This window comes from Pseudophryne corroboree, chromosome 2 (genome assembly GCF_028390025.1).
Source record: "Pseudophryne corroboree isolate aPseCor3 chromosome 2, aPseCor3.hap2, whole genome shotgun sequence".
Taxonomy (NCBI): Eukaryota; Metazoa; Chordata; class Amphibia; order Anura; family Myobatrachidae; genus Pseudophryne; species Pseudophryne corroboree.
Window position 1 is genome coordinate 642,037,754 of NC_086445.1, and position 72,089 is coordinate 642,109,842.

Sequence of the window (72,089 nt, forward strand, 5' to 3'; positions counted from 1 at the left end):
AAAGGGAGTTATTTTGTTTTCTTAACCATACAAAACTGTTTGTTGTTTCCTTTTAGATAAATATATAAGTTTAAAGTGGTTATTTTTTGCCCATACAAAACTGGAACATTACCAAAAAATCTATCTTTACCCTGTTTTATACATGAACACCTAACTGTAGAATATGGACTGGGTAGAGAGAGGTGGCAGGGGCAGGTAGGGACTGGGGGTAGAGAGAGGGGGAGGGGTTAGGGTAGATAGGGACTGGCAGTACTATTTTTCTGGAAAAATCAGTTCAGGAGCTACGAGCCCTGGGTGCGGAGCTATTAAAAAAATGTGTCTCCAGATGAGTACCATATGTGTGTGTGTTGTATATAGGGCCTAAGTCAGACATGATCGGTGCTGTGCATTTTCGCACAACAGCCGATCGGGTCTGAACTGTGCATGTTCTGGCGCCGCAGTGCGCCAGCACATGCCAGAAAGCCGACGGCTGTCTCAGCCCTGCGATCGCCTCTGCCTGATTGACAGGCAGAAGCGGTCGCCAGGTGAGCCAGCGATGTTTGGCCGCTGTTTAGGGAGCCAGGTCCGGGCAACGCAGGCGTGCCCGGACCGTTGGGGGGGAAGCGGGTCACAGCTGCTGCAACCCTCTCAGCGAGCTGCACTGGCAGGGAGCTACTCTTCCAGTACAAAAGCATCAATTTTTAGCAATTGGAAATGCAGGAATGAGGTGGTATGCAGTTGCACCTCCTTTTGCATTTGCATTGCTAAGGATTGTATTGCAAAACTGCTAAGACCAGCTTTGCAATTAAGATCCAACCTGAATAAGCCCCAGGGTTTGAAAAATAACAGGTTGGTTGGCTGATTGGTTTAAACTTTATCTCTTGCCACTTTATCTCTCTCCATAAACCTCTATCGGCCTTATGCGTGTATACTTCCATGCATTCTTAAAAACTCCACCTACAAAATAACTGAGATGGACACCTAAATTGCCGAATAACCAATAAGTCAGCTTTTTGTTTAAGGTTATTAAATAGGTATGGTGGCCAGGAAAGGGATGGTCTATTTGAATGATGAATGTGTAATAACAAACCATACATAACAAACAACTCAACCAGGAGGAGGGCCCAAGCTCCAGCCACGACCTCCTATGCAAATCAAAAAGGAGGTGTTTTATCAACATACCAGCCTAGTTCACCCTCCTTTTTGGGACAACTGCGGGCAGGGTGGTGGCCTTCTGCCTACTCCCCCCCTGCCCCAACTTGGGGTGCCTGTCAGTGTACCAACTCGTAGGGAAATGGGGAGCCTGCCTTGCACGGTGGTGCCCCCAATCCCTACAGTGATCTCATACCTCGATCAACCCCCATAAGGCCCCCCAATGCATAAAAGACTTGGTCACAAAACAAACCATAGGTCATCCCACCCGCCACCTACCGACAAGCCGACACTCAGATATGGGGATGGGAGAGTCGACATCCTCCAGTGAAGAAGCAGTTAGGATCAGTTAGTCCCCCTGACCAATGTGAGACCTACCTGTCACCTCTTCATATATGATACCAGAAAGACCCATTGCCTCACCTGGCATCCCAAGTCACGCCCACCTGATACTAGGCAGCCATCAACCTAGAGCTTTATGTCACTTTGTCCATATAAAATCGCCTCCGTTGCCTTAACTACTTAACAGACGATTTTTGTCCCCAAAAACTGCTCAGAAATTGTTTTGTTTTATTAATGAGTGAATTAGGTGAAAAACATGAATTTAACCCTATCCAAAAATTAGTCTAATAAAAAAAAAGAGTTTTATTTTTATTTTAGTAATTTTTTTGTCAAACATCGAACAGGAACATACTGACCATCGGAACATTGGTAACATCGAGACCATCGCAACTTTAGTTTTTAGAGCCCGGACCGCTGCCAGGTACACGGGGGGGGGGGGGTCTGGGAGGGGCTTGGGGGCAATGATTTACACTTACCAGCAGCTGCTATTGTCTGCAGCCACTGGAGGTGGGGGATCTAGCTGTGCTGACCGATCAGCAATGATTGGCAGCACAGCAACGCTGAAGGCTGGGTGCTGGAAGGCAGATGGACCTTCCGGTCCCACTGACAGCAGCAACGGAGGGAAGTTTCCCGTCCCTGCCGCTGCTAACACAGTTTATCTGACTGGTCACATCCTGTGCAACCAGGTCAGATAAAGCACTTGCAAGCATGGTCGCATCTGATGCGGCCATGCCAGGCAAGTGGTTAAACCTCTATCGGCCTAATGCCTGCATAGTTCAACGCATTCTTAAGCACTCCACCTACAAAATAATTGAGACAGACAACCAAATTGCCGAATAACCAATAGTTCAGATTTTTATTTAAGGGTATTAAATGGGTATGGTGGCCAGGAAAGAGACAGCCTATTTGAATGATGAATGTGTAATAACAAGGCATGCAAAACAAACAATGTAACCAGGAGGAGGGCCCAAGCTCCAGTCCGACCTCCTATGCAAATCAAAACGGAGGTGTCTCATCAACGTACTGGCCTAATGCGCCCTCCTTTTTGGAAGAACTGCGCGCCCGGTGGTGGCCTTCTGCCTATGCCACCCTACCCCAACTTGGGGTGCCTGTCAATGTACTAACTCATTGGGAAAGGGGAACCTGTCTGGCCTGGCGGTGCCCCTAATCACTATGGGGATCTCATACCTCCACCATTGCCCACCACAAGGCATAATAGATTTGGTCACAAAATGACCCATAGGCTGTCACACCTGCCACAGGTTCCCAGATCCCCACCACCATACCACCACTCAGACCTTCTATGACTAGCTAATCCCTGAGCCAAATCTGCACCTTTCAGTCTGGCTGAGATCTACACATTTCAGTCTGGCTGAAATCTAGGCTGCCAAGCCCGAATGGCCTCCACAAAATCCCATAGGCTAGGATGCTTCACCACAAATCTTCCAGCATCAGCCAATGCCCTGCCCACTACGCAGTTCACATGGCGCCGAATCAACTCAATAATGGCGCCATGCCAATCCTGCCTTGGGACGATTTCCAACCACCTGAATCAAATGAATGGGAATTACCCCGTAAGGCTGACCATCTCTCATCTAGTGATGGTAGGTATGTTGAGTGAGGACCTTGACGTGAAGTCAATTCCCCATAGATGGACCACAACCAAGAGACTGAATCCATTACATAAGACCATTTCTTAGAAGATCTTAAAGAATTTGGCCCAACGGAGTCCCCTGTGACCAATCAGCGACCCATTCGAAACTCGGGGAAGCTCCTGAAGTAAATTCCAGCCGGTGACTGTGTGGCCCAATATACGAACGAATTGCCCATCAGACAGATTGCATAATCATCCAACTGCAATCCTGAAAGCAGATAAAAAAATCATAACAGACACTCCTAATGAAAAAGTACTAAATTGTTCCCTCTAGAATGCCAAATCATACAATTCACCTTAGAAAAACCCTACCAGCTGCTAAAACAATCAACTACTATAAAAGTGTAATGTGTAACAACACTCAAGTGACCAACACACATGAATGGGTAGTGTGAGGAGGGAGAGAGAGGGGGGGGGGGGGATTCCTGAAATGGTGAGAGTCGAAAACAAAAACTTCAGAGATGGCTCTCAAGGCTTAAGGCACCCGGAAGGGAGAAAAAATTCCTCAAGACTCCCATTAACTGGCGAGTAGCTAATCCCCAAGTCAGGAAAAGAAGGCCAGCTAAAATCTAATGTATCTCCGATTCGCATTAGATTTCCACCTGTGAAGAGCACAGATTGCACCCATGGAACTACCACTTGCCGCTGCCGACGATGCTGGTCTAATTCTGAACGAATGCATTCCAAAACTATCGGTTGGAAGCCCGATAGCCTGGAAACAGCATTTCAAAACCCAAGCAAATTGGTACTTTGTCACAGGAGACTGATCCAGGTGCCTCAACCAGGCCTGAAGGCCACCATCGACATTCTGCTCTGCCAGCAAAAGACAAATGATCGCCACACATCTACGCAAGAATACCCATTGGCCTTTATATGTTTGATCAGTTTTTGAGTGCTGTATCCTGCATAGCAATGTGTCACGGTTTAATACTATGTGCTTTAACAACAACGGTGATGCTGCTTTGGGAGCAACTGCCGTCAGTCCACCAACCCAAATGGCACCATGGAGTGCCATAACAAGCTAAAAAGCAGATCCTCGTAAAACCCGGTGCATACCAGCTCAAGGACTGCCAGGATCTGTTGCAACAGATCCTTATCAATGAGTCTACGTTTATCTGGGGGAACCGGAGCCACTCTAGCCCATCCTTTCATAGTGCGCAACACCAGGAATGATTTTGTAAAATTATGAGACCCCTCCAACTGAAAGAAATATGAAAGGCCAGCCAGCAGCTTCATCGCTGCAGCCCTAGATCTTCCTGTTGCATATGACCTCCATATAAAGGCTAGAAGCAAAGAATGTTTACTCCTACCTTGGTTCCTTCGCAGCCATGCATATTTCTCCCACTACTGCACAGCCGCCCGATAGACTCAGAGGGTGGAAGGAGCCAAGGATTGCAGCACTAATTCCTCCAATCCGGCTGAATGACCTTTCAACATAATCGGGGCATGATTTTCCAGATGCTTCTGCCTCTGCTGCTAACAAGCGATATATCTCCCACCAAAATGCGAGAAAGCATTGGCTATTGAATTATCTACGCCTGGGACATGTCTTGCTGAGAAATTAATGTTAGCCTGCAGGCAATGCAGCACTACCTGAGCTAAAATAGGAGGGATTCCAGGCCAGAAACCATCTGTCTATTATTCGCCTGAACAACCTCTAGGTTGCCACACCAGAAGATTACCGATTTGTTCTCCAATCGGTTAAGCCACAGATCCAGGGCCACCATGATGGGAAATAGCTCCAACAGGACCAAATTTCTGGTTAAACCCATGTCATGCCAGTCCTGAGGCCATGGGGCAGCGTACCAACTACCCTAGAGGTAAGTGTCAAATCCTGTTGACCCCACTGCATCTGTAAATATTTGGTGAGCAAAACTCGTAGATGGGTGAGAAGGCCAAATGCAGATGCCGTTAAAAATACTTAAAAACTCTTCCCATACCGACAAATACTTTCTTATTTCACCTGACAGGCGAATAAAATGGGATGGGCTGTGAACCCTCGCCGTTGCCCACTCCTGCAAAAAACCTTGCCCATCGGTATAACGCAGCAAGCAAAATTCAGAAGACCTAACAGATTGCACCTGCTATCCTGCAAGCGCAAAACCTTCTCTCTTGGCAAACGACAGCAGCCCTCTACGATACCTACCTCAATTCCCAAATATGTGAGGCATGTTGCAGGGCCTTCGGTTTTGTACCTTGCTACCGGAACCCCAAATTCTGAAAATAACGTGAGAGCATCGAAAAGTAACCTACTGCATCGGAGTGACTATATTGGCCCTTTCAGGAGAAAATCATGCAGGTATTGAGCAATGCCCAGCTTACCGGATCTGACTGAGGGGACACCAGTGCAGGAAGCTACTGAATTTTTCAAAGTACGCACGGTCAATATCAAACCCAGATTGCAGGCAGTAACCCGTATAACGGAAAAAACTAGGGTGACTGAGTAGCAAACAAAAAGCTGATTCAACATCTATCTTACACAAGACGGCTCTGGGACCGAAAGATCATACCAAGTCTAAAGCCTCCTCAAACGACTGATATACCACCCTAAACGATGACTCTGGGATGGCATCATTGACCAAGGAGCCCGTCGGGTAAGACAGGTGTTGAATCAGCCTGAATTTCCTCAAAATCTTTTTAGGCACTACTTCCACTGGAGACAAAATCAGCCACTCAGTAGGGGGACTATCAAATGGACTGACCATATGCCCCAACTCAACCTCTTGATCCACCTTCGATTGTAGCACGTCTGGCAGCTGGTATGCAGAGTGCAGATTACGCACAAAACACTCCTTACCTCCCCCTCAATGGGTAAAGGAAACCCACAGGGCTGTCTTTTCGTATGGGCTTTTGCCCAAGGGCCCCAGGAGTATAAGGGCCCTAGGCGGATAGCTGACGGTCCCCTCTTTCCAGGGGTACCAGATTTTTGAAAATCGTTCCTGGGGAAGCGGAGATATCCGATCTCAAAATAGTGGTCCCCATCTAAGCCTGTTAATTGCTCTTCCCAGACAGATGTCTCGGGTTCTGTCTGACTTAAAGTTTTTCTGGGGGTATAATCCAAAAGCTGTGACTCTTTCCTTTTGGTGGACACTAGAAGCTTGTCTCTACTATGCCCAGAACCAGAGATATCAGCCTTCCAGCAGCTGGTCCCTGCTCCAGCTCCACACGCCTAATATGCAGTTTTAGGTTTTCATTGGTGAATTGCTCTGACACCTGAACTCTGAGCCCTAAATCCCCAGTACTTTGTGAAAAGTGGGGCTCTCTAGTTTTTTCATCCCATTCAAAGCTAAGAAATATATTTTCAGGAACTTGAGATATCTGCAGTCAAGCAAGCTGCCCTCCCACCGAAAAAATGATAAATATTAAGCCCACTCCACTATCCACCCGTCCCCTACATATTAAACACCCCCTACCACCCTAAAAGTCATGTACCATGGCTTCTTCATTCAGCCCAATGCCCCCTTCTACAGTTTAGCCCCATCTGTGCAGTAAAGGAGTAATTAGCAGAAATTATGCTAAGCGGAAGATAGAACACCCCCTACCGCCCACAGGACTTCAAAGCTGCCGCTGAACGCACCCCCCACCCCTACCACTGGAGGATGGGTAGGGGGCCCAGTGCATTGCTGTGCCCAGGGGCCTACACTGCTGTTAAGACGGCCCTTGAAACCCATACTGGAAACCCCTTCTCAGGAATTCCGCTTCCTCACAAAAAGGGTAGGAGTCCAGCTAAAGGGCCAACTTCCCTACCCTGACGGGCGTGGGGGCACTTTTACTACTGCTAGTTATGGGGATGGGGGCGTCTGCAGTCTTTAATGGAGTGTGACCCCCGCAACGGATGCATTGGTGTTGAAAAAAACACTGTGTTCCCAAATTGCACTGACCATTGTTAAATGCAAAGCATTTCCTTTCTTCAGATTTTATCGGGCCCGATTTGACGTTATTTGCTGGACGGCGGGACTGAAATCCGTCACTAAGGAACATTGCAGCTGGGTCACATCTACAAAAATCTCTACGTCTTTTGTTCCAAAATGTATTATCTCCCTGCCGTTCTGCTTTCTCCAAAATTCTTCATCATAAACATGCCACGCTGAGCCCCTTGATGTCCAAATGAGCTCATGGATCAAATAAAAATACTTGATAATATTCATGTGCTCATCCAGACGCATCTCCAAATATCAACGTACATGCCCCTCTGCCAATTAAAATAGGGCTTCCTCGCCTATGCTGCTTTTCTTCCTGACAGCCCCCAGTGCCTTTTTGCCTTTTTTCTTACTCATGAGGGTAAAAACATTCACATATCTTCCTGACCGAATTTTCTCCTTAACCCTAGGCTGTAGACTAGGCAAGTGCTGGAGGCGGCACCCAACAGCTGTCTAATCCCTGAAAAGCCTGCCAGGAGTATTCAGCCAGCGCAGATCTCAGACAATTTTTGTGAAGCTAGAAATGCCCTTTACACAGCCTGGAACCAGCAGGGTCCCCTGGGACCAACAGGGCCCTACGCAGCTACTTTGGTTGTCTTGTGGTAAATTCTCCACTGTCTACAGCAGATATTGGTGATGTCTGCTTTGAAGCCCCTTTGTTCCCTGCCACTTGTGCATGCGCATCAGGAATGCTGGGTCATAGACCCAGAAGTCAAATCTTCACCGGGACAGCTCTCAATCTGTAAATATTCATGCATAATGGAATTAGAAAATTATGGCATGCATGCTAATAGGGACCAGATTTATCACAAATTGGCTATGGCTATGGCTAGTGGTAGGCCTTTATCAGTCTTAAATTTAATTAGTTTGAAATAATTTTGTTTCTTTTCATTCTAGTACATTTGAGTATTACCTTGTACTAATAACTTTAACACAGAAACAGAACTCTTTAAAATAAAGGTTCACTTGTCCTCTTGACATATCAGTGGTGTGATACATATCTTATATGTTCTCCTTTATTAAGGTGTAGAAGGTAAAGATAATGCTTACAGTAGGTACAATTTTATGAACAGTGCACATTTCCTTTAAATTCATACAAGTAAGTATACCTTTGCAAATTTAGATTCATTTTTAATTTTCACAGGTCTGTCTGAAGAACATGGAGAAGGTAAGGATTGTAATAAAAAAAAGTTTGCATTTTTTAATTGATCTGTAAGGTGCAATCTACTGTATAGAAGTTTTTGGAACCCAAATCCTTTTACAGGTTGGTTTTGCCTTGTAAATGATTGCTGCTTTCTAACCCGAAGTCCCGCCCCCTCTGGCAACTTGGACACTATTACATTTACCCCATAGACTAGAGTAACATTAGTATAGAGTTACACATGGATCTGATGGGAATGGTAAATTTCACATTGGATACTGTAAATTTTATCTTTAAAGTAAGAGGCAAAGTCTTGAGCACTGAGTGAGCAGGAACAGGTGGCGAGGAAATGTAACTAACTTACCATAACTTTGTAACTGTGGCTTACGTCTGGTCTCATGTGTTCGCATTCAGTACACGGCAACATCAGCTTGTTACAGTGTTATTTATGGCCCCCATACATCTATGAGGTGATTCTGCGACCCTGCCGGAAAAACCATGGATTATCGGTGATCCGTAGAGGAATTGGTGAAATTGACCATGTTAAAAATGCTGTTTTTTCTGATCCCAACCATTTTTGGTCAGGATCGGGGGAATCTGGATTTTTAAGCATATTTAATTTTCTCAATCCTCCATCTGCCCCAATCTGGCTGATGGAGGATAGGGGCCTTGCCCCAATAAATCTCAGATGTATGAGGGCCATAAGAGCATTGTGACCCACAATCTGTGTAAACTGCCATTTGTTTAATCTGCTGGCAAGACCACAACGATGCTGGTAGTATTTTACAATCAGACACTGTTTACCTAAATAGAATTGATCTCTAGCAGGGGCAAACGCAGGATTTGCAAGGAGGGGTTTCCATATATATATATTTTTATATATATATATATATATATATTTGTAGCATGATGGCGGCACTACAAGACTGTAGTAACTTTAGAAAGTACTTTATTCTACCAACATTTTCTATATTTATATACTGTATATATAGTGTGTGTGTGTGTGTGTGTGTGTGTGTGTGTGTGTATATATATATATATATATATATATACAGCCTGATGATAGTGTGAATACACTGAAACGTTGATGAATTCTGCTTCATGTCTGTATTATGCCGAGTGCCGCACCTTTGCCGAATTGCATTACAGTTCATGTGAGGGCACCTACTCAAGCTGTTTGGTGGTGTATCTGAGTGCCAGTCCTTAGAGTTCTCTCTCTCTCTCTATATATATACAGTATGTATGTATTATATATATATATATATATATATATATATATAGTATATAGTATATAGCTGGAAGCCCCCTGCAAATAAAATGTAAATATTCGTGTGTGTGTGTGTGTGTGTGTGTGTGTGTGTGTGTGTGTGTGTGTGTGTGTAATTGTATATGCATAGATTATATATATATATATATATATATATATATATATTTATTTATTTTTGTACAGATACCCATACGCGCACGCACGCACGCACACACACACACACACACACACACACACACACACACACACACACACACACACACACACACATAATAAGTAAATAAATACTGTATATGCACCTAGGCTGGCCGCCCTCCTCCTCCTCCGTAGTGCAGCCGAATGATCGCAGCTACAGGGTGCACTTCAGCTAACTAGCCGCAGCCCCTGCAAATCTGTCTGCATATCCCGTTGGCCAGCCGCTCGCCGCCGCTGATTCTACTTGCAGCTCACTTCGGCCGTCACGCTGAATGCCGCTGCCCGCCACTGTCTCTGCTTGCGGCTCTCCCCGGCCATTTCCTGTGCATTGCAAAGCACAGAGAGTTGGCCAGATCGGAGATGCAGCGGTCACTGTAGAGACGGAGACAGAGCTGTCTCCGTCTCAAAAATAAAACTTCGTCCGTCAGGGGGGGGGGTTTCTGGGGGCTCGTTACCCCCCAAACCCCCCCACCCCCGCGGGCGCCACTGTCTAGGGTCAGATCCATATAAAGCTGTGGTCACTGCCCAGTGAAGAGTCCGTATGGGAGCTATCATGGGTGTTCTTTATAGTATGGTACTGTAGTTGTCTATGAGATACTTTTATGAAAAACATTGTGGTATTAAATCTACATATACAGTATATACTATATGATTTCTGCAGTGGCGTAACTAGAGGTTTAGAGGCTCCTGACAAACTCTCAGGGTGTCTCTCTTATTTGATTTCTATAAACCCTTATGTCTACATATTTTATCATGTAGACCTATCTTTCCACGCCACCTCACTGTCTAGTCTGTAAGCAGGGCCGATACATTTAGGTTTAGCACTCTTACTGTGTCACCATTATATTGTTTTAGTAGAAGCCATAACTCTAAATCACTATAGAAAAGGAAGGATGTCTGCACTGTGAGCAGCACCTTCACAAATGCTGCAGCTGTGTACAGTAGGTACCAAAAGAGTTAAACAAGGACTTGGCAAAAGAGGGTGCTGTACAGAATTCTGGTCAGAGGCGTTCTCTGGGTAAAAAAACACACCAACGGGCAGCTGCAGTGATACCTGTGGGAACACCAACATCCACAGGCAGACCCTAACAAAAGAAAGAGGAGTCTTCTCAAGTAAGCAGCAGATTGCGGGGGTCAGGTGGGCCCAGCAGGCAGCAGCATTGGTGTGGTCCTGGCAGACCACAATCCGGGAGTCTGGAAAGCCAGTCTGTGGCTTTGAGCCTATTCAGACGCCGAAGCTTGGAGATGCCACTACAACCACCAGAAGCCAGGCGAGAGAGCCTCTACTGGAGCAGGGAAGCCGAAGACCTTCAGGTAGGTAAGGTGATGAAGATCAAGGTGATGATGAAGGACACGTCTGGGCATAAAATATTAGAAGATTCAGCTAAGCTCTTTCAAAACACATCCTCAGTTGATGGCGGTTACACCACGCCCCCAGACGTTACTGTTCTAATTGAACTGAATAGTAACTTAATAGCACCATGTACACAGAAATTAATTGTCAAATCATACATTTAGTTTGCGGTATTAAGTGACTGATTTCGGGGTGGGCCCACTTAACCTTTTGGGTCCTGAACATGTATTTATTATTAACAGTTTCTTATATAGAGCAGCAAATTCCGTTGCACTTTGCAATTGAAAACAACAATGATAAAAAAACAAACTGGGTAATAACAAACAGTCATAGAAGTAGGAAGGCCCTGCTCGTAAGCTTACAATATTTGCCAGTCTAGTCATCCTGTAGTTACACCTCTGGATTTTTGCGTGTTCTCCTGTTCCGGTGTTGCATTTCTTCCCAATCCAGAAGCATCCACACAGTGCTATGGCAGTCGTACTTTAGTTCTGTAAGATCTGCAGTATTGGTTTATGAATGTATTGGATTGCCGTCAAATGTTTGTATTGATTTAAGTATATTTCGGTAAGAATTTCTGCAAGTATTGAAAATGTCAAAGCAACAGAATATATTTCCCTGCTACAAAAATGACATGCTACAATAGTATTGACATATTAGAGCATGGTAGTATATTAGGTGTTTAAATAAATAATGATTACTCTTTTCTCTCCATAATATTTCTGGTACCAGAGGAGTCCAAACCCAAACCCAAGTAAGTTTTTCTTTTTAGAGATATATTATTTACCAAGCACATTATTTCACAGTTATGACATTTGGGGGGAGATGTATCAAACCTAAGAAAGAAAGAAAGTGGAGAAGTAGCCCATAGCAACCAATCAGGTTCTGACATTTTATAGACTGTGGGGGTGATTCAGAGTTGATCGTAGCTGTGCTAAATTTAGCACAGCTACGATCAGGCACACTGACATGCGGGGGAACGCCCAGCACAGGGCTATCCTGCCACCGCATGTCAGTCCCTGCCCCGTCGCAGAAGTACAAAAGCATTGCACAGCGGCGATGCTTTTGTACTTCAGGAGTAGTTCCGAGCCAGCACAGCTCCTGTGGGCTGGCCGGGAGCTACTCATCGCTGCCCGGGTCGCAGCGGCTGCATGTGATGTCACGCAGCCGCCACGGCCCTTCCCGGTATAGTCTGGCCATGCCTGCGTTGGCCGGACCGCGCATGTGCAGGACCAGGGCCGTAACTAGGTGTGTGTGGAGTGTGCCAAGCATATAGCACTGCAGGTTAGGGGGCGCTGTTGGTGGCACTTGTCAATTATCTGTTTTAATTACTTTTACTACGTGTCCTAATTTTGTCATGCCCATTCACCACTATTTATTTTATTATTTATTTATTTATTTATTTATTTATTACCAGTTATTTATATAGTGCACACATGATGCGCAGCGCTGTACAGAGCATATTTGACGTTTCACTTCAGTCCCTGCCCCAGTGGACTTACAGTTTCCCTACCTCATGCGCACACACATATTTTACCCACTAGGGTTAATTTTAGTTGGGAGCCAACAAACCTACCAGTATATTTTTAGATTGTGGAAGGAAACCGGAGAACCCGGAGATACCCCATGCAGGTATGGGGAGAATATAAAAACTCCACACAGTTGGTGGGAATTGAACCCATGACCTCGGTGCTGTGAGGCAGTAATGCTAACCATTACACCCTCCATACTGCCACGATGGCATGTGTCATATGTCCCTATTGGAAAAATTGTGGGGGCGCCAGTTCTCTTTCTGGCACAGGGCACCAAAGAGTCTAGTTACAGCTCTATGCAGGACCCATACTGCACATGCGCAAATGGGTCATGCGACGTCGGATGCAGTCCTACATCAGCCTGTCAGTGACTGACAGTCTGACATCATTTGGGGGGAAGAGGGGGTGGTGATGGCCTTTGTTTCTCCAAAAGAGGGGGAGGGAAGAGGCCAGGATCTCCGTCAGAGGACAGAGAACGGATATTTCCTGGCCTCTTGGCAGGCATTGCAGCGGCCGGCTTGCACAACTCCATGGGTCACGAAGCCGGTCGTTGGTGTTGGGGAAGATCTGATTCTGCGTTTTAGGAAGCAGCGATAGCAACTCCAACCACATTTGAATTAGTCACCATGTGCATAAATACATTTATCTTAACTCTGAACAGGGTACTCTGCAATAATGTCTTTACTCCATTTGTATTGTATAATTTAAGAATTAGTGTGAAATGTATTTTCTCAGGTAGCACACAGTGACTTGTGTACAAATAGAGTAATGCAATGCATTTTAAATGCAATGCATCCCACCACTAATTGCATGCATAGCGGCATTTATAAACGATGTCTGCCTGTAGATTTAAGCACAGTACAACTCTCCTGATAAGAGATGTCCTTTGTATTGTGGGGACTTCCAGGTTTTTGACCAGGGAGTCCTTCTGCACATACTCAGCTGCCGGCAAGCACATGCGCAAGCTGCGGGGGACAATGGAGGAGATCCTATTGGATCGGTGGTTTCACTGCATTTTTGCCATTGTGGGTGCCCATTTTCATGCAGTGAATGTGGCACAAATCAAGATTTGGGGGGAGATGTATTAAGCCTTGAAAAGTGATAAATTACACAGTGATAAAGTACTCGGTCTTATAAAGAATATCATGAATCTGATTGATAAGTATGTATGATAATCCCTCTATCTTCTCCATATAGGTTGTTCATGCCAAACCTGGTGCCTCTGAAAATCCCAGATGGAGAAAAAGTTGATTTTGATGTAAGAACATTGACTTTTTTTTTCTATTGGTGAACTAATTCTTCACAGGGATTTGTAAGCATTATTATATATTCTGAATTATTTAAAACTAAATCTATTGCCATGTAAAGTTTCTGCTTTTTCACATATCTTCCCTAAACTCTTTATTTAGCAGTAAATAATTCATGGCTTTGCCCAGGCAAGTTGACATGAAATCTTTTTATTAAAGATCTAATTTTACAATCTGCTTCATACACAACAGCAACAAACATCCCACCAACTGATTTTATGTCTTCCAGTCCTGTTTTAAATCTTTATAAACAGCATAACAAAACAGAAAACATAAGGCCTGATTCATAGTTTTATGCTAGAGGCACAGTTGCAGCATCGCATCAATTGCATGAACATCAGACTCAGGTTACTCAGGATAGCCGACAAATGCCCTCATTCCGAGTTGTTCGCTCGCTAGCTGCTTTTAGCAGCATTGCAAACGCTAGGCCGCCGCCCTCTGGGAGTGTATCTTAGCTTAGCAGAATTGCTAACGAAAGATTAGCAGAACTGCTAATAAATATTTCTTTGCAGTTTCTGAGTAGCTCCAGACCTACTCCTAGATTGCGATCAGCACAGTCCGTTTAGTTCCTGGTTTGACATCACAAACACGCCCTGCGTTCGTCCAGCCACTCCCCCGTTTCTCCATACACTCCCGCGTTTATCCCTGACACGCCTGCGTTTTTTAGCACACTCCCGGAAAACGCTCAGTTACCACCCAAAAACGCCCCTTTCCTGTCAATCATTCACCGATCAGCAGTGCGACTGAAAATCGTCGCTCGAACACCAGCAAATTTACTAAGTTTTGTGTTAAATAACTTAGCGCATGAGCTCTGCGTACCATGCGCATGCGCAGTTAGCAACAAATCGCAGCATAGCGAAAATCGGCAAAGAGCGAACAACTCGGAATGACCACCAAAATCACGGCCAGAAAACAGGGCTGAGATGCGTCCGTTATCTGCAACACTCCAAGTTACCACCCCCAATACAACAGCGTCAATCTTGCTGTGGCTTTTAGGGTACTGCAAGCAACATCACTGATTCAAATCTACACATGCAGTGTGGCTCCTGCACATGCACAGATTAAAAACCATTGCATAAATAAAAAATATTCAAATTACATACATTTCTGAATCAGGCCCATATTCAGTACATACGGGTCACTGGTTGTCTATAAATATATGAAATAACATTATTCTAACATTTTACCCCTGCAAACATCATATAACCTTCAGCTTAAGCAGGCTGGCTGGTGCCTGAAACCACCGCGAATTGCGACTTGGTTGCAATGGTGGTCCGAGGATGAGTCCTCAAGCATAGCACATGTAACCTTGCTAATGCTAACAGGAGGCGTCTATCTCCTTCAGAAGGCATTGCACAGCCACTTCCATGCGGCTGTGCTATTCCATACAAATATGAATTGGGCCTAATTCAGAGATATATGCAAACCCGATGATGTGAACTGCATCCATCTCTGAATCAGGCCCCTTTGGTATATGGGACTGGAAGACGTCAAGCAACTCAATGATCAAATCACTGTTTTGCATACTTACCATATCTGCAGACCCAGGAGACGGGCTATTACTGTATCATGAAAAAAAAGAAGAAGTTGCAGGATAAGTACTTGAAAATATAGTGGTGGATTTTTTTTGTTTATTTCCTTTAGTCTGTAAAGTGCTCTTTCCATTAAATCCAAACACTTTCAATTTTGCCTTCAAATAATTTGGTTAAGTAGCTCACCTGCATCCGTAATTTAACCAATTTGTCAGAGCGACAGGTTTTGTCTATTTTCCAGTGTTTGGGAGCAAATGATCAATTGTCATTGTCATTCAATACCTGATTTTCATTTTAACCAGCCAGATCTGGCAGATGATCTGCCAGATAATTGTGTAATGTCCAGTTTGAGCAAACTTTAGGCTAGCTGAAAGGATGATAGTCCTTCAGCTACTATACCATATTTCCCATCTAGGGTGGCCAATCCCAGGATTGGGATTGGCCGGATCCCGGGATTTAGGCCAAAAATCAGCCGGGATTCAATCCCGGAATTGGAAGCTCCAATCCCAGGGATTGAGGGTTCATGTGGCCCTTTGTGTTTTTAAAGCCGGGCAGCGCTGCCCGGTTCCCTCCTAATGGCTCCCCCTGGCTAGTGTGATGTGCAGTCACAGGTCATGCTGTGCAGTCAGCTGTCCGCCGTCACCCGCTGCTGACTGTCGCCGAGTGTCCCACCCTCCCACTCCTGTCGTATGGTGAGTTATGTGTGTGGGGCGAGAGGAGCAGACACATAGGGAAAAGCCAATCCCAGGTATCCCGGGAATCCCAGGATTGACCATTTTTCAATCCCGATACCCGGGATTTTAAAAAATGGCCCGAATTGGCCACCCTACTCCCATCCCTGCATTCAGTACAATTGAGAACAGCATGACGTGCAGTCAGAGTAGGGAGGGGTGTTTTGACTATAAAAATAATTATAATAATACAAATTCTGGCCCCAGCCCGTCCCTGCTTGAGATACAGCTGATTATGCAGAGTTCACAGTAAGACCATTGGATAGTAGTAGTAACAGGGTGTTTGCATGAAATCTAGAGGCAGTGATGGCATGTACGGCAGGCGGAACTTTGTGCTATGCACAGTTGTGTGTATGCAGAGATTGCTCTAATTGCAGATGGATTTCTTGCGCCGGCTATCTGAAATATATACATAGTAGAAAATATATATTTTTGTTAGCTGCAACTATTTTTGATGAATCTTTGTCCTCACAGGATATCCACAGAAAACGCATGGAAAAGGATCTAACAGAACTTCAGACACTTATTGAAGCTCACTTTGAGAATCGTAAAAAGGAGGAAGAAGAACTATTGTCTCTGACAGACCGCATGGTAAAAAGTCCTGATATTATCCTGATTATATACCAGCTAAATAATCTGTAGACAAGTAGAATACAATCTTGGCAACAATAACATTAATGATTTCATTAGTTAAAGTGAGAAGTGTATTAAATACTGGTTAATAAAAAAATATAATTACAGATTGAGTATCCCTTATCCAAAATGCTTGGGACCAGAGGTATTTTGGATATCGGATTTTTCCGTATTTTGGAATAATTGCATACCATAATGAGGTATCATGGTGATGGGACCTAAGTCTAAGCACAGAATGCATTTATGTATCATATACACCTTATACACACAGCTTGAAGGTCACTGTAGCCAATATTTTTTGTAACTTTGTGCATTGAACAAAGTGTATCTACATTCACACAATTCATTTATGTTTCATATACACCTTGGCCCTCATTCCGAGTTGTTCGCTCGGTAAATTTCATCGCATCGCAGCGATTTTCCGCTTAGTGCGCATGCGCAATGTCCGCACTGCGACTGCGCCAAGTAAATTTGCTATGAAGATAGGATTTTTACTCACGGCTTTTTCTTCGCTCCGGCGATCGTAGTGTGATTGACAGGAAATGGGTGTTACTGGGCGGAAACACAGCGTTTTATGGGCGTGTGGATAAAAACGCTACCGTTTCTGGGAAAAACGCGGGAGTGGCTGGAGAAATGGAGGAGTGTCTGGGCGAACGCTTGGTGTGTTTGTGACGTCAAACCAGGAACGACAAGCACTGAACTGATCGCAGATGCCGAGTAAGTCTGAAGCTACTCTGAAACTGCTACGAGGTGTGTAATCGCAATATTGCGAATACATCGTTCGCAATTTTAAGAAGCTAAGATTCACTCCCAGTAGGCGGCGGCTTAGCGTGTGCAATACTGCTAAAATCGCCTTGCGAGCGAACAACTCGGAATGAGGGCCCTTATACACACAGCCTGAAGGTCATTTAATACAATATTTTTAATAACTGTGTGCATTAAACAAAGTTTGTGTACATTGAGCCATCAAAAAACAAAGGTTTCACTATGTGACTCTCACGCAAAAAAGTCGGTATTTCTGAATATTTGGATATGGGATACTCAACCTGTAATGCATAATTGAGTCTACATATGATGAACATTGAATGACACAAATACAAATACAGTGCTAGATTATTTAACAGGGTTGGAAAAAATATACAGTATATATTTTTTTAAAGGGTTTTTATACACTAGTTTTTGTGAACTAGTTTTTTTGCATTAATGTTTTTAATGAAAAAAAAATCCTGCTTATTATATTAATACTGTGAAACATTATTATGTATTAGAAACCTTGATCAACCATGTTTTAATGCTTTCTAACATTAACAATCCAAAGTTATTAGGCTTTGATATGATTTATTTTACATCTTTCAATAAAACCAATAATTTAATGCTATTCTTCCTATTAAAAGTACACTCAGAGACATCTCAATAGGACTGAAGGTTTTGAATTGAAATAAACATGAAATAGATTAACTTATTAGAGGTTTCTCTGTGTATTGTCTCTTTAAAGTGTTAAGGGCCCCATATACTACAACGGTATGTCTGAGGCTGAAGTCAGATGTAATTTCCCTTGAACTCCCCCGGGACCTTCCAGGGAGTGATTCCATACGATTTGGTACTTTTGTGCTATTTTTGCATAAGATATATCGCATGCGATTGATGAAGCTACTATACATTGCATGCAATATATCGTACGGCATACCATTGTACCATAAGATATATCTGATGGGCTGGATAGAGGGCTACGGGGGCTGGGAGTGTCCTGAGAATGTCAGTCAAACTTCCCTGTGATACACTGCATGCGATATATCATATGCACAAAAAACTGATTTTTTTTCATCCGATTTCATCCAATTCCGATATATCATTAGTGCAGCACCAACGACCTAGGGGATCCTATCCGACAGCCACGGGGATGCGCATCAGATTGGATATGATCTAAAACACATACGATTGTACACAATTTCATACAATATATCAGACGGATATATTGGAATTGTATGAAATCATGTAAAATCGTACTAGTGTATGGGGCCCTTTAGAGTTGTTTATCCTCTAAAATTAAGAATGTTAGTTGTGGTTTTCTTCTGTCCTATAGGATTGTTAGGAGAGGAGTTTGTGAAGAGTTAGCTGATGCTATGCAGATTTAATACCTCTCTGTTCACCCTCCCAGTATCTTTGTTGTGTGTGAGAATTTACTGCTTTGTTTCAACTCACTCAAGTGAAGACAACAAGCAACAAGAATGTGGAATACTACCAGCGGGATTCTCTTACAATCAGCTTTTTAAACCAAGGTTTAAACCTGTCAGCCCCATTATTTAAGGACAGATAATATAATGAACCTGCTATCAGTTAAATATGTTGTATCAATGTAGTTCATTGTAGCTAGATCCTATTGAGCTTTTTGAGTTGTGACTTTTGTGTCACAGAGCTAAAGGTGCGTACACACTACACACTAGGATGATATCAGCACAGTGTGCCCGATTTGGACACATCGATGTCGGCCAGTGTGTATAAACTATGGCACTGACGATGCTCCCGTGCATCGTCAGCTACATCCTCTGTTGCTTGCACTTGCCGATTCTAGTTTACAAAGGTAAAGTGGCTCTCACAGACACCTTCAGTTTTTATTATATTAATTCATGCATATGTCCTTTCCCCTTTACATATTCATATAATATCTTTTGTATCCTAATCAGGGAGGTGCTCCTGGAATATAGTAAATGTTCAACAAACCAAAAGAAAAGAAGTATTCCCTGTTATGGACACATTCGGACATTCGCACTGAATTATTTCTATAAGTCAAAATATCAAAAGATTCTACCCTGCTGGGTCCTTTCGCTGATTGCATCATTTGCGAGTCGTCCCAGTGTGTTTCCACTTTAAGGTTTCCTCATACACATGAATAGCTTGGGAACCACATACCCTTTCAAGCATCTAAACCAGCCCATCCTGCCCATCAGCCTGAGTGCAAGTGACAAAATGAAAGTTCAATTTGGCCACACAAATTTCCCATATCTTACTTTTTTTTCCTCAGTTCTCCTCCATTGCCCCCCTTACCCCATCACCAATTCTCCTTTTTAGAGTTCTGCCTTGGTTATAAAGAAAAGATCAACAAGGATGTATTGTAATAATGCAGGATTCTTGTTGAATTGGGAAAGATTAAAAAACATGAAAATCATCTCAAATATCTAAATTTGTATAATTTTATACTCACAGTTATTTCAACTTAAATGTATAAAGATAATTATATGTGCTCAGACACTAAAATAATGCAGAATTAAGCCCAATGTAAATAAATATCCATGGCCAACCATACACATAGTACCAGGGCATATAAACCATACAGACAAATGACCTATCATTGGAATAAAGATATAGCAAATAAAATACACACTTACCTGTCTTGCTTAAAACGTCTCACAGACTTGAAATTCTGGGCTTACAGTCTAGGTCCTTATGAGTGTGGTAAGGCTAAGGGGTTCCGGGAACACATGATAATGTGGCTATGTCTGATTGAGTGCCCTAAGTAGAAGCACCATGCTGCTATTACCTGGTGACACACCAGTTGGGAATGTTATGTGCCATTTTTGGGTCATGGTTAGACTTCCCATGCATATTTTAGTCCACACTATTCGGTTCCCCTGTCTGCTAACTACAATTCCAATCAAGTCAGAAACCTGCACTGGTTGTTAATATTCTCTCTGTTAGATCCAAGAAGCACAATTTTATCTAATTGCTGAGGTTGTCAAAATGTGTCTGAACCATTTATCTCTAGTATACATTTAATTGCTCTTTACATTTCAGGAGAAAAGAAGAGCAGAACGGGCAGAGCAGCTGAGGATCCGGACAGAAAGAGAGAAGGAGAGGCAGGCCAGAGTGGTGGTGGGTTTACACACTATCCTATTGTTATATTACTTGCTGATAGGGGCGCAGAGAGGAAAGGAGGGAGCAGGTACTAATTACCAAGGCCCGAGCTTGTTTGAGGTACTCCTAACCCTGCTCCCTCTTACCTGTCAGTGACAGGATCCTATCTCCCAGGGTCAGCACATGTCTGGGCATGGTCATGTCTGCATGATTAGGCCATGCCCCCATACATTATCTGGTCTCAGGCGCATGCTCCATGGTCCTGCTTGCTGATAACTTGCAAATGCAAAAAACAACTGGAATGGGCACAAAACTGCACTTTTTACATGTACGGTATGCTATTTTAACACTCACAAACCCAATAAACATATCCCAATATATAATTAGTTGTTTCCCCTTATTTAAAAAGTATAAGTACTACAGTAAAGTCCATTTACTGCAGATTGTAAGAAATATCATTACTTTCTTAATGTATACAGTAATTGCACAGAACATAGTGAAAGTGTATTTATTATGATCGTCCACCAACATGATTATTTATTACATGCCTGTGGGTGTTACTAAGCTCTGACAATATTCATCTGTTCCCTGGTCTCTGCTGTTTTATTTTGTCTTTATTTTAGGCAATCTGGTTTGTTATACATTACTTTTTGTAAAATGATGTTAATTAGCATAAACAAGCACATTACCTAGCGCAGCAGCAGTAAAGGTTCATGGTCATTACAGACCGGCAGGCTGCTGTGTGATTAAGGGCTACTTTAGGCTACTATGACTGTGATTAAGGGAAGTTACGTCATTTGCAGCCTTTTCATTAAATTTATTTGCCAAAATTATAATAATTTGTAAAATAATAACAAGCAGTTCAGTATCAGCTACCAGCAGTTTGGACCAACTCATGCAATCTCCACTGCCAACACCCTCATCATCAACCTCTACATTTATGATCGGGGGTAATCCTTTCCAAAAAATTGCTTTGTGGGGGCCCAAACAAATCAATAACTTCAGCCACAAAGGTTACAGTCCCTGTAGTGATCTGTTTGTTAAACTGTTACTATGAAACATAAAGGTGGGTGGGAGGGGCCAAGGACAATTACATCTTGCACCCCTTTTCATAATGCACTGTATTTTGCGATGGTCCATTTTGCATAGACAAATATTTTTATTGGTTATTGCTCTGATACATTACGAATTTGCAACACATTTGGGCTGTGAGGTGGTCAAAATTGACTTGAAATTACTGAAAATTAATGTTATTGATGTTAATACTATATGAACAAAAACAGGCCCAAAATTACATGATTTAGCTGTTTTTATCAATTAAAAAAAAATACAGATCCAAAACGAAAATTAAAGCAAGTGAAGGCAGTTTTGCAAAACTAAAACCAAAATCAAAACATGGAAATTAATACAAATACAAAACCATACGAGGGGCGGTGCACAACTCTAAATACTACAGCTGAAACACTTGTGTTGGCAATCAGAGCATGGTTCATGCTTTCACAAGTTCATTTTTGTTCCCAGGAAGAACGTGCTCGTAAGGAGGAAGAGGAAAACAGGAGGAGAGCAGCGGAAGATGTTAAGAAAAAGAAGGCATTTTCCAACATGCTTCACTTTGGAGGCTATCTTCAAAAGGTAAATAACAAGTGCTGGCATCATTCTGTAAATGAATGTAGTCTAATGGTTTGAGGACACCAAGTTAACGTTACAGTCGCTCTTTTGCTGCTCAACATAGCATAATAATAATAATTATAAAGATGGAACTGTAATTTATTTTCAATTTGCATATACTGTATCTGGAAAAATATTATTGTTAAATAATGTGTACCGTACAAAAACCTTACCGATTAACACTACCCTAAAGGGGCTATAGACACTGATTCCCTTGGAGGGATTTCCCAGTCACACTGTTTACTCCTCTGCCATATGGAAACAGGGATGAGTCTGATGTCCTCCTGCTTTTGACAAAGAAGCAAGATAACAGGGTCTGTAAAGATCATATCATTGCGCCTTGCTCGGGACCTTTGAGAGAAGGGACACAAGTCCCGGGTATTGGGGGTTGCAAGTTTCAAGCTGACCGTGGCCCCCGCTGGGCCCCTCCAACAAGCTGCGCCCCTGAACTCACCCTGCAACTACTCCACTGATGTCCGGGTTTTTCCAAATCTGCCTAAGAAATTGCTCCAGTGTAAAAAATACAGGTCATTCCTCTGTTCAGTTTCTCATACATATCCCAGGAAGAAGCTACACTAACCATTTCACCTGTAAGTAAAGGTAGAGGTCAAGAATCTAACAATGATGGTTTTTTTAAACATGAACATTGCTTCAACAATGAATCTCTAGGCATATATACAGTAATGGTTAATTGTGTGTTTTATGTGTACTGTACGTGCTTCGCTATTTTAGACAGAGAGGAAAGGAGGGAAGAAACAGACCGAGAGAGAGAAGAAAAAAATGATTTTGGCAGAGAGAAGAAAGCCTTTAAATATCGAGAACCTGAATGAAGAAAAGCTAAGGTATGCTACTATGTATTCTTTGTTAGCAAAATGATCAACTTCAAGATTAACATTAATTACAAATCAGCATAAACTGTGGAGGACCGGCTTATTATTTTATTGTGTAAATGGGCCTGTTTGTCTTATAAGTGTGTGCTTAGGTTCAGGTCCCCATTGCACTGATTGTAGTAAATATATGCAGATATAAGGCCTAATTCAGCATGAGTTGCATGTGCACCCCACATTCTCACACCCACCCGCACTGCTCTCATGAGACCAGGACATTTATCTTTTTCACAAAATAATGTTAGTACAGTTTTCCTGCAAATGTGTCTTTCTCTTCTCTTTCTTCTTACACGGTACTTCCACCCCACTGTGTGCTATTCCCGTAATGTGTACCTCCATTGGTTGCACACCCTGCCAGCAGTAACCTATGCAGTGCGCCCCACATGGCTGCCTCGGATGGTTCCTCTGTGGGCGGGGTGTGCTTCATTTGGATCTTTCCATGCAGGGTATAGCATACTCCTACACACGTGTCAGTTCTCCCATACATGCATTTGGCCCCTGTATGGCTCATCTCCCACTGTGTAACCTTGTAGTGCGCCCAACATGGCTGCCTTATCTGGTGCGCTTGTGGATGGGATGAAAAATGCGTGGACCTGATGTTTTTATTGGAACCCTACTCTGAACTTAAGGACTCTGCAATCTCCCCATTTTGTGTTCTCTTCTAGGGGTGGACTATTCCACCCTGGGTAATCCTACGCAGTGCGCCTAAGATGGCTGCCGCACCTGGTGCCTTGTGATGGTGGAATACACACCCCTGGAGGTTATTACTCAAAATGCCTACACCAATCATGCATTATTCTTTCTGTGTCTTTGTCTGTGTGGTTTATCTTTTGATGTAATACTTAAATCTTCTGTATTATGTGCATTGTGTGAGTTCTAGTTGGCGCCGCGGATGGCTGCCTCGGTGATGCTCTGCCAAGCAGCCTTATTTTTTAGTCTTAAATGTATAATATGTCTACTGTACAGTTGCATATGTGCAGTATGAACTCATATGTGTAATGTTTGTAATGTATGCTACGTTTTTCCTCTATGTTGCTGCTTGGCGATGCATTGTACCACAAAGAATTCCTAGTGTACGTGAGTACACCTGGCCAATAAAGCTGATTCTGATTCTGATTCTGAGTTATAGTTTTGCGAGAAATCGCAATACTACAACTCATTTCTCAAGGATGCGGGGGACAGCGGACCGCTCAGCACATAGCAAGGCCACCCCACATGCTGTGTCCTTCCCCCCACTGAAATGTGAGCGCATCATAAAACAGCGATGCACTGGCATGCTTAGGGTAGCCCCCCCACCCGAGCCGCCATGTTTTGGGTAACAGCGGCACACACAGCCGCCGCAGCCCGCTCTGCAATTGGTCCAGACATGCCTCCATTGTCCGGACCACGCTCCCCCCAATGCAGTAACAAGTAACAACACCCCCAAAACGCTGTGTCGCCATCCCCGCTGGGACTTAGATTGCAAATGCAATATATAGATAGCCCCCGGCAGGACAATTAGCTAATTGGATATCCCCCTTAGTGCTAGATGTCATTCTGACATCTCCTGCTTCAGCTCCATCACCTCCCCCAGCGGCGCTGTATACTCCTGCGTCCCTGGTTGTCGGGTACCTACAGCGGAGGCTCCGGTTCTTCACCTAGGGCACACACACTTGCCGTAGCTCTCCAGAATCGCGTGGCCACATCAAGAGAGGAGGTAAGAGGGTTCCCCAGGCGGGACCTGCTAAAAATCGCGATCCGTCGCGGCCATTAGGAGGCGGGCCGTGAGAGCTGGCGTGGACACTGTGTTGGTACAGGGACCCCACTAGACCACCAGGGCAGGGGCACAGGTCGGTTATATATATAACCATTTTATTATGGCCCACAGTACCCGGTGGTGAAGTCCAGCAAGGGGATAAGGCTCTGACCTGTAGCCCCTAACTCCAGCCCCTGGGTGCCATTTAGAGTAAATGTTCCCACCCTGGAGCTGCATCTCTTTGTCTCCCTCACTTCCTGTCAGCGTTTGGGCGCCATTACACACATGCTATGCTGACTCTGGGACTGGTGGGCAATGCCTCCTCTGTAATGCCGCCTGCTTCATCAGTGCTGTGCATTTACAGGACACTTAAGTGTTCTACATGTCGTCTAGACAGTGTTAGGGTATGTTAACCTCTTCAGGTCTGGTCTATAAACTCTCTGCAGTCATCAGTCAGAATTCTGTTCCTTTAGCAACCGGTTGGAGGTCAATGAATGATAAGATGACACAAGTTCATGTGTAAACCTAAGCAAATCATAAATGACCTGCTATGGGCCATCATAGGTTTATTATTTATAGCTTAAAGACAAAGGATTCATGTTTGCCAATACATTTAGCCAATCAGAATACACCATGTATGTCTTGAAATACATCGATTGTCATACAATGTTCCAAGTGGCAACTAGAACAGCCTTGAAAATGGTTATTGTTTCGTTTATCAGTCTTTCGGACATAAACTCAAAAGATTTCTTTCAACATTCTTCTCAATTAGCCTTGGATATATCTGGTGTTGCTTTGTCCGCCTTGGATACATTTCATACAATGTTGCATTTGTCTTTGTACAAGTCATGCTTTAAAACAAGATATTCAGCAAATATAGTATTCTGACCAGCTCTGCAATATTTTTCTTAAGGATACATGAACACAATTTGTGATTAACAGTAAATATCTTAATAAATGCGAAAAAGCATGAATCAATATATATTTGCTATACTGCGGAAGCTCCTACACTATCATTTCCCCTCTTTTTGATTCCACTTTTTCTCCCTATTCTACAGAAGAACCTCTTGGGCATTTCTGATTGCGTTCATCTTGTTCACATGTTTACTGAACCTGCAGGAAAAATAACAATTCCAAGCAACCAGTCCTATCAATACTATGACTATTGCCAGTAGTGGGTGTAGGACAGTTTTCATTAATCCTGTAGCTGATGGGGATTTTCCTGTAAAAATATCCCACCAGTGATGCTGTAAGTTATTCTTTAACTGTGTGGCCATGTGTTTCAATTCCCCAGCTTCTACTATTGTTTGCATCTGCGCATGTCTTGTAGAGTAATTAACTTCCCTTAGATGCTCTTCCAATTTGTCTGTATTGTTGATTATATTAATGATGTCCTGTATGCTTACAGTTATGTTATGGGGTGGAAGAGTTAATGGCTTAAAAGCCTGATCTAGGTAGTCAGTTTGATCCTTATAGAAAATAATAGTCTGATTTTTCCATATTAAATGAGTTACATTGAACAGGCATCCTAAAAAAAGGGTTTGGTAACTGATATAGCTGACTAATCTGTTTGTCATATGTAATCATACAGACTATTTGTGGTGCCACTTCTATGAAGATGTCATCTTTTGGGTCATGCAACTCCCAATTACAAACACTAGTAGGATTTTTAAGCTGACATGATTCTGGTATGTATGTAGTATGAGGACATGCCAGCCCATTATCAGTGCTAGTGCATAGGGATAGGTCATGAGTTTTGTTGTCTGGATCAATGTACTGCCCTCTGAACTGTGGTGTCCATAGGTCTGAGTTACCTGCTTTTGTGATGAGGGGTACTGCTAAAATGAAGTATTTACACATGAGCTTTGGTTCTGTTATGTTGTAGGTTTCTATTTGCCCCCAACACCACCTGTCTGTGCAATAAACCTCATGTTCGTATAGCCTGACCCATAACTCAGATGCTATATTAAACATTTTTCTGTAAACCTGTATGTTCCCAGTCATTAACTGGGTCTGGGCCAGATTTTTCTGTTGTTCCTGATACACAGTTCTTATGGAACATTCTGTCCATTCAAACAAACTAGAGATATTTTTTGTTAATTTTAACGTGTTCATAAAAGAACTATTGACCAAGGTTAGAAAAGAATGATCCCAATTAATGACCTTGAAAATCGGATTGAAAACAGTGGGCATCCATTTTGCCTGCATGTGAACCACTCTTTCCATGTCACTTCCTGCATCACTAATTTTGTTAGTCAGTGTTTCTATGTCTATGGAGTTTAGTGCTCCCATTGTTGCTCCTGCCCCTCCCAACAGGATATCATACCATTCTCTTTTTATTCAGTTACACTTAGGGCCTTTGGGGAATGAAATGTTAAATCGATGTAGTGTTCTAAATTGTTTTATTCCCACCTTCTGACAGGTTGCTGGTATTTTAATCAAAGTATCATTTCTTATATCTGGCTTATTTTGCAAAATATAAAATTTTGATCTGTGTCCTGTAGCGTTACCAGGAAAACTGGATGTGTTAGTACACACAATTACTGTGCTCGAATACTCCTGTGCGGATAATTCAGTATTAAAAGGTAGTTCCCTGGAGCCATTTATACATCTTGATATGGCCTGAACTACCCCCTTATTTCTTATTGGGTTTGTGAATGGCTCTACACAGCATTTCATTTTTATCCTGGTGCCACGGGACAATGTAAATGTGGTGCGGTTACTTGGCAATAGAAAAAGATGTATCTCTGCACCAATTCTTTTCTTATACATTTTTCCTTCATTTATATTAATCTTAAGAGCTTTACATGCTCTCCTCCTCTTTATAGCTTGCTCTGATATGTTTTTTGGTGTGTCATAAGTGAGAACTCCACCTTTTTTATAAAAGTAAAAACAGACAGAGGGTTGTGTAGTGAGATTATAGTAATTCCACCGTTGGTCATTAAAGCTCCACCAGCAGGAATCTGGTTTACCCTTATTAACTGTCCCATCATTATGGCACTCCCTTTCAGTAAACCAGTCCCCTGGACTTATAGCCCAAACCTTGGGGATTACCCCTAACAACAAACAAAGGATAAGCAACTTCATTCTTCTGGTTGGAGAGTCACTGTCAACTTCTTCGAGTGGGAGGCGTGTACCCAAGTATTGCGACCGGACACCTTGATTGAGGTAGGCGTGGTTAGCAGCACTTGATATGGACCATCATATCTTGGTTCAAAGGTCTTTCTCACATGTCTCTTTAAATAGACCCAATCTCCTGGATTTAGCTTATGCGTAGCTGATCCTTCTGGGTCTGGAATGGAAGAAAACACTCGGCAATGGAGGTTAGTCAATGTTTTATAGACCTCCTGTACATAACCTTTTAAATCACCATGATTATGTTGTAATTGTTGTGGATAATAACAACCTGTTCTTGGAGCTGACCCAAACAATATTTCATATGGAGTCAGTTTACTAGGTCTCATGGGTGTGGTCCTAATATTGAACAAGACTATAGGTAGGCATTCTGGCCAAGTTCTTTTGGTTTCTGTCATCATTTTCTGTAGTTTTAGCTTAAGGTCAAAGTTCAGACGTTCCACCCTCCCACTTGCCTCGGGACGGTAAGGCACGTGAAAGGCCTGCTGTACCCCAAAATCTTTCATTATATGCTGCATGACTTGTCCTGTGAAATGTGTACCTCTATCTGATTCTATAACCTCAGGTATCCCAAATCTACATACTACTTCTGCTATCAGTTTCTTTGCAGTGGTTTTCGCTGTGGCTTTGCTTACTGGCCAGGCTTCGGCCCAGTGACTAAACATGTCCGTTGCTACTAGTACATATTCATATGGACCGCTTCGTGGCAACTGTATATAGTCAATTTGTAGTCTTTGAAATGGGTAAGAGGCTTTGGGTATAGTTCCTAGAGGTGTCTTGGTTCTTTGTCCTGGATTGCTGATTCCACAGATCCAGCATCCTGCTACAAAGTTTGTTGCAGCTTTATTGAAGCCTGGAGCTATCCAATGTTCTTGTACTCTATTCACCATGGCTTCCTTTGAATGATGTACTTGTCCATGAGCTACTTGTAACATAGGTGGAAATAGAGCTGCTGGTAGACGGTTCTTTAATTCTCTTGACTTCCAAAGTCCATGTTCATCTTCTTCTGCCCCCAATCGTGTCCATTTTTCCTTTTCTCCTTGTGATGCTTGTTGTTGAATTTTGATCAACTCCTCTTCACTGGGCATTTGCTTCACATCTTGAGCTACTAAGACTTGCTCAGGTTCTTTTGATTGTAAGGCAATTCTCTTGGCTTCTGCATCTGCAAATGCATTTCCTTTAGCTTCCATGGTTTGGCTCTTAGTATGTGCTTGTACCTTGATTATGCCAATCCTTTTAGGTAGTTCCAATGCTCTGAAGAGTTCCATAATCAAACTGGCATGTTTGATGGGTTTTCCGTTTGCACCTTTGAAGTCCCTACTTTTCCAAATAACAGCGTAATCCTGGGACACCCCCCAAGCATAGCGTGAATCCGTGTAGATGTTAGCTGTCATGTTTTCAGCATGTATGCAGGCTTTGGTCATTGCTATGAGTTCTGCTTCTTGTGCTGACATGCTTGGTGTCAATGGTCCAGAGTCTATGACTTCAGTTTCAGTTGTTACTGCATATCCTGTCCTTGGGGATCCCTTATCATAATATCGTGATCCATCGACGGACAGGTTCATGTCTGGATTGTCCAGTGGTGTATCTTGGACATTAGGAAGAGGTAAAGTCTCTAATTCCATGAGGGCTAGGCAATCATGTAGAGATGATTGTGTTGTATTTTCTGCGTCTGTAGCAGCATTTTCCTCCTCATCTGACGATTCACCATCATTACCATTTCCCCCTCTCCTCCCCTCTTTTGAATCGTTGATGGGAAGGAGTGTAGCTGGGTTTAGTACAGTGCATCTTGTGATGGTGACATGGGAGGCGCTTAATAGCGCTACTTCATATTTGGTAAGTCTGGCTGCAGAAAGATGCTTGTTTTTTGCTTGACTTAGTATTTCTGTGACAGCGTGAGGTACTTGTATACACAGTGGATAATCAAGCACAATGTCTGCCACCTTCTCCTTGAGTATTGCTGCTGCTGCCACTGCTCGGACACAGGATGGTGCTCCTCTGATAATCGGATCTAGCTGGGCTGAATAGTATGCCACTGGTCTTTGTTTTGGTCCGTATTTCTGGGTGAGCACCCCTAAAGAATGCCCTCTGTTTTCATGGCAGAATAGGTTAAAAGGTTTTTTATAGTCAGGCAATCCCAATGCTGGGGCTGTTATTATGGCTTGCTTTAGTTTTCTTACTGCTTCTTCAATGGTGTCCCTGTTTTCTGCTGATGCCTCCTTCTTTATTAATTCATATAGAGGTTGCATCAGTAATGAAGCTGAGGGTATCCATTCTCTGCAATAACCAATAAGGCCCAGGAAAGCTCTGATTTCTTTTAATGTTCTTGGGGTTTTTGCTTGAGTTATTGCTTTTGTTCTTTCATCAGTAAGATGCCTTGTTCCTTGGGATATGCAGTGTCCTAAAAAGATAACCTTTTTTTGTACTAGCTGTAGTTTGTTTTTTGACACTCTGCAATCTTCTTCTGCCAAAAAGATGAGTAGTGATGCTGTTTCCTTTTTGCACTTCTCTTCTGTCTGTGCAGCAATAAGCAGATCATCGACATATTGAACTAACTGGGTGTCTGTAAAGTGCGGTCTCCATTTCTGCAGGATTATGCCATTGCCTCTGAGAAATCAGATGGACTGGTTGCTCCCCCTTGGGGTAATCGTGTCAAACAATATTGTTTACCTTCGTGAGTGAATGTTAGAAACTTCTGGCTTTCTTCTGTAATGGGGACTGAAAAAAATGCGTTCGCGAGATCGATTGTCGAAAACCATGCAGCTTCAGTCGGAATCTGATTGAGTAAAGTGTGAGGATTGGGTACTATTGGAGTATTGACAATCAGTCTTTTATTGATTTCTCTTAAATCATGAACAAGTCTATATTGAACTTAATTTGTATTAGTTCGTTTTTTCACGGGAAACAAAGGAAAATTAAAAGGGGATCTGCATTCTTTAATAACCCCCACCTTCTTGTATTGTTCCACTTGCTGGGTTATGGCTTTTGATTGTGCTTCTGTAAGAGGATATTGTCTGATTGATACTGGTTGCGTTCCTGGTTTCAGCTGTAGCTGTACTGGCTGAACCCGCATGTGTCCAACATCATTCTTTCCCTTGGACCAGAGTTTTTCTGGTACTGCCTTTAACCAGTCAGGTACATCAGCCAAATCTTGTTTTGGTGCTGGGTTGGAATCTTGTCTTATATGATATATCTGTATGGCTGCTTCCATCTGTTGATGAACCTTCTCTGGTAATTTACTGGAAAATTTAATTCCTTTTGGTGTGTACTGTATGCAGGCTTGAATCAACTTTAGAACATCTGCTCCTAATAAGTTTACTGGGCAAGTACTAGAGGTGAGGAACTGGACCGGAATGGGAGTTTCAACGTCTTCAATGGTTAATACCATAGGTTTACTTTCCTTTAATTTCACTGTAGTTCCTTCTAAACCAGTTGCTAGAAGTGTCTCAGTGGTCATTAATTCACTTGGTACCTCTTGCTGCTTTAAAATTGTTCGGCTTGCTCCCGAGTCTATAATGCATTGATATTGGTGACCTGTTGGCAGTACAAGGGTCACTTGATCATTTTCTTGTTCAGATGGTGTTTTGGCAGGGAGGTACCTCGGGAAGCCACTTCTTCATGCTTTAGGTTTTTCTTGCTGGTTTTCACACCATTCCTTGTATTTTCTGCAATTCTTCTTGAAATGTCCTTCTTGCTTGCAGAAATAACACTTTCTGTTATCTTGCTTGGTTCCTTCTTTTGAGTTCCTTCCTGTGGCCCCTTGCGTTGGGCTTCTGATTTTCCACTTGCTTTGTTCTTGGACAACGTGAACTGTTACCTTCGGTATGGCATTCTTTTCTTTGGCTTTTCTTATTTTTTCATTTTCTCTTTCCTCCATTCCTTCTAGCACCTGAACTATTGCTTCAAGTTCCATATAAGATGTTTCTGGCCTAACCTGGAACAACTGAGTTCTATAGGCTTCTGTCAACCCATTTAGGAATTTAGTTTTTAACAGTCTTTTGTGTTGAGGGTTATCTGTTGCATATCCTTCATCAGTGTGTCGTATAGTGACTTTATCATAGTAAGTTCTGATGGACTCAGTCTTCTCCTGTTTCAAGTCTGGGGCTGCTGGTGCCCTGAGTGTCTGTGCATGACACCATCTCTTAAGTCTTGTCATGTACATCTTTCCACTTTCGAATGTTGTTCTATTTTCCTCTGCCGTGGTGGCCTCTATGGCTGAGCAATCGTTTGCTGCAATTGCTGCTGCCATGGTGCTTACTGCTTGCGCTGTTCCTGGTCCTAGTATAGCCTCACACAACTGGTGATAGTCGACCCATGCTGGTGTCCATATGGCTTGAATTCTTTCCATATAGGCATAAAATGCTGTTGGGTTTTTTCTAGGATCTGGGGACTCTGCAACTATTTTTGCGAGGTCGTTGCCATACCAGGGTTTGTGGTGTTGGCTCTGTACGATGTATGGTTCATCCACCCTGGTTGCATCATTTGTGTTGCGTATTCTCTGCACTTGTACTGGATACAGAGCAATAGGCAATGCTGACCGTCTTTCAGCATTTCTGGTTGCATTGTTATCTTGGCATGGCGGTTCATGGGGTGAAGTCCAGTTTTCACAATTTGGGCAATGTTCATATCCTTCTGGAATGCAAAACTGACATACCGGACACAATCTTTCTGGAAAATATGTCACTTTATTCTGTACATTAGGTACCTGGGCATGAAAAGCTGTAGAGGCTGTGTCTTGATCCCTTGCTTCTCCTCTCCGCCTGATTTGCACCCTTTCGCCTATAGTTCCTGATTGTGGACTATTGTTTACTGGACTCATAGCTTGATTCCAGGTGTCTACCACTCGTTTAAACATGAGGGGAACTTTAGGTGCCCAGTTTCTTTGGTTTGATCTTGTTGGGGTTTCTTGTGATAAAGTATCAGGACACTGGGGCATACTCTGTACACATAGCTCAGGTAAATCATTCGGGTTTCCAACCACAGATCCTTCCAAGATAGGGCTGATTATTCGCCACTCTTTTCCTGGTTCATCTCTTTTCAATTTCACTGTTAGTGAGCTTGCAGGTGATTCAATTCTGTTCATACTAGAGGATCCTGGGTGTGCATGCATGTCTGGGTATAGGGGTGGGGTATAGTGTGGAGGTGCTGTTGCTGGAATCACAGGCAGTGAGTTTAACGCTGGTTGTGGTGCTATTGAGTACTCTGGTACAATAGGGAAATCATTTTCCTCATCTATTCTTATATTTTCTGCTTCTAATTCTTGTGCTACAGTGATCCAGATGGATACTTGATCTCTACAATTATGCTTAATTATCCAACTCTTGTTACAGGAGGCAAATTTTTCCCATTTCTCTAAGTCTAGTGTCCCTTCTGACGGAAAACCTGCTCTTTTGAAAATTTTACTTATTCCTTTCAGAGCTTTCCTCCCCTCCCTGTTACTAACAATATCCACGGGTTTGTCGGGCCCTGACATCTTTACAGACCGCGCTCCCATGCCTGGGTGAACGTGCGCGGAACCCCTCCTGATGTGGTATTTTAGTAACTCCTTATGAGGGACTTAAAATCTCCTTGTGAGACGCTGACTCTGAAGAATTTCTTCTATCCTTGTACCTAAAGAGCTCCTTAAATCCATCTGTGGACAAATGACTGGGGTTGTAGTGTTGCCCCTTCCTCCCTGTATTGGTGGAAAATCTATTAGTACTGCTCCCCAAGTGAGACCTGCATAATAGATTATTTCTTCTGGATCACTGAGATGCGTCCCTAATATTATTGTTAAGTACTCCAAGGGTCTATACCCCTGCCTATATAGATTCCTGCTTGTACCAGTACCCCTGTTGTTCCTTGTGTTCTTGGTAAACTCCCCACTATTCTTGGAATTCGTTCACCTTGTGTCTGGAAAATTATGTGTCCTGTGCACCGCAGGCAATCATACCTGAGTCTCCTTTCTATTGGGGTTACCATGTAAGTTTATCCCTTGTTTTCTTTCAGACAGTAGCTGTTCTTTGTTACTGACCCTTTGTATTTTCTTAACACAACATTCTTAACACAACAACACAGGTACAAGATTTACATACACCTCTTTGGTTATTTATCAATTCAAACTGTTTATCAGCATTTAGAATATACCTTGACCATACGCCACCTTTTAAAAATGTAAAAGTTTCCTGGATATTTGATTAATTCCCCCTGTACACTTGTGACAAATTAGCTGAAGATATTTACCCACAATTCAACAATATAACATACAATATATATTTTACCTTAAAAAAAAATTCTTCTTCTGACTGATACTGGGCTCTTTAAGATATTCTCTGATCTTCTCGACTGGACTTTCCCAGATTTCAAGAAACGCTGAGACAAGTGAGCAGGTAGAAATCTACACATTAAATCTCACTTACCGGTTTTTGTTATCAGCGGTTCCTGAAAGATCAGAGGATTTGTTGCCAGTGGAGGAGATGCTGGAATATCCCCGGACGATGCTCCCAAATGTTAGGGTATGTTAACCTCTTCAGGTCTGGTCTATAAACTCTCTGCAGTCATCAGTCAGAATTCTGTTCCTTTAGCAACCGGTTGGAGGTCAATGAATGATAAGATGAAACAAGTTCATGTGTAAACCTAAGCAAATCATAAATGACCTGCTATGGGCCGTCATAGGTTTATTATTTATAGCTTAAAGACAAAGGATTCATGTTTGCCAATACATTTAGCCAATCAGAATACACCATGTATGTCTTGAAATACATCGATTGTCATACAATGTTCCAAGTGGCAACTAGAACAGCCTTGAAAATGGTTATTGTTTCGTTTATCAGTCTTTCGGACATAAACTCAAAAGATTTCTTTCAACGTTCTTCTCAATTAGCCTTGGATATATCTGGTGTTGCTTTGTCCGCCTTGGATACATTTCATACAATGTTGCATTTGTCTTTGTACAAGTCATGCTTTAAAACAAGATATTCAGCAAATATAGTATTCTGACCATCTCTGCAATATTTTTCTTAAGGATACATGAACACAATTTGTGATTAACAGTAAATATCTTAATAAATGCGAAAAAGCGTGAATCAATATATATTTGCTATACTGCGGAAGCTCCTACACTATCAACAGTGTTAGTTATTTTATATATATATATATATATATATATATATAAAAAATGGAGGATAGCGCCTATGTATACCCAATAAGACACTCTAATAAAAAAAGGTTAATTTCTAATAATCCTTTTTGACTGGATCTAACACTCCTCACACATGGATGAGTGGCAGCTTTTCAACAATATAAGGATAAATATTAAAAAATAAGTAAAAAAAAGCGCCTGATAGTGTCAGTGAAGCACTCTTTGTGAATTTAGGTATAGTGATAAGAAAGAACAAAATTTTAACAACTTAGCTGCGAACAGTTTCAGGTAGATGACTCTTAGGAACAGGACATGTAAAAGAGAGATGAATGCGACATAGTGTGTACTGTTTTTGAATTATCACAGATACTTAAAAATTTAGGAACTGTGCTAGTTCCAATTTTTGATAAAGAAAAAACGTCAATTAAAAACAGTAACAATTTAATAAACATAATCCTGCCACACATGCACAGTTCCTAAATTTTTAAGTATCTGTGATAATTCAAAAACAGTACACACTATGGGGGTATATGCAATTGCGGTCGAATTCCCGAAAATGTCGAAAAATGGGACATTTCGCCCAAAAAAAAATCGACAATGCAATTCAGTACTTTCCGTCAAAAAAACGGACTTTCCAAATTCGACTTTTTGAAATTCGACATTTGTCAAATTCGACATTTCTGCAATGGTACAAATGCGTCAATTCGACAAAAGTATATTCAATTGAAGTTTGGAAATTCGACAACAGTGCTTTTATACAGTAAATTCGTCATTTTCAATCCGCCACACTTTGGTGGCGGAATCTAATAAAAAATTTAAAAAACATGTTTTTTTTTGGTGTTTTTTTTATTGGTAATAGCATATCTATTTATATTAGAAGGGATTAGGTACTTGGTTTGTCTATTTTGGAGGCACAAGTATTATTTATATATTTTTAAAAATATATATATTTTCTTTTAAATGGAATGGTAAAAATCAGAAAACAAATTGCGTGGGGTCCCCCTCCTAAGCATAACCAGCCTCGGGCTCTTCGAGTCGGTCCTGGTTCTAAAAATCCGGGGGGGGGGAAATGACAGGGGATCCCCCGTATTTTTAAAACCAGCACCGGGCTCTGCGCCTGGTGCTGGTGCAAAAAATACAGGGGACAAAAAGAGTAGGGGTCCCCCGTATTTTTTACACCAGCATCGGGCTCCACTAGCTGGACAGATAATGCCACAGCCGGGGGTCACTTTTATACAGCGCCCTGCGGCCGTGGCATTAAATATCCAACTAGTCACCCCTGGCTGGGGTACCCTGGGGGAGTGGGGACCCCTTCAATCAAGGGGTCCCCCCTAGCCACCCAAGGGCCAGGGGTGAAGCCCGAGGCTGTCCCCCCCATCCAAGGGCTGCGGATGGGGGGCTGATAGCCTTGAGAAAATTGAAAGAATATTGTTTTTTCCAGTAGTACTACAAGTCCCAGCAAGCCTCCCCCGCAAGCTGGTACTTGGAGAACCACAAGTACCAGCATGCGGGAGAAAAACGGGCCCACTGGTACCTGTAGTTCTACTGGAAAAAAAATACCCAAATAAAAACAGGACACGCACACCGTGACTTTATTTCACACATGTCGACACATACATACTTACCTATGTTCACACGCCGACCTCTGTCCACTTGTCCAAGTAGAATCCACGTGTACCTGTGAATAAAATTATACTCACCTGATCCAGTGTCCAGACTATAATCCACGTACTTGGCAAAAAAAAAAAAAACGAACACCCGGACCAAACGGACTGAAAGGGGTCCCATGTTTACACATGGGACCCCTTTCCCCGAATGCAGAGACCGCACTGCTGTCACAGAAAGGTCTCCAGCCAATCAGCGAGCGCAACGTCCTGGTACTCTGCTGATTGGCTATGCGCGTCTGAGCTGTCAGACAGCGCATCGCAAAGCCTCTCCATTATATTCAATGGTGGGAACTTTGCGGTCAGCGGTGAGGTCACCAGCGGTCAGCGGCTGACCGCGGGTAACCCCACCGCTGACGGCAAAGTTCCCACCATTGAAACTAATGGAGGGAGCTGTGCGATGCGCTGTCTGCCAGCAGACGCGCATACAGCCAATCAGGTGAGTGCCACGAAGTAGCGCTTCCTGATTGGCTGAAGGGACCTTTCTGTGACAGCAGTCACGTGGGGTCTCTGCATTCGGGGAAAGGGGTCCCATGTGTAAACATGGGACCCCTTTAAGTCCGTTTGGTCCGGGTGTTAGTTTTTGTTTTTTAGTGGACAGAGGTCGGCGTGTCAACATAGGTAAGTATGTATGTGTCGACATGTGTGAAATAAAGTTTTACTATCACGGTGTGCGTGCTCTGTTTTTATTTGGGTATTTTTTTCCAGTAGAACTACAGGTACCAGTGGGCCCGTTTTTCTCCCGCATGCTGGTACTTGTGGTTCTCCAAGTACCAGCTTGCGGGGGAGGCTTGCTGGGACTTGTAGTACTACTGGAAAAAACAATATTCTTTCAATTTTCTCAAGGCTATCAGCCCCCCATCCGCAGCCCTTGGGTGGGGGGGACAGCCTCGGGCTTCACCCCTGGCCCTTGGGTGGCTGGGGGGGGGACCCCTTGATTGAAGGGGTCCCCACTCCCCCAGGGTACCCCGGCCAGGGGTGACTAGTTGGATATTTAATGCCACTGCCGCAGGGCGCTGTATAAAAGTGACCCCCTGCTGTGGCATTATCTGTCCAGCTAGTGGAGCCCGATGCTGGTGTAAAAAATACGGGGGACCCCTACTCTTTTTGTCCCCCGTATATTTTTGCACCAGCACCAGGCGCAGAGCCCGATGCTGGTTTTAAAAATACGGGGGATCCCCTGTCATTTCCCCCCCCCCGGATTTTTAGAACCAGGACCGGCTCGAAGAGCCCGAGGCTGGTTATGCTTTGGAGGGGGGACCCCACGCAATTTTTTTTCGGGTTTTTCCCCGTTTTTTCCCATTTTTTAAAAAATCGGATCAAAATCCGTCAAATCGGCCGTTTTTCGACCGCGTGACTGTCGAATCCGTTTTTTATTGAATATGTTGATTTCCGGCACCCACTTGCCGGAATTCGACGGTCGAATTGTGTCGAATTAAAAAACGGGCGAAAAATTGCCGCAATTCGCCGGTAATTGCATATACCCCTATGTCTCAGAGCAAGGTCTGTGACCTGGCAGAGGGAGGAAAGTCCAAGATCAGCTCCCCCGTGTCAGCTCCTGCACATGCCTATGGTTTCGATGATAATAACATAATTCTCCCCTCTTTATATAAGTGTAATTCATGTCATTTTACATGTGGGAGGTTGGGACCTAATGATGTGAATCATCCGGCCCTGACCCATCACCTGCCACTTGCATCTTTATGGGCTTTTCTCGGAGAGAAGATAATAAAAGTTGGCAAGTACAGTAGCTAATACTATCTGCAGTCACAGGGAAGAGAGAGGAAGCAGAGAGGAAACACACACTCCCTGCTGAGGGCAAACTAGGGATGGCCATCACTCACCGATTATTCCTACACATCGATGGTTTATGGCCGATCTCGAATGCTTTGCCATTGAAAAAACCAGATGGTTTCCCTCCATCGATGGCACAACATAAACAAATATTATTTATTTTTGCAAGGTACCAGGGCTCCGCCCACATTACCCTTTAAAGCCTCACCCCTGGGCAGTGATTGGCCTGCAGGTCTTTCACTGAAATAACATGGGATGACTATTGATGAGTAAAACCATAGATGGTCTCCCTTAGCATAGCTGGTGACCATCGATGGCCACTAACAGTTTTAGCATTGATGGCAACTATCGATGGCAAACACACCTATGGCCATCCCTAGGGCAAACTTTCATGGAGCAGCAATGCTGCTGCAACCTTCTGATTTAAAGTAGACATGAGTGGTTCTTTATTAAGAAAATCAAAGACCACTGAACTTCAAGTCCCGGCTCAGGTCAATCCATCACCTTGAGATCCAAAACCTAATTTTTCTGGAGTTTGATCTTGTGTGTTTTGGATTTTCCCGGAGTAAGATCTCGTGTGTTTTGGATTCCATATAAGTGTCCCTTAAATTAAGTTTTACTCTCACGGTGTGCGTGTCCTGTTTTTATTTGGGTATTTTTTTCCAGTAGAACAACTACAGGTACCAGCGGGCCCGTTTTTCTCCCGCATGCTGGTACTTGTGGTTCTCCAAGTACCAGCTTGCGGGGGAGGCTTGCTGGGACTTGTAGTACTACTGGAAAAAACAATATTCTTTCAATTTTCTCAAGGCTATCAGCCCCCCATCCACAGCCCTTGGATGGGGGGGACAGCCTCGCGCTTCATCCCTGGCTCTTGGGTGGCTGGGGGGGGACCCCTTGATTGAAGGGGTCCCCACTCCCCGAGGGTACCCCGGCCAGGGGTGACTAGTTGGGTATTTAATGCCACGGCCGCAGGGCGCTGTATAAAAGTGACCCCCGGCTGTGGCATTATCTGTCCAGCTAGTGGAGCCCGATGCTAGTGGTGTAAAAAATGCGGGGGACCCCTACACTTTTTGTCCCCCGTATTTTTTGCACCAGCACCAGGCGCAGAGCCCGGTGCTGGTTTTAAAAATACGGGGGATCCCCGTCAGTTTTTCCCCCGGATTTTTAGAACCAGGACCGGCTCGAAGAGCCCGAGGCTGGTTATGCTTTGGAGGGGGGACCCCACGCAATTTTTTTTCTGATTTTTAACATTCCATTTAAATAATAATAATAATAATAATAATAATATTTTAAAAAATAGATAAATAATACTTGTGCCTCCAAAATAGACAAACCAAGTGCCTAATCCCTTCTAATATAAATAGATATGCTATTACCAATAAAAAAAACCACAAAAAAAAACATGTTTTTAAAAAATGTTATTAGATTCCGCCAGCAAAGTGTGGCGGATTGAAAATGACGAATTTACTGTCTAAAAGCACTGTTGTCGAATTTACAAACTTCAATTGAATATACTTTTGTCGAATTGCCGCATTTGTACCATTGCAGAAATGTCGAATTTGACAAATGTCGAATTTCAAAAAGTCGAATTTGGAAAGTCAGTTTTTTTGACGAAAAGTACTGAATTGCATTGTCGAATATTTTTTTGGGGGGCGAAAATGTCCCGATTTTTGACATTTTCGGGAATTCGACCGCAATTGCATATACCCCATAGACTGCCAGATAAGCAGTATGTCCTGGATGGGGGGAGGGGGAGTAGTCTATAATGGGAAGTACCAGAGCAGCATCCCTATGTCGGCTTCGGCGCATGCCTATGTTAGAGACACATCATTTTGGCATCTCCATACAAGCCTGTGATTGGGAGGCATTATTGTTCTAATTCTGCCCACTTCACTAGGAAGTGGGTGGGAATGGGAGAAATACTCACTTTTCTGGGGGTGCGGAGGAACCAGGAGTCTTCTGCAGGCTCTGGGGGAGTTGGAAGGCATGTAGCAGGGGCGTTTGTAGAGAGGATGAGGCCCATGTGCAGGCTCCGGCTGGGCCCCCTTTTCTCTAGCCAGCAGCGCTGTGTAGACTCTGGGCACTAGGGTCCCTAGGGGATGCTAGCGCTGTCCCAGAGTCTACAGAGCAAGCGCAGATCTCCGGGAAAATGGCGCGGCAGCCATTTTCCCAGTGATTTTTCTACTTTTCCCAGTGATTTTGGAAGAGCAGCTGCTGAGCCATGGGACTCTGAAGGGTAAGTATTTCAATTAATAGGTGCAGGGTGTGCGGTGTGGGCCCCGCCATATTGCCCATTTAGAGAAATGAGGGCTCAAAGAGAATCATGTATGGCATGGGAGCAAGTTATGATTGAGGGTGAGAGGCAAATATGTGGAGGATATTTTTAGACCAAAGAAAACAGTTTAACTATTCATACATGAGGAATACTAAATTTGTTTACAAAATGTTTCAGAAGTAGACTTTTGTCTAAGGACCGAGTTGGTGACACTGAAATTTCCAGCATGTTTTTCATTGATATAGTACTTTTAGTCATTCAGCAGGTTTCAATTTTATATTCATATCTGCTTATACAGGTCGGAAGCTCAGCGAATGTACAACTGGATATATCAGCTGGAGGCGGAAAAGTTTGATCTGCAAGAAAAATTCAAGAAACAGAAATATGAGGCAAATACACTATGATATTGCATGAACAGAATTGTTAAAATATTAATTATCATTTTCCTGTGATATAAAACTATACATACAGTTTATGGCTCTGGGTTACAAGTCTTTTTCTCTCTTACAGATTAATGTTTTGCGGAACCGTGTTACTGCCCACCAAAAAATGTGAGAAATCTTAGAATTTATCTCCAGTAAACTATCTAGATCCACCTTAATTTATAGTTACCTAGAAACCTACTTCCCAGTTGCAACTCAGATGAATTATCTGTACGTTTTGGCAAAACAGCCCTTCACAGTATTTTTAAGAATATTGTTTTAATGTTAATTTTGTCATAATTAAATAATTATTGTTTAAATAATGTATAATTATTCTCATTCTCTCTCACCTCTCTCTCACACACACACACACACACACACACACACACACACACACACACACACACACACACACACACTCTGTTTCTCTCTCTCTCTCTTCAACTCCTATGTATTGCACATACTTTATTCATTAATTTTCTACTTTCTTTATTCTTTCTCTTTGTCCTGTCTCTCCTTCCTTATTTTCATATTCATTTAAATATTATCTACCTTCTCCAGTAAAAGGTGAGTCCATTTTGACCATATACTGCAAATTATTATTTTTTCTATGCATATTGTAGAATTCAATATCAGCTAATATTGGCCCTCATTCCAAGATGATCGTAGCTGTGCTAATCATTCACACTGACATGCGGAGGGACGCCCGGCACAGGGCTAGTCCGCCCCCCAAAGTGTAGCATAGTGCATGATAAAATGCTGCTTTTTTACATTTTATTATACAGTAAGAAATGTAAAAAAAAAAAAAAAACAAGTTTACCAATTTTTTTTAACCTTAGCAAAATTAACAAATCTAATGTAGTTCAAAATACACACACACAAAGGGCATTATTTAGGGTTGGACGCATATGAACTCTTAAAGGTATATTTACTAAAGCTTCTAGTACTGAATAATTGTGTTGCCCGTAGCATATGATTTCTCTACTGCATTCTTGAAAATGATAGAATCTAAGAAGGGGATGATAATGCAGAAGAAACACTCTCAACTGTGAAGGTACAGGTTGAGTATCCCATATCCAAATATTTTGAAATAGGAAATAGTCCAAAGTACGGAATTTTTGAGTGAGACTGAGATAGTGAAACCTTTGTTTTCTGATTGCTCAATGTATACAAACTTTTCTTAATACACAAAGTTTAAAAAATATTGTTTTAAATGCCCTTCAGGTTGTGTGTACGAGGTGTATATAAATGAATTGTGTGAATGTACACATACCTGTACTTTGTTTAATGCACACAGTTATTACAAATATTGGCTAAAATGACCTTCAGGCTGTGTGTATAAGGTGTATATGTAACATAAATTAATTCTGTGCTTAGACTTAGGTCCCATCACCATGATATCTCATTATGGTATGCAATTATTCCAAAATACGGAAAAGTCCGATATCCAAAAGACTTCTGGTCCAAAGCATTTTGGATATGGGATACTCAACCTGCACTGGATTTATTATTATTATTATTATTATTATTATCAGCGCCCATTACACAGTACATAATCAAATGAGCAAACAAGAAAATAGCACTTACAGTTCAAGACTATATAGGATAGGTATAGAAAACTAGAGGTTAGGTGCCATCAAAGGGAGTATGGAGTATAAGATAGTGTAAGTAAGAAAATGAAAAGCACATGAGGAAAGAAGTCCCTGCTCTTGCGAGCTTAGAATCTTAGGTCATTATTCAGGTTTGTTAGCAAACCAAAAAAGCACACTAATGGGTAAAACCATTTTGCACTACTAGTGGGGCAGATGTAACATGTGCAGAGAGATTTAGATTTGGGTGGGGTGTGTTCAAACTGAAATCTAAATGCAGTGTAAAAATAAAGCAAACAGTATTTACCCTGCACAGAAACAATATAACCCTCCCAAATGTAAATCATTTTTATGTGCATTTACAAATATATAAGGGGTCAATACACAGAGCTAGCGGGGTGAATTGTGGCAAGATCATCACAAAGGACACGTGGACACCCATTTAGATTAGAGTAGAGGAGATTTTACACACAAAGACGGAAAGGTTTCTTCACAGTAAGGACCATACGTGTTTGGAATTCCCTGCCTGAGAGAGTAGTAATGGCGGACTCGGTCGTTGCTTTTAAGAATGCGCTAGATAAATTCCCAATGGATAAGGATATACAGGGTTATGGTGGATAAATCATGCAATATAGTATTAAAAAAAAAAAAAGGAATTGACATAACGGCTAAACATTTACCACAGTTAAATTAGTCTTAAAAATATTATAGTGTTGAAGACCACAGGTTGACCTTGATGGACAAATTGTCTTTTTTCAACCTTAGAAACTATGTTACTATGTTACATGTTGCATCTGCCCCACCTGTAGTGCAACATCGTTTTGTCCATTAGTGTGCTTTTATGGATTGCTAACAAACCTGAATAACCCCCCTAGGACATAAAGCCCGCCTTTATTCTCGGATCCCCTTAAACACAGCATTCACACAGATAAAGAGAAGATGCCACATTTATTTTAAGGTAATGTAAATAAACAAGACCAGCATCCTAGCCTTCCTAGGTAATATCATGCAATCACTAAAGGGCTTTTAAAAACGTCTCCTAAATATCAGATTAAACACCAGTCTCCCCAAGAGTCCCAGCAGAATCCCCAAAACTCATCAAAGGCAGTTATCCCAGTTTAATACAGTTCCTACCAGGATCTCAGGTAAACAACTCCAGGAGGGTCCCGACTGCTTGGCCACTGCACTTCACCAACAACTATACCCTGCCATCTGCAACACCAGCAGACCTCTCAGCACCTTCAGAATATCTGCTGCCCAGGCTCTGCTAACATAACGAGCTCCAGTTGCCTCTCACTTCTCTGGAGCTGCCAAACACATATATATTTTGTTCAGTGGCGTAAGTTCATACCAGGTGCCTGGAGGCAAGATAATGGTCGATGCCCCCCTACCAAGAAGCCAACCCCTGCAACACACAGAGACACATTCCCCTCACCACCAACATCCCACCTCAGCAGCACCCAGAGACAAACTTCCCATCTAGCACCCCAACCTCAGCAGCTGCACCACCCATAGTTACTCTCACCTCAATCTAAGCAGCACCTAGAGTTACACTTACCCATGCTTGCCTACCTTTAAAGTATCCTCTGCGGGAGAAGCACGAAGAGGAGACGCAGCAGGCAACTTTGGGGGGCGGGGGCCCAACTGTGATGTTATTATGCCCTGCCCCCAAGTGGCGGAAATGACCGTGATTCACTGGTTCGCCGGGCTAAATGACTAAATTAGCCCCACCCCTTCAGACAGCTTTTGATAGTGTATTAATTTTATCTTTATATACTGTGCTGCTGAGCTCCGGGAAACAGGAACAGACTACACAGACATTTCAGGAATCAGGATACATTGAAGGGGCGGACACTTGAGATCAGGGGGCACAGTCTTGATCAGGGTCAGAAGGTAGTATATTAGAATGGTCAGAGTAGAGGAGTGGGCGGGGACTCAAGGTGAGGGGGCGGGGTCATGGCGAGTGACTCAGTGTGAGGGGACAGGATCATTGAGAGTGACATTAGAATGGTCAGTGGTGGGGGTGGGGATCTTTGCCAGGGACAGGAGGGAGTAGATTAGAATGGTCAGACAGGGTAGTGGAGTGAGGGGGACTCAGGATGAGGGGGTAGGGTTATGGCAGGTGACATTAGAATGGTCAGACAGGGTAGTGAAATGGGCGGGGACTCAGGGTGAGGGGACAGGGTCATGGCGAGAGATATTAGAATGGTCAGAAGAGGGGACTGGAACTCAGGGTAAGGGGCGCGGCTCTTGGACAGGGACAGTAGGGGAAGAATCAGTAGAAGAAAAGAGTGACAGACAGGAAAGAGCAGGTTGGAGCAGAGACACCGGGTTGTCAGGCAGAGAGTGGATGGATAACATGTAAGGCAGTATTCCGCGCTCACAGCTCAGGGGGCAGCCGTTTCAGAGTCAGAAGGATCCGCTACTGCAGCAGCGCCAACTCAGAAGAAGTGCACAGTGCGGCCATAAACTGCTTGGATGTGACTGACAGCCAGACACAGGCAGAGAATGCTGTGCTGTGACCAGCAACGCCGATGGTGATAACAAACACACAGAACATGGGTGGGACAATGGAGTAGAGGTACCCCCTGGAGTCTCGGATCCTGGCGGCAACCGACTTTGTTGTCTCTGGGAGTTCCGCCCCGATTCTGTTAGCTCACTGCAACACAGCTTTCCCAATCCTGACACCCCAGTCCAGATGAACTTGAGCTACTGGGATATCAATCTGTTGCCCCCCCCCCCCCCCCTCCCAACAGTATCAATTCGCTTATGCTGACCTGATAACACCTGTGTATTAGGGAGCAAATCTTGTTCTATTAATAATAATAATAATAATTTTATTTATATAGAGCTCTTTCTCCAATAGGACTCAATGCGCTTAGCAGATAGCATGCACATAATATAGTATAGAAACAATGAAGTATAGAATAGCTTTTCATAAAATACAGAGAGCATGGGGATACTAAAGGGACATTATGAAAATGCATGAATAAACAAGAAAGTTTTGAGTCTGTATTTTATTAACATAAGAGATGCCACAGAATCCAGTGGTCCTAGAACCTTTTGATCCCCCACTCACACATTCTGCATGTAAAACAGAAGAAATATGTACAATTCTGCGCTGGAAATTGAAAGCAGCAACTAGATATCTTCTAGTGTTACTAAACTGGAATAAACAATGTATATCATGTAAGAGATGATATCAACATTCGCTAATTAATGAAGGGTACAGATCCTATAATTCAAGACGGTCTGATACCAAAAAAATACCCAGTCCACATATGCAGTCCTTTTCAGGTTTTTCTATTTTCTTAGTCTGCAAAACTTGTGCGAACTCCAATAGAATGTACATGTAAAAGAGAAAACACAAATTCGCTCCAATGTGTAGTACTATACTTGTCGGTAAAAAGTCAAGGGATAATGAAGTAATAGAAGGTATGTAAATCCTCCACTGCGTGATAATAAACGTAGTATGGGGTCACCCACAGTGCACATGATCACATAAGCTGATGCTCACTTTCAAGCTTACATTAAAATATAAAGTCTATGCTCATAAAGGTTTCTTTAAAACTTTCTACTACAGTATATCATCATCCGATAATCCAAGTTTACATGTATGCTTACTTGGAGTAGGTGTTGTAGATTCCTGTAGCAGTTTCTTTTCCTCCTCACATATGTAGTGTACTTCCAGAAAGAAAAAAGTTTATATATAAAAATGGACTTTTATTTAATAAAATAAAAAAATATATTAATACAGATACAATAACCTTAAGTGGGTGGATGTAACCTTTCCACAGCTTGATAGGCAAGTAACAAATAAAGGGCCCAATTGCTCTCAATCTCAATCTGCGGTGAGAGCAATTGGGCCCTTTATTTGTTACTTGCCTGTTGAGCTGTGGAAAGGTTACATCACCCACTTAAGGTTAGTTTCTGCTGCGCTATCCACTCTCTCAACTCTGGGACCATTTTCAGCATCACTTGTTCCAGAATTACTAAGCTCAATATTTCATCCACAGTATAAGCCCCTTCAGAATATTATGTGCAACACCACCATTTTAAATTTTTTGTAAATCTTTAGTAAATCTACCCCTTATGATTAGTGTGAAAATTGTGGAAAAAAGTACTTACGCATGTGTAATGTGTCGCATTTTCAGGAGTCCCGGCACTTAAATGAACACATTGGAAGGGTTGGGCTCCTTTCGGCATCCCTGACTCTGCGTGTGCTTTTTAATATATCTGGGTGGTAAAATCACATCCTGCAATGCGATATTGGGTGCTAATATTGTGCACAGATTGCATTGCAAAAGTGAGTATTGATAAATGTGCCCCTGTGCGAGGATCATAATGTTTGCGATTGTGGCACAAACGTTACAGATTCAAAGTACTGTATCTGTCGTCTGGTTCAATGAAAATCACACAGTAAAATTGTCTGTTTGTGGTCTGATGTTGATAAATATGTAACATCTTCAGTATATAAATATAAATAGTTAATATTTTAAGTGCATGTAAATTTTGTGTGGAAGTAAAATGTGTGTATGGCTTCTATGTATCCTTATTATAATACTACAGTCCAGGATTTTGTAATATTTTACCTATAACCATGATTATCAGACTCCTGATTACTCAGATTAATAGAAATAGTTGCCAATGGTTTAGCTTTAATAGACTGAGCTATATTTATGTTGCATGAACAATGCCAGTTCTCTTCTATACTTTGTGCCAATGGAGCATGGCAACAACACTACACACGTAGCCAAGCCCTCTGGTACCAGAGCCTCAGAGAATTCTTTGTGGTCCTGTCTGGGACTAGATCAATATACATATTGACCATTTTATGTTTTGTTTGTTAATGAAAGCATATAATTGTAAATATTTTAAATGTTCACCATTTACTATTTTTACCATAGCTCCAAGGGTCCCAGAGCTGGGAAAGGTATTTTGGGAGGAAGATGGAAATGATCACTTACTGCAGAGGAGAAGAGGTCATCTTGTGGAAACTGTACCTAATTGTTGACGCTGCCTCTTTGCTCTTATGACATTACACAAACGTACATGGACCCATTTACCAATCGCTTCACAACATCCTTCTAAATGATAAAATAAAGAATTCCATGTGAAACTTTTCAATGGTAATAAAAAAAACTGAATTGCAAAAATGGCCTGTTCATTATCCATTTTATCTAATTTATGTAATTAGTAAGGATAGTGCGGTATGGAAGTAGTGGTTAAAGTATAGTAAAGAGGGATTGTCTGAGTTATGTGTTTAACCTCTTATAATCCTTGATAGACAATAATTTAACAACACTAGAAATAATAAAAACCAGAAGACATGAATATGGCAAAATGTAAAAAATGTTTCTTAATACAGTTCTAATAAAACTACATTTAACAACTAAATTGTAAACTGAAATTCAATAACTGGTGGCAGACAAAAACATGAGCAAACTGAATGAAGGTCAATGATTTATCATTTATCAATGTATTTATCAACATTTATTACATATTCTGTAGCACTTTACTATTAGGAAAAAAACAGCGACAGAACAGTAATAAAACAAGACAGGATAATAATATGACAAAGAGATAATAGGGCCATGCTCACAAGCTAACAATCGATAGACAATAGGTGATGATACACAAGGATAAGTGCTACATGTTGCATATCAACCAGCCAGATTGAAGAGATTTTTGTTCCCTCTTGTATGATCCAATCACCAATGAGTTTTGACCTCGGGTTGTATTAGTGTAGAAAGAGAAAACATGTAAACATTAGAGATGTGCACTTGAAATTTTTCGGGTTTTGTGTTTTGGTTTCGGGTTCGACCGCGTTTTGGCAAAACCTCACCGAATTTTTTTTGTCGGATTCGGGTGTGTTTTGGATTCGGGTGTTTTTTTCAAAAAACACTAAAAAACAGCTTAAATCATAGAATTTGGGGGTCATTTTGATCCCAAAGTATTATTAACCTCAAAAACCATAATTTCCACTCATTTTCAGTCTATTCTGAATACCTCACACCTCACAATATTATTTTTAGTCCTAAAATTTGCACCGAGGTCGCTGGATGACTAAGCTAAGCGACCCTAGTGGCCGACACAAACACCTGGCCCATCTAGGAGTGGCACTGCAGTGTCACGCAGGATGTCCCTTCCAAAAAACACTCCCCAAACAGCACATGACGCAAAGAAGAAAAAAAGAGGCGCAATGAGGTAGCTGTGTGAGTAAGCTAAGCGACCCTAGTGGCCGACACAAACACCTGGCCCATCTAGGAGTGGCACTGCAGTGTCACGCAGGATGTCCCTTCCAAAAAACACTCCCCAAACAGCACATGACGCAAAGAAGAAAAAAAGAGGCGCAATGAGGTAGCTGTGTGAGTAAGCTAAGCGACCCTAGTGGCCGACACAAACACCTGGCCCATCTAGGAGTGGCACTGCAGTGTCACGCAGGATGTCCCTTCCAAAAAACCCTCCCCAAACAGCACATGACGCAAAGAAAAAAAGAGGCGCAATGAGGTAGCTGTGTGAGTAAGATAAGCGACCCTAGTGGCCGACACAAACACCGGGCCCATCTAGGAGTGGCACTGCAGTGTCTCACGCAGGATGTCCCTTCCAAAAAAACCTCCCCAAACAGCACATGACGCAAAGAAAAAAAGAGGCGCAATGAGGTAGCTGTGTGAGTAAGCTAAGCGACCCTAGTGGCCGACACAAACACCGGGCCCATCTAGGAGTGGCACTGCAGTGTCACGCAGGATGTCCCTTCCAAAAAACCCTCCCCAAACAGCACATGACGCAAAGAAAAAAAGAGGCGCAATGAGGTAGCTGTGTGACTAAGCTTAGCGACCCTAGTGGCCGACACAAACACTGGGCCCATCTAGGAGTGGCACTGCAGTGTCACGCAGGATGGCCCTTCCAAAAAACACTCCCCAAACAGCACATGACGCAAAGAAGAAAAAAAGAGGCGCAATGAGGTAGCTGTGTGAGTAAGCTAAGCGACCCTAGTGGCCGACACAAACACCTGGCCCATCCAGGAGTGGCACTGCAGTGTCACGCAGGATGTCCCTTCCAAAAAACCCTCCCCAAACAGCACATGACGCAAAGAAAAAAAGAGGCGCAATGAGGTAGCTGTGTGAGTAAGATAAGCGACCCTAGTGGCCGACACAAACACCGGGCCCATCTAGGAGTGGCACTGCAGTGTCACGCAGGATGGCCCTTCCAAAAAACACTCCCCAAACAGCACATGACGCAAATAAAAATGAAAGAAAAAAGAGGTGCAAGATGGAATTGTCCTTGGGCCCTCCCACCCACCCTTATGTTGTATAAACAGGACATGCACACTTTAACCAACCCATCATTTCAGTGACAGGGTCTGCCACACGACTGTGACTGAAATGACGGGTTGGTTTGGACCCCCACCTAAAAAGAAGCAATTAATCTCTCCTTGCACAAACTGGCTCTACAGAGGCAAGATGTCCACCTCATCATCATCCTCCGATATATCACCGTGTACATCCCCCTCCTCACAGATTATCAATTCGTCCCCACTGGAATCCACCATCTCAGCTCCCTGTGTACTTTGTGGAGGCAATTGCTGCTTGTCAATGTCTCCACGGAGGAATTGATTATAATTCATTTTAATGAACATCATCTTCTCCACATTTTCTGGATGTAACCTCGTACGCCGATTGCTGACAAGGTGAGCGGCGGCACTAAACACTCTTTCGGAGTACACACTTGTGGGAGGGCAACTTAGGTAGAATAAAGCCAGTTTGTGTAAGGGCCTCCAAATTGCCTCTTTTTCCTGCCAGTATAAGTACGGACTGTGTGACGTGCCTACTTGGATGCGGTCACTCATATAATCCTCCACCATTCTTTCAATGGTGAGAGAATCATATGCAGTGACAGTAGACGACATGTCCGTAATCGTTGTCAGGTCCTTCAGTCCGGACCAGATGTCAGCATCAGCAGTCGCTCCAGACTGCCCTGCATCACCGCCAGCGGGTGGGCTCGGAATTCTGAGCCTTTTCCTCGCACCCCCAGTTGCGGGAGAATGTGAAGGAGGAGATGTTGACAGGTCGCCTTCCGCTTGACTTGACAATTTTCTCACCAGCAGGTCTTTGAACCCCAGCAGACTTGTGTCTGCCGGAAAGAGAGATCCAAGGTAGGCTTTAAATCTAGGATCGAGCATGGTGGCCAAAATGTAGTGCTCTGATTTCAACAGATTGACCACCCGTGAATCCTTGTTAAGCGAATTAAGGGCTCCATCCACAAGTCCCACATGCCTAGCGGAATCGCTCTGTGTTAGCTCCTCCTTCAATGTCTCCAGCTTCTTCTGCAAAAGCCTGATGAGGGGAATGACCTGACTCAGGCTGGCAGTGTCTGAACTGACTTCACGTGTGGCAAGTTCAAAGGGCATCAGAACCTTGCACAACGTTGAAATCATTCTCCACTGCGCTTGAGACAGGTGCATTCCACCTCCTATATCGTGCTGAATTGTATAGGCTTGAATGGCCTTTTGCTGCTCCTCCAACCTCTGAAGCATATAGAGGGTTGAATTCCACCTCGTTACCACTTCTTGCTTCAGATGATGGCAGGGCAGGTTCAGTTGTTTTTGGTGGTGCTCCAGTCTTCTGTACGTGGTGCCTGTACGCCGAAAATGTCCCGCAATTCTTCTGGCCACCGACAGCATCTCTTGCACACCCCTGTCGTTTTTTAAAAAATTCTGCACCACCAAATTCAAGGTATGTGCAAAACATGGGACGTGCTGGAATTTGCCCATATTTAATGCACACACAATATTGCTGGCGTTGTCCGATGCCACAAATCCACAGGAGAGTCCAATTGGGGTAAGCCATTCCGCGATGATCTTCCTCAGTTGCCGTAAGAGGTTTTCAGCTGTGTGCGTATTCTGGAAACCGGTGATACAAAGCGTAGCCTGCCTAGGAAAGAGTTGGCGTTTGTGAGATGCTGCTACTGGTGCCGCCGCTGCTGTTCTTGCTGCGGGAGGCAATACATCTACCCAGTGGGCTGTCACAGTCATATAGTCCTGACCCTGCCCTGCTCCACTTGTCCACATGTCCGTGGTTAAGTGGACATTGGGTACAACTGCATTTTTTAGGACACTGGTGAGTCTTTTTCTGACGTCCGTGTACATTCTCGGTATCGCCTGCCTAGAGAAGTGGAACCTAGATGGTATTTGGTAACGGGGGCACACTGCCTCAATAAATTGTCTAGTTCCCTGTGAACTAACGGCGGATACCGGACGCACGTCTAACACCAACATAGTTGTCAAGGCCTCAGTAATCCGCTTTGCAGCAGGATGACTGCTGTGATATTTCATCTTCCTCGCAAAGGACTGTTGGACAGTCAATTGCTTACTGGAAGTAGTACAAGTGGTCTTCCGACTTCCCCTCTGGGATGACGATCGACTCCCAGCAGCAACAACAGCAGCGCCAGCAGCAGTAGGCATTACACTCAATGATGCATCGGAGGAATCCCAGGCAGGAGAGGACTCGTCAGAATTGACAGTGACATGGCCTGCAAGACTATTGGCATTCCTGGGTAAGGAGGAAATTGACACTGAGGGAGTTGGTGGGGTGGTTTGCGTGAGCTTGGTTACAAGAGGAAGGGATTTACTGGTCAGTGGACTGCTTCCGCTGTCACCCAAAGTTTTTGAACTTGTCACTGACTTATTATGAATGCGCTGCAGGTGACGTATAAGGGAGGATGTTCCGAGGTGGTTAACGTCCTTACCCCTACTTATTACAGCTTGACAAAGGCAACACACGGCTTGACACCTGTTGTCCGCATTTCTGTTGAAATACTTCCACACCGAAGAGCTGATTTTTTTGGTATTTTCACCAGGCATGTCAATGGCCATATTCCTCCCACGGACAACAGGTGTCTCCCCGGGTGCCTGACTTAAACAAACCACCTCACCATCAGAATCCTCCTGGTCAATTTCCTCCCCAGCGCCAGCAACACCCATATCCTCCTCATCCTGGTGTACTTCAACACTGACATCTTCAATCTGACTATCAGGAACTGGACTGCGGGTGCTCCTTCCAGCACTTGCAGGGGGCGTGCAAATGGTGGAAGGCGCATGCTCTTCACGTCCAGTGTTGGGAAGGTCAGGCATCGCAACCGACACAATTGGACTCTCCTTGTGGATTTGGGATTTCGAAGAACGCACAGTTCTTTGCGGTGCTTTTGCCAGCTTGAGTCTTTTCATTTTTCTAGCGAGAGGCTGAGTGCTTCCATCCTCATGTGAAGCTGAACCACTAGCCATGAACATAGGCCAGGGCCTCAGCCGTTCCTTGCCACTCCGTGTGGTAAATGGCATATTGGCAAGTTTACGCTTCTCCTCCGACAATTTTATTTTAGGTTTTGGAGTCCTTTTTTTACTGATATTTGGTGTTTTGGATTTTACATGCTCTGTACTATGACATTGGGCATCGGCCTTGGCAGACGACGTTGCTGGCATTTCATCGTCTCGGCCATGACTAGTGGCAGCAGCTTCAGCACGAGGTGGAAGTGGATCTTGATCTTTCCCTAATTTTGGAACCTCAACATTTTTGTTCTCCATATTTTAATAGGGACAACTAAAAGGCACCTCAGGTAAACAATGGAGATGGATGGATACTAGTATACTTATGGATGGACTGCCGAGTGCCGACACAGAGGTAGCTACAGCCGTGGACTACCATACTGTGTCTGCTGCTAATATAGACTGGATGATAATGAGATGAAATCAATATATATGTATATATAATATCACTAGTACTGCAGCCGGACAGGTATATATTATATATTTATTATGTAATGACTGATGACGGACCTGCTGGACACTGTCAGCTCAGCAGCACCGCAGACTGCTACAGTAAGCTACTATAGTAGTATGTATAAAGAAGAAAGAAAAAAACAACAACCACGGGTAGGTGGTATACAATTATGGATGGACTGCCGAGTGCCGACACAGAGGTAGCTACAGCCGTGGACTACCGTACTGTGTCTGCTGCTAATATAGACTGGATGATAATGAGATGAAATCAATATATATGTATATATAATATCACTAGTACTGCAGCCGGACAGGTATATATTATATATTTATTATGTAATGACTGATGACGGACCTGCTGGACACTGTCAGCTCAGCAGCACCGCAGACTGCTACAGTAAGCTACTATAGTAGTATGTATAAAGAAGAAAGAAAAAAACAACAACCACGGGTAGGTGGTATACAATTATGGATGGACTGCCGAGTGCCGACACAGAGGTAGCTACAGCCGTGGACTAACGTACTGTGTCTGCTGCTAATATAGACTGGATGATAATGAGATGAAATCAATATATATGTATATATAATATCACTAGTACTGCAGCCGGACAGGTATATATTATATATTTATTATGTAATGACTGATGACGGACCTGCTGGACACTGTCAGCTCAGCAGCACCGCAGACTGCTACAGTAAGCTACTATAGTAGTATGTATAAAGAAGAAAGAAAAAAAAGAAAAAACACGGGTAGGTGCTAGGTGGTATACAATATTATATATATATTATATACAATTATATATATATATAATATATATATTAAACTCATAAACTGGTGGTGATTTATTAAACTGGTGGTCAGGTCACTGGTCACACTATCAGCAACTTGCAAGTAGTACTCCTGAGTCGTAAGCAGACAATCACAATATATATTATACTGGTGGTCAGTGTGGTCACAAACAATGGCAGTGTGGCTGGCACTCTGGCAGCAAAAGTGTGCACTGTACGTTATATGTACTCCTGAGTCCTGAGTCCTGCTCTCAGACTCTAACTGCTCCCCACTGTCAGTGTCTCCCCCACAAGTCAGATAAAACAGTCACACTATCTCTCTCTATCACTTCAGCAAGTACTAGTAGTAGTAGTACTCCTCCTAATGCTCCCCAAATTACTACTGTGTCTCTCTCTGTCTCACTCTCTTCTCGAATCTCTATAAACGGAGAGGACGCCAGACACGTCCTCTCCCTATGAATCTCAATGCACGTGTGAAAAATGGCGGCGACGCGCGGCTCCTTATATAAAATCCGAGTCTCGCGATAGAATCCGAGCCTCGCGAGAATCCGACAGCGTGATGATGACGTTCGGGCGCGCTCGGGTTAACCGAGCAAGGCGGGAAGATCCGAGTCGCTCGGACCCGTGTAAAAAAACATGAAGTTCGGGCGGGTTCGGATTCCGAGGAACCGAACCCGCTCATCTCTAGTAAACATATGTGTGGACTGTATAAAGAAGACGTTATTAGTAGAATAACTTTTACATGGGTCTGTCTGGGATTTGATAAGCTTGTCTGAAGTGGTGAGTTTTCAGGGAACACTTTAAGGTTTGGAGTCTAGAAGAAACTAAGTGTTATTGTGTATGGGAGGACATTCCACTGAGTGGTTATTATCTTTTAATTCTGCTTTGGAAATATTAAGAGGCCTATTTATTAACATTATTTTACAAAAAGAATGTGAAAAAGTGTGTTTTCACATAGCTATGATTTGTGGCTGACCATGTGGCCAGCTTGTGGCTTTTGATCATCATACTGCCATAATGATGGGCCTTTTTTTAAGGTTTGCCTGGAGCTGGAGCTCCATCGCCCCATTGTTAATCTGGCCCTGATCATGACACATCATGCTTCTATTTCATGTCATGTAGGGTGCATGTACTGTACATCCCAAGCAGCTGGGCTGCCCCCTTCCTTGTGCACACAGCAGGTGAGAGCATTTATTCCCTATTATTCCTCCCCATGAGACACTGCAGCCCAAAGGAGGGTCTGTACCTCAAAAGCAGGACGCCTAAAACAGGATAGTTGAGGATATGCATACATACATTGCCATACACCTATATACATTAGTGATGAGCGGGTTCGGTTCCTCGGAAACCGAACCCCCCCGAACTTCACCCATTTTACACGGGACCGAGGCAAACTCGGATTCTCCCGTATGGCTCGGTTAACCCGAGCGCGCCCGAACGTCATCATCCCGCTGTCGGATTCTTGCGAGATTCGGATTCTATATAAGCAGCCGCGCGTCGCCGCCATTTTCACTCGTACATTGGAAATGTTAGGGAAAGGACGTGGCTGGCGTCCTCTCCGTTTATTAATGTTGATGCAAATATTTGTGCTTATTGCTTAATTGTGGGGACTGGGGAGCAGCTGTATTATATAGGAGGAGTATAGTGCAGAGTTTTGCTGATCAGTGACCACCAGTTTTATCCGTTCTCTGTCTGAAAAACGCTCCATATCTGTGCTCACAGTGTGCTGCATATATCTGTGCTCACACTGCTTTATTGTGGGGACTGGGGACCAGCAGTATTATATAGGAGGAGTACAGTGCAGAGTTTTGCTGACAGTGACCACCAGTATATATAGCAGTACGGTACGGAAGGCCACTGCTCTACCTACCTCTGTGTCGTCAAGTATACTATCCATCCATACCTGTGGTGCATTTCAGTTGTGCGCAGTATATATAGTAGTAGGCCATTTCTGTTGATACTGGCATATAATTCCACACATTAAAAAATGGAGAACAAAAATGTGGAGGTTAAAATAGGGAAAGATCAAGATCCACTTCCACCTCGTGCTGAAGCTGCTGCCACTAGTCATGGCCGAGACGATGAAATGCCGTCAACGTCGTCTGCCAAGGCCGATGCCCAATGTCATAGTAGAGAGCATGTAAAATCCAAAAAACAAAAGTTCAGTAAAATGGCCCAAAAATCAAAATTGAAAGCGTCTGATGAGAAGCGTAAACTTGCCAATATGCCATTTACGGCACGGAGTGGCAAGGAACGGCTGAGGCCCTGGCCTATGTTCATGGCTAGTGGTTCAGATTCACATGAGGATGGAAGCACTCATCCTCTCGCTAGAAAACTGCAGTGCTACTCCTAGATGGGCCAGGTGTTTGTGTCGGCCACTTGTGTCGCTTAGCTTAGTCACACAGCGACCTTGGTACGCCTCTTTTTTTCTTTGCATCATGTGCTGTTTGGGGACTATTTTTTAAATCTGCCATCCTGTCTGACACTGCAGTGCCACTCCTAGATGGGCCAGGTGTTTGTTTCGGCCACTTGTGTCGCTTAGCTTAGTCACACAGCTACCTCATTGCGCCTCTTTTTTTCTTTGCATCATGTGCTGTTTGGGGACAATTTTTTTGAAGTGCCATCCTGCCTGACACTGCAGTGCACTCCTAGATGGGCCAGGTGTTTGTGTCGGCCACTTGTGTCGCTTAGCTTAGCCATCCAGCGACCTCGGTGGAAATTTTAGGACTAAAAATAATATTGTGAGGTGTGAGGTGTTCAGAATAGACTGAAAATGAGTGTAAATTATGGTTATTGAGGTTAATAATACTATGGGATCAAAATGACCCCCCAAATTCTATGATTTAAGCTGTTTTTGAGGGTTTTTTGTAAAAAAACACCCGAATCCAAAACACACCTGAATCCGACAAAAAATTTTCAGGGAGGTTTTGCCAAAACGCGTCTGAATCCAAAACACGGCCGCGGAACCGAACCCAAAACCAAAACACAAAACCCGAAAAATTTCCGGTGCACATCACTAATATACATAGATATATAAAGTCACAACCTATATACATACATAGTCACACGCATGCATGCATACAGCCACACCTGCATTCATACAGTCTCATACACATACATACAGTCACACATACATAAAATCACACATTCATACACATACTGTACATGCTGTCATACACATGCACACATACAGTTACACCTATACAGTTACACCTATAGATATATAGATATGACTATATACAGATACAGTATACTCGCTCACCCAGCCTCTGCTGCACCATGGTGCACCAATGCTTATTAGAATAAGCCTTTCATCTACTGTTCTCAGTTACAGTACAATACAATACAGAGAGAACAATACAGCAGGGACTTAAATCATTACAGCAGGCGATTAAGAACGACTGCACTGGCTCAGTTAATCCTATTAAAGGGACAGATGAGCAGGGCTCCATCTGTATATGTATATCTATAGGTGTAACTGTATGTGTGCGTGTGTGCGTGTGTGCGTGTGTGTGTGTGTGTGTGTGTGTGTATATATATATATAGTGATGAGCACCGGAAATTTTTCGGGTTTTGTGTTTTGGTTTTGGGTTCGGTTCCGCGGCCGTGTTTTGGGTTCGAACGCGTTTTGGCAAAACCTCACCGAATTTTTTTTGTCGGATTCAGGTGTGTTTTGGATTCGGGTGTTTTTTTCAAAAAACCCTAAAAAACAGCTTAAATCATAGAATTTGGGGGTCATTTTGATCCCAAAGTATTATTAACCTCAATAACCATAATTTCCACTCATTTTCAGTCTATTCTGAACACCTCACACCTCACAATATTATTTTTAGTCCTAAAATTTGCACCGAGGTCGCTGGATGACTAAGCTCAGCGACCCAAGTGGCCGACACAAACACCTGGCCCATCTAGGAGTGGCACTGCAGTGTCACGCAGGATGGCCCTTCAAAAAACTACTCCCCAAACAGCACATGACGCAAAGAAGAAAAAAAAGAGGCGCAATGAGGTAGCTGTGTGACTAAGATAAGCGACCCAAGTGGCCGACACAAACACCTGGCCCATCTAGGAGTGGCACTGCAGTGTCACGCAGGATGGCCCTTCCAAAAAACACTCCCCAAACAGCACATGACGCAAAGAAAAAAAGAGGCGCAATGAGGTAGCTGTGTGACTAAGATAAGAGACCCAAGTGGCCGACACAAACACCTGGCCCATCTAGGAGTGGCACTGCAGTGTCACGCAGGATGGCCCTTCCAAAAACTACTCCCCAAACAGCACATGACGCAAAGAAAAATGAAAGAAAAAAGAGGTGCAAGATGGAATTGTCCTTGGGCCCTCCCACCCACCCTTATGTTGTATAAACAGGACATGCACACTTTAACCAACCCATCATTTCAGTGACAGGGTCTGCCACACGACTGTGACTGAAATGACGGGTTGGTTTGGACCCCCACCAAAAAAGAAGCAATTAATCTCTCCTTGCACAAACTGGCTCTACAGAGGCAAGATGTCCACCTCATCATCATCCTCCGATATATCACCGTGTACATACCCCTCCTCACAGATTATCAATTCGTCCCCACTGGAATCCACCATCTCAGCTCCCTGTGTACTTTGTGGAGGCAATTGCTGCTGGTCAATGTCTCCACGGAGGAATTGATTATAATTCATTTTAATGAACATCAATGTGAGGATACCGGGTTCCAAATCACTCAGTCACGGTGGTAGATGAAAACCAACAGTGGTTTATTGAACAGAATGGGTTATAAACAGCTCAGCACACTTCTGTGATCCAATTCTACACGACAATCCCTCCTGGAGCTCCTGACAGAACATTACTTCTTAGTCAGTCTCCTGCCACACTCTCTCCTTCTCTTCCAGATCTCTCTCACGTCCCCTCTTTGCTATTATCAAACCTTTGTCTTTTCTACAATAAGGCGACACCCCCAGAACAGTTTCACATGTCCAGGCATGTCCCCTAGGCCACAATAGATGTTAACTAAAGTAACCTTACTTAATCTGATTGTGTGGCCTGGAATCCATTGTGTGGGGAAGAATAAGGGGGGTTTATGGCCTGACATCTGAGACTGGCTGTATCTACACAACAGCAAACACACAGGTTATCTGATCAGTCATATTGGGAAAACATTATTTTACAAACTATAACACAATAACCATTACATTCATATATATACATTGAAAACATAACTGTACCCTTGTAACAATAACATCATACAATATAATACAATATTGCCTAACATATAACTAATAACATATTGGCAATTGATGAAGTCCATGTGTAGGACCAGGGCTAGGAAAGTAACCACGTGTCTTTTACCACTGAGCGACACGACACGCCAGCTGTGTCATCACATGTCGTCACATTACCTTCCCCTACTTTCTCGCCCTGTGCCCTAAGTAGCTGAAGCTTGCTGAGCGCAGTGATGCTCTCCTACATCAGACAGTCTGTGCCCCGTCATAATAATGACTGGCAGGTTTCTCTTGTGGGTCTGGTGGTTTTTGTGAATAGCATTGTCCAGTTTGTACGGAGACCACCTGCGTCCCAGGTCCAAAGTCTGTGGTAATTGTCATGAGGCTTGTGTGGGAATTTCTTTCCCCGGTCTGGTGGGTGTGTGGCCCACAGTACATAAATCAATACAGTCTTACCAGGGTCCGGTGGAAACGTGATCAGCAGTCCATAGTTCTTGTATTTCCCCCCGGTGTCCCATCCAAATACATTAATCAAAGTCCCCTTTGTAGACAGCCACTGGGTTGGGGTAACAGCATGTGCAACAGTGTCATTCAGTAAGTCCAATAACTGCGCCTGGGGACTTAATAATTCCCCTACACCCAACTGGGTAACCTCAACTTTCAGATAGTCACAGTTTTCCTCCATAAACAAAATCTGATCTCTGGGGCAATCACTCTCCCTCCCCAACAATGTATTCCCTGGGAACCCCACTTCCATCACCTCTGGTGCATCAGGACAGTGGCTTCCCTCCCCCAAACATGAACCACGGGTATGGTAATTGTCAGGGCACAATGGGGATTCCTTCATGCCAGAAGTTTCTTCTGTGCTATCCTGGGTAAATGCTTCCTCAAGCCTGGCTAGCTGGGTAACTTGTGGGATCCTACTCTGAGTCTTGTATGCTTTGGCCTGGAGTACAATCTGCTCAGCTTCCTTGTGTGTATCCACCAACTCGACCATCGTTGTACTGGAACATGGATGTAGGTTCACCGGGACAGTGGCATTACCTTCTCCATTCACTGCTACATGTACTAGCTGACCACCATTGTCCTGGTTAGAGTCAGTCATTTCACCTTGCACACAATGCCAGTCCAAAACACATTCAGGTGCCCTAGAGTAGAGCAACATGTTCCCTTCCAGTTCCTGAGCTGATGCTATTTTCATCAGGTCTGATCCCTGGATTTTCTCTGAGTCACAGGGAAGATTCTGGCATTCAGACTGCAGCTCCTTACCATCAAGTTCACTGAATGAGAACAGACCTCCAGAATCTTCTGGGAGAGATACAATTGCTGGAGATACACTGGGCCCTTCCTGAACATCCTTTTCTGATAAAATAACTGGGGCAGCCATGAACATAGCTTCACAATAGGCCTCCCTCAGCCGAATATGCTGATCAGCCTGAAGTGAGACACTGTCTGCACTAGCCATGCTTATAGTTGGGACATTACCACCTACTGCTGCCCTCGCAGAGATCTCCTCTTCCACCTCTGCCAATGGGAAGGCATAGTGCATCTTCTCCTGGGGTGTTTGGATGACAGACCCCACTCCCTTCTCATTTTCAGTAGCCTCCCCCAAACACAACACTGTAAATGGTTCAGTAGCCAGGACTGGTTGGTGCTCACCTGAAGGATTCCCTTGGAGGCTCTGTTGCTGAAGTGGTGGTCGGGTGATAGTGGCAACTTCTTCCTCAATGTCTCGCTGGCACTCTGGGATGGTTTCTATATCCTCCAAGCCTGCAAATGGCCAGTTGTAACACAGCTCAGGCCGGTCACTGAGTGTTTCACTGTGACATTCCCCCAGGGAGAAGAGAACGGGTTGCAGACAGCGCTTCCTTGCATCCACCTGGTCAAGGTCATCCTTTTCCAGTGTAACATACTGGGCAGACAGTTCTTGACACTCTCTCACCAAGTCCTCATCCTCCATCTCAGCAAAAGGGAAGTTGTAGTGCAGTTCCTCCTGGGGTGCCTGGATTGTGCTCACTGCTGTCTTCACTTCGTGTGCTTCCTTCCGTATAGACCACTGGGCAACTTCTTCCCTTGGGTATCGGAGAAGCTGTTGCAGGTGGTGCCTTTCCACATCCACCCTGTAACACTGGCCTCGCCATGCTGGGGTATCCAGGGGCCCCCGATCCAATGCCACTTCTTCTGGCTCTGTCCGGGAAGGCAATTTACTCTGCACTTGCTCTTCCGTCTCTGTATATTGTATACTTTGTGTCATTTGGGCCACTGTGGCGATCACTTCCTCCCTGAATTCCTCAAACTCTGGCTCCCCCAGCAGATTCCATGTGGCTGCTTCACTTCTGCAGTGCATGAACGCATTCCCAAGATGACACAACTTGTCCTGTATGCTGGATACTCTCCACCTGCTGATTTCCCACTGAGCTTCATTCCAGTACTCCCAAATGTACTGCATTTTGGTAACTATAAATAAAAGATCCGGCTTCTCAGCCTGCCGATATGCTGACAAACTTCCAACCACAAGCTCCACTGCCCTGGTTCCATTACTGGTCTCCTCCGCTGAGGCCTCGACCATATCCTCCTCTTCCTCCTTATCACAAGGGTGCTCAACGTCCCATTGAGCCAGTTTTCCAATTAGGGATTCCTTGGTATCCACTGTATTAAACTCAATCCGTCTTGCTCGACAGAGGTCCTGTAGTTGATCCTTCTTGCTGTAACGGTAGCATAGCGGGGCGGAATCCATTGCCTGCTGTGGTTTATACCTTTCTGCTGGTGTCTTGAGTGATCCCACCGCTGCCGCCAAATGTGAGGATACCAGGTTCCAAATCACTCAGTCACGGTGGTAGATGAAAACCAACAGTGGTTTATTGAATAGAATGGGTTATAAACAGCTCAGCACACTTCTGTGATCCAATTCTACACGACAATCCCTCCTGGAGCTCCTGACAGAACATTACTTCTTAGTCAGTCTCCTGCCACACTCTCTCCTTCTCTTCCAGATCTCTCTCACGTCCCCTCTTTGCTATTATCAAACCTTTGTCTTTTCTACAATAAGGCGACACCCCCAGAACAGTTTCACATGTCCAGGCATGTCCCCTAGGCCACAATAGATGTTAACTAAAGTAACCTTACTTAATCTGATTGTGTGGCCTGGAATCCATTGTGTGGGGAAGAATGAGAGGGGTGTATGGCCTGACATCTGAGACTGGCTGTATCTACACAACAGCAAACACACAGGTTATCTGATCAGTCATATTGGGAAAACATTATTTTACAAACTATAACACAATAACCATTACATTCATATATATACATTGAAAACATAACTGTACCCTTGTAACAATAACATCATACAATATAATACAATATTGCCTAACATATAACTAATAACATATTGGCAATTGATGAAGTCCATGTGTAGGACCAGGGCTAGGAAAGTAACCACGTGTCTTTTACCACTGAGCGACACGACACGCCAGCTGTGTCATCACATGTCATCACAATCATCTTCTCCACATTTTCTGGATGTAACCTCGTACGCCGATTGCTGACAAGGTGAGCGGCGGCACTAAACACTCTTTCGGAGTACACACTTGTGGGAGGGCAACTTAGGTAGAATAAAGCCAGTTTGTGCAAGGGCCTCCAAATTGCCTCTTTTTCCTGCCAGTATAAGTACGGACTGTCTGACGTGCCTACTTGGATGCGGTCACTCATATAATCCTCCACCATTCTTTCAATGGGGAGAGAATCATATGCAGTGACAGTAGACGACATGTCCGTAATCGTTGTCAGGTCCTTCAGTCCGGACCAGATGTCAGCATCAGCAGTCGCTCCATACTGACCTGCATTACCGCCAGCGGGTGGGCTCGGAATTCTGAGCCTTTTCCTCGCACCCCCAGTTGCGGGAGAATGTGAAGGAGGAGATGTTGACAGGTCGCGTTCCGCTTGACTTGACAATTTTGTCACCAGCAGTTCTTTGAACCCCAGCAGACTTGTGTCTGCCGGAAAGAGAGATCCAAGGTAGGTTTTAAATCTAGGATCGAGCACGGTGGACCAAATGTAGTGCTCTGATTTCAACAGATTGACCACCCGTGAATCCTTGTTAAGCGAATTAAGGGCTCCATCCACAAGTCCCACATGCCTAGCGGAATCGCTCTGTGTTAGCTCCTCCTTCAATGTCTCCAGCTTCTTCTGCAAAAGCCTGATGAGGGGAATGACCTGACTCAGGCTGGCAGTGTCTGAACTGACTTCACGTGTGGCAAGTTCAAAAGGTTGCAGAACCTTGCACAACGTTGAAATCATTCTCCACTGCGCTTGAGACAGGTGCATTCCACCTCCTATATCGTGCTCAGTTGTATAGGCTTGAATGGCCTTTTGCTGCTCCTCCAACCTCTGAAGCATATAGAGGGTTGAATTCCACCTCGTTACCACTTCTTGCTTCAGATGATGGCAGGGCAGGTTCAGGCGTTTTTGGTGGTGCTCCAGTCTTCTGTACGTGGTGCCTGTACACCGAAAGTGTCCCGCAATTCTTCTGGCCACCGACAGCATCTCTTGCACGCCCCTCTCGTTTTTTAAATAATTCTGCACCACCAAATTCAAGGTATGTGCAAAACATGGGACGTGCTGGAATTTGCCCAGATTTAATGCACACACAATATTGCTGGCGTTGTCCGATGCCACAAATCCACAGGAGAGTCCAATTGGAGTAAGTCATTCTGCGATGATCTTCCTCAGTTGCCGTAAGAGGTTTTTAGCTGTGTGCGTATTCTGGAAAGCGGTGATACAAAGCGTAGCCTGCCTAGGAAAGAGTTGGCGTTTGCGAGATGCTGCTACTGGTGCCGCCGCTGCTGTTCTTGCGGCGGGAGTCCATACATCTACCCAGTGGGCTGTCACAGTCATATAGTCCTGAGCCTGCCCTGCTCCACTAGTCCACATGTCCGTGGTTAAGTGGACATTGGGTACAACTGCATTTTTTAGGACACTGGTGACTCTTTTTCTGAGGTCTGTGTACATTTTCGGTATCGCCTGCCTAGAGAAATGGAACCTAGATGGTATTTGGTACCGGGGACACAGTACCTCCAACAAGTCTCTAGTTGGCTCTGCAGTAATGATGGATACCGGAACCACGTTTCTCACCGCCCAGGATGCCAAGGCCTCAGTTATCCGCTTTGCAGCAGGATGACTGCTGTGATATTTCATCTTCCTCGCAAAGGACTGTTGGACAGTCAATTGCTTGGTGGAAGTAGTAAAAGTGGTCTTACGAGTACGACTTCCCCTCTGGGATGACCAATGACTCCCAGCAGCAACAACAGCAGCGCCAGCAGCAGTAGGCGTTACACGCAAGGATGCATCGGAGGAATCCCAGGCAGGAGAGGACTCGTCAGAATTGCCAGTGACATGGCCTGCAGGACTATTGGCATTCCTGGGGAAGGAGGAAATTGACACTGAGGGAGTTGGTGGGGTGGTTTGCGTGAGCTTGGTTACAAGAGGAAGGGATTTACTGGTCAGTGGACTGCTTCCGCTGTCGCCCAAAGTTTTTGAACTTGTCACTGACTTATGATGAATGCGCTGCAGGTGACGTATAAGGGAGGATGTTCCGAGGTGGTTAACGTCCTTACCCCTACTTATTACAGCTTGACAAAGGCAACACACGGCTTGACAAATGTTGTCCGCATTTCTGTTGAAATACTTCCACACCGAAGAGCTGATTTTTTTGGTATTTTCACCAGGCATGTCAATGGCCCTATTCCTCCCACGGACAACAGGTGTCTCCCCGGGTGCCTGACTTAAACAAACCACCTCACCATCAGAATCCTCCTGGTCAATTTCCTCCCCAGCGCCAGCAACACCCATATCCTCCTCATCCTGGTGTACTTCAACACTGACATCTTCAATCTGACTATCAGGAACTGGACTGCGGGTGCTCCTTCCAGCACTTGCAGGGGGCGTGCAAATGGTGGAAGGCGCATGCTCTTCACATCCAGTGTTGGGAAGGTCAGGCATCGCAAACGACACAATTGGACTCTCCTTGTGGATTTGTGATTTCGAAAAACGCACAGTTCTTTGCTGTGCTTTTGCCAGCTTGAGTCTTTTCATTTTTCTAGCGAGAGGCTGAGTGCTTCCATCCTCATGTGAAGCTGAACCACTAGCCATGAACATAGGCCAGGGCCTCAGCCGTTCCTTGCCACTCCGTGTGGTAAATGGCATATTGGCAAGTTTACGCTTCTCCTCCGACAATTTTATTTTAGATTTTTGAGTCCTTTTTTTACTGATATTTGGTGTTTTGGATTTTACATGCTCTGTACTATGACATTGGGCATCGGCCTTGGCAGACGACTTTGATGGCATTTCATCGTCTCGGCCATGACTAGTGGCAGCAGCTTCAGCACGAGGTGGAAGTCGATCTTGATCTTTCCCTATTTTTGGAACCTCAACATTTTTGTTCTCCATATTTTAATAGGCACAACTAAAAGGCACCTCAGGTAAACAATGGAGATGGATGGATACTAGTATACTTATGGATGGACGAGCGACTGCCGACACAGAGGTAGCTACAGCCGTGGACTACCGTACTGCGTCTGCTGCTAATATAGACTGGATGATAATGATATAAAATATATATATATATCACTACTGCAGCCGGACAGGTATATATTATATAATGACGGACCTGCTGGACACTGTCAGCACTGCAGACTCCTAAAGTAAGCTACTAGTATCAAGAAGATAGAAAAAAAAACACAACAGGTAGGTGGTATACAATTATGGATGGACGAGCGACTGCCGACACAGAGGTAGCTACAGCCGTGGACTACCGTACTGCGTCTGCTGCTAATATAGACTGGATGATAATGATATAAAAAAAATATATATATCACTACTGCAGCCGGACAGGTATATATTATATAATGACGGACCTGCTGGACACTGTCAGCACTGCAGACTCCTAAAGTAAGCTACTAGTATCAAGAAGATAGAAAAAAAAAACACAACAGGTAGGTGGTATACAATTATGGATGGACGAGCGACTGCCGACACAGAGGTAGCTACAGCCGTGGACTACCATGCTGCGTCCGCTGCTAATATAGACTGGATGATAATGATATAAAAAATATATATATATCACTACTGCAGCCGGACAGGTATATATTATATAATGACGGACCTGCTGGACACTGTCAGCACTGCAGACTCCTAAAGTTAACTACTAGTATGAAGAAGATAGAAAGAAAAAAAAACCACCACAGGTAGGTATACAATTATGGACGAGCGATTGCCGACACAGAGGTAGCTACAGCCGTGGACTACCGTACTGCGTCTGCTGCTAGTATAGACTGGATGATAATGATATAAAAAATATATATATATCACTACTGCAGGACAGGTATATATTATATAATGACGGACCTGCTGGACACTGTCAGCAGAATGCGTTTATAGAATAAAAACACCACACGACGATCACAGGCAGACAATCACAATATACTGGTGGTCACTGGTCACTGGTCAGTCACACTGGCAGTGGCACTCTGGCAGCAAAAGTGTGCACTGTTAAATATATGTACTCCTGCTATAACTTCTCCCCAGTCTCCCCCACAATTAAGCTGTGTGAGCAGTGAGCACTCAGCACAGTCAGATATACATAGATGATGCAGCACACTGAGGCTGAGCACAGATATGGTATACTGTGTCACTGTGTATCGTTTTTTTTCAGGCAAAGAACGGATTATATTAAATAATAATAAAACTGCACTGGTGGTCACTGGTCAGTCACTAGTAAACTCTGCACTCTCTGAGTACTCCTAAGCTCCAGTAAATCAAGTGTCTCACTCTCACTATCTATTTCTATTCTAAACGGAGAGGACGCCAGCCACGTCCTCTCCCTATCAATCTCAATGCACGTGTGAAAATGGCGGCGACGCGCGGCTCCTTATATAGAATCCGAGTCTCGCAATAGAATCCGAGCCTCGCGAGAATCCGACAGCGGGATGATGACGTTCGAGCGCGCTCGGGTTAGCCGAGCAAGGCGGGAAGATCCGAGTTTGCCTCGGACCTGTGTAAAAAGCGTGAAGTTCGGGGGGGTTCGGTTTCCGAGAAACCGAACCCGCTCATCACTAATATATATATATATATATATATATATATATACAACGTGGAGCTCGGCACTCTCCGCACAATCAGGTTTACTTATTCCGTTGCCCTCCGTGTTAGGGGAGTATGGAGGCTCCCCAATAGTACAAACTCGTTGACGGCGGCACTCGGAAATAATGACACTGCACTGAAAGATTGTAGCCTTTTATACAATACAAAACAGTCACCACTTTTATGTGCTCACCATCACCACGCAGCTTCCCGCCTCCGGCTTCCTTCGTTCAGCCGTGTGCGGTCAATGACATCACCTGTGCGCCCATCACCATAGTAATATATAGTCATGCCCTGACAACCACCAGAACACTGTTGGCGGAATACGGAAAACCTCAGTGTCCCGATGCTGAAATCCTGACTATACTGGATACCGAAGATAAACTATACAGGGGATATTAGGATTAGGAATCAGGGGGGACGGGGACTTTACCAGACATATGTGGGTTAGGTTTAGGCTGCAGACAAGGGGTTTTAGGGTTAGGCACTATGGGGAGGGGGGTTGGTTTAGGCACTAAGGGGGGAGGGTTAGGTTTAGGCACTTAAAGGGGAGGTTAGGAGTTAAAATACATAACTCACCCCTGTTGGAATCTTCATCATCGGGATGCCGGTATCGCTTATCTGATCCTGCTCTGCACTGCAGCTGTGATTAGAAGATTGGGCACCCTCATGAAAGAGCGAGGGCTCAGGTGATTGGCCCCTATGTCCTCCCCATGCTTTCACTTCCAGGACTCCAGGAGTTCCCAGATACGATTACTCTCCCCAAAAACATGTGTATGCATGGGCAGTCTCTGCCAAATCTTGGAAGAAATGGGTGTTTCTGGGTGACAACTGAGCATATGACCAGAAGGGAACCACCACCTACTGTCGGTGTGTGGTAGACATGAAGCCAGAGTTATTTAGCAGTCATATGTATGTTGTATCTTCTGCACCCAGCATAGGATAGGTGTACATTTTAAAGTGATGACTGCTGTTTTTGCATTGCATACAGAAGTATCTAGAGATGAGCGGGTTCGGTTTCTCTGAATCCGAACCCGCCCGAACTTCATGGTTTTTTTCACGGGTCCGAGCAGACTCGGATCCTCCCGCCTTGCTCGGTTAACCCGAGCGTGCCCGAACGTCATCATGACGCTGTCGGATTCTCGCGAGACTCGGATTCTATATAAGGAGCCGCGCGTCGCCGCCATTTTCACACGTGCATTGAGATTGATAGGGAGAGGACGTGGCTGGCGTCCTCTCCATTTAGATTAGAAGAGAGAGAGAGAGAGAGAGATTGACCTGATTTACTGGAGCTTAGGAGTACTGTAGAAGTGTAGAGAGTGCAGAGTTTACTAGTGACTGACCACAGTGACCACCAGACAGTGCAGTTTTGTTTTATTTAATATATCCGTTCTCTGCCTGAAAAAAACGATACACACAGTGACTCAGTCACATACCATATCTGTGTGCACTGCTCAGCCCAGTGTGCTACATCATCTATGTATATATATCTGACTGTGCTCAGCTCACACAGCTTATAATTGTGGGGGAGACTGGGGAGCACTGCAGTGCCAGTTATAGGTTATAGCAGGAGCCAGGAGTACATATTATATTAAAATTAAACAGTGCACACTTTTGCTGCAGGGGTGCCACTGCCAGTGTGACTGACCAGTGACCTGACCACACTGACCACCAGTATAGTTAGTAGTATACTATATTGTGATTGCCTGAAAAAGTTAAACACTCGTCGTGTGACTTCACTTGTGTGGTGTTTTTTTTTTTATTCTATAAAAAACTCATTCTGCTGACAGACAGTGTCCAGCAGGTCCGTCATTATATAATATATACCTGTCCGGCTGCAGTAGTGATATATATATATTTTTTATATCATTATTTATCATCCAGTCGCAGCAGACACAGTACGGTAGTTCACGGCTGTAGCTACCTCTGTGTCGGCACTCGGCAGTCCATCCATAATTGTATACCACCTACCCGTGGTTTTTTTTTTCTTTCTTCTTTATACATACATACTACTACATCTCTTTATCAACCAGTCTATATTAGCAGCAGACACAGTACAGTACGGTAGTTCACGGCTGTAGCTACCTCTGTGTCGGCACTCGGCAGTCCGTCCATAATTGTATACCACCTACCCGTGGTTTTTTTTTCTTTCTTCTTTATACATACATACTACTACATCTCTTTATCAACCAGTCTATATTAGCAGCAGACACAGTACAGTACGGTAGTCCACGGCTGTAGCTACCTCTGTGTCGGCACTCGGTAGTCCATCCATAATTGTATACCACCTACCCGTGGTTTTTTTTTCTTTCTTCTTTATACATACATACTACTACATCTCTTTATCAACCAGTCTATATTAGCAGCAGACACAGTACAGTACGGTAGTCCACGGCTGTAGCTACCTCTGTGTCGGCACTCGGCAGTCCGTCCATAATTGTATACCACCTACCCGTGGTTTTTTTTTCTTTCTTCTTTATACATACATACTACTACATCTCTTTATCAACCAGTCTATATTAGCAGCAGACACAGTACAGTACGGTAGTTCACGGCTGTAGCTACCTCTGTGTCGGCACTCGGCAGTCCGTCCATAATTGTATACCACCTACCCGTGGTTTTTTTTTCTTTCTTCTTTATACATACATACTACTACATCTCTTTATCAACCAGTCTATATTAGCAGCAGACACAGTACAGTACGGTAGTTCACGGCTGTAGCTACCTCTGTGTCGGCACTCGGTAGTCCGTCCATAATTGTATACCACCTACCCGTGGTTTTTTTTTCTTTCTTCTTTATACATACATACTACTACATCTCTTTATCAACCAGTCTATATTAGCAGCAGACACAGTACAGTACGGTAGTCCACGGCTGTAGCTACCTCTGTGTCGGAACTCGGCAGTCCGTCCATAATTGTATACTAGTATCCATCCATCTCCATTGTTTACCTGAGGTGCCTTTTAGTTGTGCCTATTAAAATATGGAGAACAAAAATGTTGAGGTTCCAAAATTAGGGAAAGATCAAGATCCACTTCCACCTCGTGCTGAAGCTGCTGCCACTAGTCATGGCCGAGACGATGAAATGCCAGCAACGTCGTCTGCCAAGGCCGATGCCCAATGTCATAGTACAGAGCATGTCAAATCCAAAACACCAAATATCAGTAAAAAAAGGACTCCAAAACCTAAAATAAAATTGTCGGAGGAGAAGCGTAAACTTGCCAATATGCCATTTACCACACGGAGTGGCAAGGAACGGCTGAGGCCCTGGCCTATGTTCATGGCTAGTGGTTCAGCTTCACATGAGGATGGAGGCACTCAGCCTCTCGCTAGAAAAATGAAAAGACTCAAGCTGGCAAAAGCAGTAGCACCGCAAAGAACTGTGCGTTCTTCGAAATCCCAAATCCACAAGGAGAGTCCAATTGTGTCGGTTGCGATGCCTGACCTTCCCAACACTGGACGTGAAGAGCATGCGCCTTCCACCATTTGCACGCCCCCTGCAAGTGCTGGAAGGAGCACCCGCAGTCCAGTTCCTGATAGTCAGATTGAAGATGTCAGTGTTGAAGTACACCAGGATGAGGAGGATATGGGTGTTGCTGGCGCTGGGGAGGAAATTGACCAGGAGGATTCTGATGGTGAGGTGGTGTGTTTAAGTCAGGCACCCGGGGAGAGTTGTCCGTGGGAGGAATATGGCCGTTGACATGCCTGGTGAAAATACCAAAAAAATCAGCTCTTCGGTGTGGAACTATTTCAACAGAAATGCGGACAACAGGTGTCAAGCCGTGTGTTCCCTTTGTCAAGCTGTAATAAGTAGGGGTAAGGACGTTAACCACCTCGGAACATCCTCCCTTATACGTCACCTGCAGCGCATTCATAATAAGTCAGTGACAAGTTCAAAAACTTTGGGTGACAGCGGAAGCAGTCCACTGACCAGTAAATCCCTTCCTCTTGTAACCAAGCTCACGCAAACCACCCCACCAACTCCCTCAGTGTCAATTTCCTCCTTCCCCAGGAATGCCAATAGTCCTGCAGGCCATGTCACTGGCAATTCTGATGATTCCTCTCCTGCCTGGGATTCCTCCGATGCATCCTTGCGTGTAACGCCTACTGCTGCTGGCGCTGCTGTTGTTGCTGCTGGGAGTCGATGGTCATCCCAGAGGGGAAGTCGTAAGACCACTTTTACTACTTCCACCAAGCAATTGACTGTCCAACAGTCCTTTGCGAGGAAGATGAAATATCACAGCAGTCATCCTACTGCAAAGCGGATAACTGAGGCCTTGGCATCCTGGGTGGTGAGAAACGTG

General features: G+C 43.9%; 1 protein-coding gene across 1 annotated transcript; it reads left to right on the forward strand.

Moving 5' to 3' along the window:
* The first annotated feature begins 10,813 nt into the window (after positions 1 to 10,813).
* On the forward strand, positions 10,814 to 48,007 carry TNNT2 (troponin T2, cardiac type). Its single transcript, XM_063957232.1, has 10 exons — positions 10,814 to 10,968; positions 11,734 to 11,755; positions 13,731 to 13,791; positions 16,578 to 16,694; positions 20,529 to 20,606; positions 22,110 to 22,220; positions 22,989 to 23,098; positions 41,165 to 41,255; positions 41,377 to 41,417; positions 47,785 to 48,007. Exons 1-10 carry the CDS (start codon positions 10,896 to 10,898, stop codon positions 47,834 to 47,836), a joined length of 756 nt encoding a protein of 251 aa, XP_063813302.1. The 5' UTR covers positions 10,814 to 10,895; the 3' UTR covers positions 47,837 to 48,007.
* Positions 48,008 to 72,089: the final 24,082 nt, after the last annotated feature.

Coding starts and splice junctions, on each gene's coding strand:
- TNNT2 (XM_063957232.1), top strand. CDS start 10,896: ATGCCACTACAACCACCAGAAGCCAGGCGAGAGAGCCTCTACTGGAGC. Junction 20,607..22,109: donor AGAGGCAGGCCAGAGTGGTG/GTGGGTTTACAC, acceptor TTTTGTTCCCAG/GAAGAACGTGCTCGTAAGGA. Junction 22,221..22,988: donor TTGGAGGCTATCTTCAAAAG/GTAAATAACAAG, acceptor TCGCTATTTTAG/ACAGAGAGGAAAGGAGGGAA.